The 72089-nt window shown below is 38.8% G+C and overlaps 1 protein-coding gene across 1 annotated transcript; it reads right to left on the bottom strand.

The window, feature by feature from the left end:
* Positions 1-5544: 5544 nt before the first annotated feature.
* pudp (pseudouridine 5'-phosphatase) lies at positions 5545-37520 on the bottom strand. Its single transcript, XM_039649587.2, has 4 exons — positions 37367-37520; positions 36753-36971; positions 34934-35163; positions 5545-7497 (listed from the first exon to the last, which is right to left on the bottom strand). The coding sequence occupies exons 1-4, from the start codon at positions 37419-37421 to the stop codon at positions 7321-7323; spliced, it is 681 nt and encodes a 226-aa protein (XP_039505521.1). The 5' UTR covers positions 37422-37520; the 3' UTR covers positions 5545-7320.
* Between the last annotated feature and the right edge of the window lie 34569 nt (positions 37521-72089).

Here is a 72089-nt window from a genome sequence, read left to right on the forward strand (position 1 = left end):
CCATGCAAGGCACCATCCAGCCCGTTGGGACCACTGACACATTGACACGTGGCCAGGTGGAACCGGGGATTGAACCACCAACCTTCCGGATTGAATTATTGAGCCACTTCCACCCCATTGCTAAAGAAATAACAACACCCTTTAAATATCAAATAACAATGATCTCCCTTTTTGTGAAAAACTAGCTTATGATTTTATGATTCAGCTCTCAATAAGCAAAAATAACTTCATAAAATACTAATTTTAACCTTTATAGAGATCCTGCTTTCTCATAGGAGAAATAACTAATTCACTAGAAACAATAGTTCAATCTTAGCCAGGAGGATTGTTGCTGAAATTTTCCTGCATGTCTAAATGTGTCTTTTTTTGTCTCTTCCCCATCATTTCTGCTTCACCACCTGCAGTTGTAATAGAATTTATAATATAATTCATTCTCTCATCAACCATGTGTGAATAAAGGATGCTGCAACCTCATGTCTGATTTCTCTGGCTGCTTTTCACTTCCAGCTAAATTGCAAAGCAATATATATATATATATATATATATATATATATATATATATATATATATATATACGTATTTTTTTTTTTCATAAGCAAAGTCAGATCTACGGAAGCCCTGAACCGCAAGGTGAATTTTGCACAAATAATTGAAAGCAATTTGTTTGTGGATAGTAGCCTAAAACATATCTGCAACATTTATCAAGCTCACAGATTGTGCGTGCATTTCTTAATCAATATGATACTAAACTCATAATACAGTATAGGCTACTGCAAAAAAACAGATAAGTCCAAAATATGAACGTAAAGTGTTTAATTTGATGTTAAGCATTTTCTTCCTATAGAAACTCATTATAAGAACACTAGTAGCTTAAGGCATATTAGAATATCCCTTATTATGTCAAAATGAAGAGATATTTATGTCGAAATAACAAGATATTATGTCGAAATAATGACTTCTGTCGAAATAACAAGATATTATGTTGTAATAACGAGATATTATGTCGAAATAGCGAGATAAGTTTCCTTTCTTTTTTTCTCACCTTGCAGTTCAGGGCTTCTGTACAGATCATTCAAAGCCTGTGAACATGTTCTTTCCTTCCATGTTGCATGATGCTTTGCTTTGCATTCGTGACACAATGTGTGACAAAATATCTGATCAGTTGAGAATTGTTGCAATCTGATCTTGGTGTTTAAATTTTTGCTTGCAATTTTTCATATACAAGTCTGTTTATGAGAGATAGGATGCTTGTGTAAGTATACTGTATGTCATTGTTCCTTCAGGATGATTATTCAAAGTGGGTTGGAGACCACATTGAAAATCTTGGATTCGAAGTGTAATTTAAACCTGGAAACAAACATTTAAACATGTTCTCTGTTTCAAAAAATGTATATATTGTGTTATACCTATACTATTAATATTTATAATACACTATTTTTGTTGATGTATTAAAATTTGAAAATTTTAAATTCAATTTCCTTATATTTATAATTTTCTAAAACTGACTATTTTCATATACTATAGTCATATACTAGCATAATAACACTATTTTTGGAATACTTGGCATGGAGTTCAGTTAACTATAACTAACCCCAATGCTAAATGAGAAACATATGGAATCCATTTCAATTAATGTGGTACACCGAGAGGCCTTTAAATCCCAAGAGCGCCTATAGTTTCCTTAATTTCCTAAACCCCTGCTGGTTTCACAGACAAGGCTCAAGCCTAGTCTCAGACTAAAATGCATGTTTGAGCTGTTTTAACTGAAAGCAACTTGCACTGACATGCCTTGAAAATTGTTTTGTCTAAAGATTTTTTTATTTTATTTTATTTTTTTTTTCAAAAAAAGGGCACGTTTATAAAAGCTACTTAAATGTCCTAATTGAGCTAAGCACTAATCCTGGCTTAATCTAAGCCCTGCCTGTGAAACTGGGCCATAGTGTCATTTCTGAACGGCAGTTTTAGATCATCAAGGACTGTCAGTTTTATCCTTTTTTTTTTTTTGTATTGTATTGTATAAATTATTGTCCAATGGGACTTGACTGTCTCTAAGAAGATAAAAAGGATTTTATGTTTGCAATGAGGTCATCTATACCAATAATCTCTTGGAAGAGCATGTTCGGCTGGTCTACATAAGAGCCGGTTCCCTGAGTGTTGATAAAATACTGACAAAGACTGACATTGAGGATACATGTGGTCCATACACTCTACCCCTCTGGCACTGAAGTGAATAGATGAAGAGAACGTGTGAAAAGAGCCATCTCTCCTGGTTTCTGCTCCCTGCTCTTTTTCCTATATATCACTGTCACCTCTCCTGCATTCTTCCCAGCTCCATTCCCTCTCTCATTTCCTTATCACTCTGCTTTTGCTATCTTCTCTTTCAGCTTTCCTTTCCATATCTTTGCTAACCATACATTTTTCGTCTCTCTCTCTCTCTCTCTCTCTCTATCTGTCATTTTGCTTTGATCCCTTGTTTCCCTGGCCATTTAAACCAGCATCAAATAATGCAGACTGACCTCCCTACAGACCTGAATATTACACTCTGCCTTCAGGCTGTCAGGTGACAGCCACATTCCTGACCAATCAAAGTAATCCCAGGATGGATTTTTCCAGTGCTCCGGTCAGACAGAGGTGGCTCATTTTTACATAAACTGAGGATATGGCCAGTGGCCAGCTTAAGGCATCTCCCCCTCTCCGTCTGGTATGCTGTGCATAAACAAATGCAACAGCTTCTACACCAGTGCACAGTGGCACTATGGATTTATTTTATTACGTAATGTGAAGATTTTGATTTTTTTTTTTTTTGGTTTTCATTTCAAGTTCCAGTTAGACATAAATGAACTCCTCGAAACACTGACTTTGTTGGTGAATTAAATTATGTAGTTTTGTGAGGAGTGTGAGGGACTGAGGGAAAAATACAAATGGTTTGCCCGTAGGAAAAGCCTATAATTTAAAGGGGTCATGAACTGGCTTTTTAAATGTTATAATATTGTTTTCTGAGGTGAACTTATGACGTTAGCTTGGTTTTTGCATTCAAAAACATCAAAATGAATAACTAATAAGCTATTTTCTACCCTAGTTTTGAGCCTAGCTCAGAAACGCACGGATTTTATGGGCATTTCGCAATGAAGACTTGGAAGTAAACACCCACTGCTGTGAGTGGATAACAGTTTTGCATATTATAATGAGTTTTTCAGCTTACCTTATCGGTGTATGTGTATGTGTATTCAAACAGTTTTGAAAACATCCAATGTTGTAAAATGGCAACCGGAATGATTCGCCCATACATTTTCGACCTATGTCCGTGTGTTGCACCATTCCTGTCAGATCCATATAGACGGCACAGTACCATTCTATTCTCTCAATCGTTCTGCAAATCCAGTCATGTTTACAAAACAATCCTCAGTGAAATGAAGCGAACAGACGGACCTCATCAGCTGGAACGTCATTAAAAATAAAGTTTATCCATGCAGTCCTATTGGAATCCAGAGGAAGCATATGCAGCATCTTCTTTCACCACTGCACAATATTCTGTATTGCTCAGTAGCTCGACATGGTTTGTCATCACGAGGTAGGCCTATGTTATTTAGCTATGCGTGTAATGCGCGGTGGGCGGGGCTAAACCGGCTGTGTTGAAGTAGGCGTTGATCTTCTTCTGCGGGTGGTGTTTTATCCTCTTTGACGTAATAGTTCCCCACTTTTAAAAATGAGTTGTTTGCTGGGGCTGGTGTCAATAAAAGCTTATAATGGACTAACAATAACGTTTTCAGTTCTGAAACTTACAGGATATTCTTATAATATGATAACCTCTTAGATGTCAAAAGCTCAAAGAAAATTTGATTTCTTCATCACCCCTTTAAAGTATGTTCTTTCATTATGCAAAGTGACAGGAATCCGTCCACACAAGGCCTATGCATTGGGGAGGACACTCACGAGTGCTCTTTCAGTCCCAGGTGCTTCAATCCTAATTTGGATTGGCTCAGCACTGCCATCATTAAGTAACGTGGTATTTATATAAACAATTAAATTTGAGATACAAAAAGAAAAAGAGCAAGACACTTCCATTAATGTATGATGTTTGTCATGCTTGCGATGTTTCTCATGATGTCTTTTCAAATAAAAGCGTTTGCTAAATGAATAAATGAAGAGTTCAGATGCAAAAGCCTCTAAGTGCCATTTGAAATTTTCTTCTAAAAATGATCATTTTCATCAAGCTTGTATATTTAAGTTCAGTAATTTCACTTAAATGGCAATGAAGATTACCTATTAATTGTCATTTAAGTGAAATTACTGAACTTAAATATACAAGATTGATAAAAATTGTCATTTTAGAAGAAAATTTCAAATGGCATTTAGAGGCTTTTGCATCTGAACTCTTCAAATGTAGATGTAAATGTAAGTATTCCCATGTAAGACAGTTTCTATGCAACATTTTATAATAAGGCCAACATTTTAAAGCCTGCAAGGTCAAGTCTGAACATGTAGAAACATTTCATATGCAGGTTGTTGCAGCGTTTATGCATGTACAGTGTTTTTTTTTTTCTATTCAAAGATGAATGCAGCATATATGATGAAAGTTTAAGGGAAGGCACTAAGGACATTTTGAAGCCAATTAAATGAGAATTTAAGAACAATCTTACATATGCAAAGTAAGAAATAATAATAAAGACAAATAAATTGTGAGGGGAAACAGCTTCAAGCACTGTAATGTGGGGCCTTGTTGTTTATAAAATGTGTACTATGCACAGATTTGAGTGTAGCTAAAATCCACACCAATGTTCATATTTTTAAAAATAGTGGAAAAGTGATTATCACCATGTAAGGTTATAAGCAGAATTATGCACTTTTCCTTGTGGCAGAGAGTTGGATTACGGGAGGAATTTGGAAATCTAAGCAATTCTTACTGCTCGCCATTATCAGGTAAATAATTTTAAATTTGTCTGAAATTCTTTATATATGTTAATTCCAATAATTAGGCGCTGTTTACAAGGCAGAGATGTGAAACTGTTCAGATGCATACAATTTCAAAATCATTTTTGATTTGTACATTTCACATCTGGAAGAGAGGTGTGCGCAAGTTTTTTGACCACACATTTATTGAATCACATGTACGCACATTTGAGAAATGTAGGACGTAAAATTTGGACTTCTGAGATTATCCATAATTTGGATCAGTACAAGAATACAGTAAAATTTGAGTTAAAAAATCAATTGTTTATTTTTTAATAAATCATTTATTTAAGAATAGCATTTAATCTTTTTGATATATGTCTACAAATATATCAATACACAGTCATATTTACCAATATAAAATGCCAAGCAGGGGCATTTGTGCACACTTACTGACAAAGTGATTTTAAATCAATTGGTCAAATGTACTGCAATGTGTTTTAAATCAATTGGTCAAATGTACTGTAATGTATTTTATTTAATCAAAAGTAATAATTTACAGTCTTAATTTTAGAAAAGCTCATTTTAATACTTTAAAATGTGTTTTTAAGATAATTTCATTAAAATAATAAATGCAATAACTGAGAAAGAAAATGCTACTGTACAGTGTTTATTTCTTCTTTAAGCTCAGATTTATTAGTTGCATGTAATACTACAATGTGCATGAGTCATCATATGCTATTGAAATCTCAAGAGATCAATGAGAACAAGTCGTTTAATTTGATTAGCTAGACATTGACAAAAGATAGAGGAAAAAAAAAATGCACAAAGTATGCTTCATTCAAGTACTGTATGCTTCATTACAATGGAAGTACACAGTCTGTATTAGACAGGCATACGTATCCACACACAGGGAGCTCACAATTGGCACTACTGTCCTGCTTCAAATCTCATCCAATCAATCAAAAAATCACCAACATAATGGAATTATTGAAACACCGTTCGGATTTTGTCCATGGCAACGCATTTAAATGAATGCAAAGCACACAAAATTGCTTCCAATACACACAGAAATGTGTATGTACCAGGGTCATTAATTGCCCCATATAACACAGTGACTTTTTACCTGTCTTTAAATATTTTCTGTATATTTTGTGATATTCGGTTTTAGGCCTTTTTAATGATCTGTTTGAAAAGTAGAGAGCTGTATAATCTCACGAAGGTAACAGGAAATTATTTAAAATGCATTATGGTAGTGTTTATTGTTTTGATTGATAATTTATAAAAAATTCAGTTGAAATATTAAACAAATGGATGACAGGTTTTATTTTTGTATTCAACAGAAGAATTTGACAAATGGGAAATACTTTTATTTGTATTTTATGTAATGTTTTATGTAAAAAAAAAAAAGCCTTTCATAGCCTTTACTTTTAATGAGGTAAAGATGCCCATAAAAATCAATTTTACCAGAGGAAATATTGCTCTTTAACACACACATACACACACACAAAGTTATTTTTTAACCCAGTAGTACGCACACCAACACATGCCCCAGACGCTCACACCCTGAGCCATAGATCCTTTAGGTGTGAAATGACATGTAAAATACCTTCATGGAGTGAAAAGTCCGAAAGAAGGAAAAGCTTTCCAGATTACCCCATCTTTACGGATGAAAGGACATGGCATATACGGATGATGGCAAAAACCCTTTTCTTCTTACTGGAGGGGAAGGCTGAAAGAAGACATGCTTGAACTCTCGGAGACGTTGGACAGCGCTGAAGTGAGTGAAACATGCTAACTCCAGCTCTGTGAGGGCGGACATTGGAAGAAGATGAAAGACGACTGCGGTCTCGCATCCACTTTATTGGATTACGCCACATGGTTCAAACTCAAAATCTCTTTGGTATTTTAATAGACCTTTGCAATGAGGAAAGGTAACGCTAATAGAAAACACGACTGGTCGAGCGGGATTGCTAAACCGTTACTTACAGTAAATTTAAACCATGACAGTAAAGTTGTGAGCTTGCATCAAATTTGAGATTTATACACAGAGACACTCGAAAGAAAGAAAGAAGAAAGAAAAATTACACCCTGTAATTGGTTGAAATGCAAAATGTCAATATGGCCTAATGATTCAAGAAAAGGGGGTAATTGAGCAGCATAATCAAAATTTACCTCCGTGTCATTCAAGTGGTCAAGGGAAGTGGTCGTTGGCTTAAAAAAAAAAAAAAAAAAAAAAAAACCGGAAACAATCAGCAATCTGTTTTGTCCCTGAACAGCAAATACATGGCTGCCAGAAGTAATGGTAGAGATTAGTTTCTCCTGTTTTTGATTGCAGAAGATACACTGCAGCCTGATTCCAATTTTTATTTTTATTTTTTAAATTAACAGGATATGGTGGAATTTAAATCACTTCTGTGATTACTATCCTTATGGGTAGGCTGGAAGACAGAAGAGTTCTGGTCTGAACTCTTCCATGCTTCTGAGGAGCAAGGTGGCCTCCTGGGTGAGGCTGCGATCCAGGTTATCATCTGGGACCATCACCACCTGCATTCCAGCTGCCAGACCCGCCTTTACTCCATTTGGAGCATCTTCAAAAACCAGACACTGTAGAGGCAGAACCAGAACAGACTAATCAATTAAAACACACACACACACACACATGTTCAGAGAGATTTGAACCCATAATACTGAATAACTGTGTAGAGAGAAGATCTAAAAGCACAAGATGGAAAAATCTAATACTAGAAATTAGGGATGTCAATGATTAATTGACGATTGATTTTCTAATTGTAGTAGACAATACATTTAATCAATAAAACTTATTGATTCGATTAAGCAAGATCATGCATGATCATATCATCGATTAAGCAGGATCATGCATGTGCGTGCTGCTCAACCACGAAACATGTAAGCGTGCACACCGGTGTGGTGAAGTGTTGAGTCCCACTGAATGACACCCAAATGACACACACCGGAGTTGTTTGGGACTATTTTACACCTTCATCATGACTATTCAATTTAATTCAATTTTATTTGTATAGGGCTTTTCACAATACATATTGTTTCAAAGCAGCTTTACAGAAAGATCGAGTAGATCTAGTATTGAGATACAGCCTTGGTCAGAAGCTAAAAGTAAATCATTTGTAATTTTAACTAGCGCAGTTTTTGTGCTATGATGCGGTCTGAACCCTGACTGAAATAAACGTTAACAAAGTGTTATGCTAACAACGGTTATTCATTCAGCGCACACCGCTCAAGCAGAATACACGACTAATAATTACGATGGTTAATTTGGGACTGTCATATTACATACCATGAGCACACTATTTTATTAAATGGTTGTGAATTCATTGGGTTTAGGTGCCGTTTTAGGTGCGAGACATCCACAAACGTCAGACATTCTGACAAGCACGCATCTGAGGCGGTGTTGGTATGTCGCTGTATTAAAATATTTAATTATTAATTTAATTTATCAATCACATCAAAACATTTTACAATCCTACTAACCCTTTGTTTAGATTAAAAACCATTTTTATTAATTTGGTGAGGAACATAGCTTTTTGAGCAGCATTTGCAGATCCTGTAATGCTGTTTGCCATTAATGTTAACAATTAATTAATTAATTGATCGCTAATTTAAACGACGATCGATCATGAGAATTTGTGAAAATTGACATTCCTACCTGAAATGAAACAGTACACTACGGTAGGTGAGGGTAAGATGCCCCTCGGGCCAAGATTTCCCTTTATAATACACTGGCAAATGCATCATCATCCTAAACTTATTATACATGTATGTCTAAATATGTTACAATTTAAAAGTAAAGGAACATTGTTATGTTCCCTCATCTTCACCTACTACTTAGTAGTATATTACGGAGACATATTTTCATGAGTCTATCATCAGTTTAAAATGATTATCTTATTCATATATAGACAACTTTATACAGGGCAAAGGAGGTATTAGGGTTAAGGTTTAAATAAAAGCTTCAGTGATTTGTTAAAGAGTTTGACAACTGCTGTCAAGTGCATTTCAGAAGTTTAAATGTCAGGCAATCTGTCTCTTGATCTAGATCTCTCCCCTTGGCCCTCTAAGTCATTCATTCATAGCATCCAAGTTCAACGAAACCACAACAAAATCAAGTTCAATGAACCACATCGTGGGCAGGAAGTAGCCAAATATCAGCTTACAATGTCACACAAACCATCATCCTTCCACTCTGTCATTACCACTGACAATTTGTAAACACCACCATATGACACAGCTCAAAACAGTAATGTCTCACGTATACTTGAGCAGGAGTTTCGTGTTGGTAGTGGATATTCTAATGATGCTGGAATTTGTTATAATTTTGTTATTATCAGTTCTCTATTGCTTTTGCTGGCTTGTTATCGGTTTTCATGAAATCATTAAACAGAATGCAGACAAATGTGTTCTTGCTGCTGAAACACTTGATGTACAGCTGCATAAAACACAAATCTTGTTACAACTAGACCATCAGGTGACCTTTAAAATCTTGAGACCAATTAAACTATAAAGTAATTAAATTATACGTATAAAGGTCAGCCATCTCAAGCTTTACAGGCAAGATTTATTTCAACATTTTCCTGGTTAAAATTTGTGGCCGGTCAGTGCTTGTTTGTCAAAGTCACATGCTGATATCTACAAATCAAGGCGGCCAATGATCGATTTAATGTCGATTTAATGCTGATAACTAATACAAGTTTAATGATAACAAAGAAGTGATTATCTCACATGTTGGTCTATGTAGTAGGGATGTACCGAAATGAAAATTTTGGGCCGAAACCCAAAATACTGGATGCACTTGGCCAAAAACTGGCCACCTGCCGGATTCTGCAGTCGCGCACATTTGCTCTCCACCGACTGCGCTGATCAGAAGCATGATGGGAAACGACTTGCTGATGACACAGCTTAATGCTCATTGGTTTAAACAACAGTGATTAATTGTTCTCTTTTAAAATGTTTGATTTTAAAACTGATATCATGTTTTATGTGTATACATATGGGTGAATAAACTCTCTGACTGCCATATGGGTATTATGCGATGTCATTTTTATTAAAACAATATATAAAACACGCATAGGCGGCGCTAGGGAGGGGCTAGCAGGTGCTTCAGCACCCCCAAGAAAGACCAAAGCACGCCAATAGCACCCCCAACCCCAAAAATAATATCTGGAAGCAATTATATTTTGGCTGTATAGAAAACAGTTTACTAATAAAAATCAATGTTTTCATATATTCTAATTATTAAATGATAAAATAATTTTAGACAAACATTTTACTCATTACACATATGCAACGTCCGACGTCAGGTCACATAAATTGCAATGTATTAGAATTATTTAGAAAGATGGAGCGTTGCCTTCTGCCAAGTAACCAAACTCGTAATTCTAATTTAGTTTGTGAAAATGAGTAGCCTACATAAATTTACCTCAGCCCGAGGTTGACAACGTTTCAGAATCGGATTTTAACTGTACGGTTAATGCGTTTGCCTCAGATGCAGAAATGGCAAAAGTTACAAGACGTTTCAAATGCACCTCCTTTGCGTATATGTGCTCTTTAAATGCTGTAATAACCTAATATAAATCACTGACAAACATGCACATGCTCTGATTATAATCATATAGCCTATAGATAATTTTAGATGATGTTTTGTATGCTTTATTTTAGCAGCTTGCAAATTATTTATGCTATGTATGAAAGTTGGGGGAAAGTTGTAGGCTTTTGCGGCTCGCGATTCAATCTATCGCCATAGCGATTGCATGTGTACAGGACGCCGGATAGTGTTGCTAAGAACTTGCAATGTATAAATATCAGCCTGGCCCTCGCGGCCTCGAAACACTCGCGGCTCACCGGGAAAAGTCCCGACTTGGATTGCCACTCCGCTACTGACCAGCGGCCACAGTATCACTTGTGCTCGCGCATGTCATGAAGCTGCCACTTCTTTGCTGCGTGCATGAGGAGAAACACAGACCATAGGGAGGGACCCATATGTCTCTTACAAATCTGGAATGCGGTTATTCATAAAAGTATCAATTCTAATAAAATTAGGTATCGTTAGGTTTTTAATTTCCGAGTATCGAGATACTTTTGAAGTAGGCTTATCAGTGCACTGTGCAACACTATTATATATATATATATATATATATATATTGCGCAGCTCCCCCTGTCAATCATCTAGCACCCCCTCAGCACCTGCGTTAAACAATTGTCTGTATTACAGAAAAAAATGATTGATAAACACATATTTGTAATGTAATTAAGCAACAAGTACTTTGGGTGTCTTGTTTATTATATTTATTTTCATATAAAAGCAACAAAACTTCAATCACATCCAGTTTATTAGTAACACGTGCACAAGCGTGAATCCCGTAATATCAGACTTTGATCTTTGTTCTCACAGGTGTCAGATCCACTGCGAGAACCGAGATCTGTCCGGCTTGCCTGCGCTTCCTTCACTCATCCCCTCACTGTAGCCGCCTACTCTCGCATGCATTCCAGGCGAGGCAAGGCGCATCTCAAACAAGCCTTATATCTCGGTTTCGTGACAGAGCTCTGACACTCCTGGTTTGTCATGTGCTTGTGTTATAGTCCTGTTTTTTGTTAGCACATGGCTTGTCATGTGTTTCCTTGTGCCATGTGCTCTCATGTAATTGTCTAGCCCCTCCCATCTTGTTATCTGATAATCGATTAATTTGCCCCTAATGCCTTCCCTAGTTACCCCCTTTTGTTTGCTTCCCTATTCTCCGTGTTTGCAGTCTTGTGCTGGTTTGATATCTACTGTATGTATTCTTGTGTTCCTGTGACCTGCCATAGTTTCTGATGTATTTAGACTAGGGCTGTGAATCTTTGGGTAGACAGCGAATCGATTCAATTCACGATTCATAGGTTTTCGATTCGATTCATGAACGATTTGTGCAAATTCAGAACGATTCGATTCGATGCGATTCACATCCAAATTCGATGCGATTCGAATAATTTGATTCGATTCTTAATTTTTTATATGCATTATAGTATTATTTCAATGCTTCACCCATCTTTGTCTGGGTTTGAATTAGCCTACAGTGGCCTTCAGGGATCAGATAGTGGGGATTTTGTCCATTGTTAATGTTAGTTCATGTTTGTTTTTAATTTTAATGAATATATTATTATAAAAAAAATTCAATGGCCTACAAATTAGCATTTGCAAGTAGCAAGTATTTTGAAAAAGGCTTTTAAAGTATTGCATTAAATGACGTATGCACAAATTAATGGAGACGTTTTCATTAGTTTCATTTTGCGTCCTCTCAGTGCACTCGTTGTCATCTTTTCACTGGATTTTGCTCGCGCTCGGTCCCATAGCTCTCATGCTTTCATAACGTTAACTACAGATTTTTGAGCAGTCCATGTTTGAGCTCTCCAGCTGAGCTCTCTGTCGAGAAAGCAATAGTTTTGAGGCAAACCGCTCAAGCCATTGATAAAGCTGCCATGCCATTGCGTGGGCACTATGAAATAAAACGCTTTCATTCATTTATTACATGGACTCTCCGTACACGCAAGGTGGTCTCTCGCTCGCTTTCCCTCTCTGCCGAGTGCGTGCAGCCGTGTGTGAACGCGCGATACGCGGTTTGGAGCACAACCTCTGTCTCGTATGCACGCTCGCTCTAGATTCCGGGAGATGAACTAATTTGCGGTAAGCTGATCACGACATGAGTAGCTCAACGGGAAGAAAGATAAACTCATCTTTCAGGCATTTGACCGACCGGGCTTCAGCGTAAGAAATCAGGGGTGTGTGAGCGCCTGAAACCAATCAAATGCGGATGTCGTATGACGGCCAATGCGTGAGGCAGCTTGTACCAGGAACACTTTAAGGTTGTGTTTATATATTTTAAACCACTGAATCGCTATAAAATCGTGATTAATTCGATTCTTAGCCTTTTAAATCGATTACTCACGTAAATAAACGATTCACGATTCAAAATACATGTTTCAGGATCGATGCATATGCATCGCCAGGATTTATAATCGATGCATCGAGAAAACGAGTGAATCGTTACACCCCTAATTTAGACCTCTGCGTTGTTTTTACCCCAGAGGGAGGTTTTGTTTGTATGTTGTTTCCTTTTCATTATTAATTCCATTCTCGCACTTAAATCCTCGCTTTAATGTTTGCTTAAGAATCACCCAGTACGTATAATTAACTCTCAAGAACAGCGACTCCACATTTTTGTCCACTCATCACATGGAAGAACAAATAACAAAAAAAAGGCACTAGAGATCCCATGAATGGCCCTAATTGACTGATGTCACTAAGCCAGTTGTATGATGAGTGAAAGTGCTCACAAAGACCAACGGAAGCACGGGGCTTACTTTGGAGAGTAAAGCTTAGCTAATTCCCTTGTACCGGGGCACAATTACTTCTAATTACACAAAGAGCCCAGCAAATGGCCCATAATTACTAAGGCACGCATTTTTTTTTTTTTTTGTGAACATAAAGGGAAGAAAAAAACAAAAATACTGCAGGACAAAAGCTAAGCGTAGCACAAATGCTGGATTTTTTTTTTTTTTTGCTGTCAGCAATTTGAAGTGAGCATCTTGTTGGATTAGAAACGGTCCAGGACATCTAACACAAGAGAGACTCAGTAATTAGTCATAGCTAGTGTATGAGAAGGCTTAATATTCAAACGTCAGTTGAGCAGACAGCTGGGGATGAGAGGGTGATACGACTGTCTCAAACACCTCTAATTAAGAGTGAATCAGCATTTTACAGACGGATTGCTTCTCACCTCAGACCATATGGAATGTTAGAAAGTAGATTTTTTGTTTTTCTATTTTATTTTGAAATGTATTACAGTAACATTAGAAGTAGAAAAAAGTAACAAATTAATAAAATATAAGCCAAACTTAGACTTTGTGCAAATAAGCAATTGGATGAGAAAGAAAATGCTTGAAAATAAAGATAGAACTTAAAGAGTGACACCATCCATGATATACCCTTTCCGTCATAAATCATATACCACAAATCTGTCAATTAGCATTTGCAGCAGAACGATTCGGGAGTGGAGCTAAACATATAGCTATTTTTATTATGTAATACTAACTTTAACTAGTCAACAAAACATTACATTACACTGTTCTCAAAAATGTGCAGCCAACTGCCAAACACATTGCTTGATTTGTGGTGTTCATTTTAATGATTCAGTCAGACTGATTAACAAAACAGACTTTACTGATCACAGAAGTCATTAATCTGAACCTTAGCTGAATCGCTCAGTTGCGATACTTCCTTCCTGGTTTGGATAACGCAACTGAGAGTTGTTATGTATGAGAACAGTTATACAACATCGTGCACATCTATATCCATAAGCAGTTCAATATGAAAATAAAAACTTCTAAAAACAAAAATCAACACATGCACAAAACTATACAAATAATTTTACCTTTCATAATAAATCTGTACATAAAAATGTTTTTGTAGGTAAAAATATTATCAGTGCGACAAACTTAACCTTTTGAATAAAACATGCAAATTTGTGATTTGTGCAGAACCAAAGAGTTTTTTTTTTTTTTTTTTTTTTTTTATGGGCGGGTGGCTGAGGGGCATCAGCCCTACATTTTTACAAAAATGAATGGTCAACACAAGAACTGGGGAGTTTTTTACATTTATGTAAAAATGGCTTTTGCTTTTTCGTGTTTTGTCTTTTTGATTGTGATATTGAGTACAGCAATATGAATGCAGAAGCACAAAACAGAAGGCTACAACCCAGGCCCAATTACATAAAAAACAAAACAAAAACAAAAAACATAATTATGATGCACTGATGTCTGCTGCTGTACAACAGGAAAAAAAAAAATCACTAAAATGTCCAAGGCAATAAATTATAAAAAACCTGTTGGACTATGGGCTTTTGGATCTCTCTCAGCAGATGCCAGCCAACTCACATCTCATTGTTTTTAATCTGAGTTGACGTTGTACTCACCATCATAAAGAGTTATAACAGTAATGGAAATTGATGGGGAAGGACTGTGAGTGGTCCTTTCACAACAAAACCATTGCTAATAATAGTTACCCTCCACAGATAACAAATAACAAAAAAAAAAAAAAAAAAAATTAAAATAAATCACTAAGTAAACTGAGATATCCCAGCAGGTAGGCTAGATGTTTACTTGATTAATTTCAAATAAAAAGCATGGTGGGTTATGAACAAGTAGTGGTGAGGGTGACACAAGAGATCATATTTGGCCCTTCTACAGGACGGTCAAAAATTGCATGCACGCAAATGCACACATGCCACACTTAATGACGAGACATGAATTCTAGGATGATCCAAAGATGACCTGACACAGTGGAGTCCATCTACAGTCCAGTGCTCTGGGAAATGTCAGGGGCCAGATGACCATCTCAGCTAAGCAACATCACAGTGACTCACATCACGTGTTATGAAGGGAAGACACATAACTGATGTGTTTCTCAAGTTCACAAGCTACCACACACAGAGATTTAAAATTAAACTGACAGACTATAAGATGTAATATTAAATTACCTATTATTGTGAGATCCCACGGAGGGAAGCACATATGAGCATGGCATGATGTAACCATGAAGGAATACAGTTGTGTTCAGAATCATTGTGGCCGGCAGTAAATGTAGGTAGGGAGAGTGAATGTACAGAGCCGCAGGGAAAAATGGCTGTCCCCCGCTCCGGGTGTGTTTTCATGGTGTGCCTATTTTCAAAACTCACTGTTGTATACAGTATATGTACACATGGATGGGTAAATTCCCACCTCCCGACCAAGGGGCTATATGTAGTATGCCCAAGTGGCGTGCTAAACAACGCACATGACAAGTAAAGATAATTGAATGGCTCGGCGCTAGTTTCATAAGGCTGTGATCATTAGCCCAAGTCCATCTGCTCGGATATAGAGCCAAACCTCAGACATGACACGGCAGAGATGACAACAGCATGTGAGCCTGATTACTGTACAAATGCCACGTGACTATAGGTACTTGTGAACACACCAGTAACTTATTTACAGTACTTATTTACTTATTTGAATGAGATGAGACTTTGACAGATCGCTGACAGCATCTTCTAAATCATCAGTGGGCCTGTGGCTGGCCCGAACAAGAGATGATGCGTAATGGAGAGAAAGCTGACTGATAACACCCACGCTTGACACAGAGCACTTTATGTGGTTCAAGATGACCAAAACACCATTTTTCACTGTAAAACTCAAACATCATTGGATAAATGCAATCTTCACCCACCACTGCCTTGGACTCAAATGGTCTGTTCTACCAAATATGAAAAATCATTTTTAATTGAACCCTCAGAAGTCGGAAAGACATCTTGGTCAGCATTTTTGTTTTTATAGACTACAGTTTAAATAGCCCTTCACAAGTTCTGTGCTTGATGACAACGCCTATTCAAAAAAACACTAACTTAATTTCTCATAGACATCTCTCTACATATATCAAGAGATTCAGCAAACGACTGGGTCCCGTCGTCGGATGATATATTTGGCTTAATCTTAAACTGCATTTCTCAACACCCAGTTGACATGTTCTTCATTGGGGGACTTGGGTAGATGATCGATACAGCAAAGCACCTCAATAAACTCTTCAGCCCACTCACACTTTTCATGAGGTCTTGAACTCGACACTGTCTACTCTCAGCACAAAGCTGTGATTTGATAAAGTGCTAAGAGGGAATGTGAAGCACTGCTTGGTTAAGGAAGATCCCAGTATCAGTCAGACACACAGACATAAGCAAATACACACACACACTAAAATGCAATATTACTGACTTCAGCCAGTCTTAAGACTTAAAGTCCCTGTAAAGGCAATTCTACAAAAAAGTTCTAAACACATTATAAATGTTACATATGTATTGCTAAAACATATTACAAAGACTGTGAACTGTGAAGTACTGAAATGTGGAGTTAGACCGTTAAACAGTTTTTCACCATTGCAATTTTACGGATTGTTTGGGCGGGGCTAAAACAGGGCTCGATGACGCACTGGAGCCCATGAGCTCCTGGACACACCCCTATTTGATGACGCACAGAGTCTGATCTGATCTCTCCCCTAACAATAATAACACTCCCCGAGCACATTCGCATTCACCGCTCAATCGCGAGTGACTGTCAATACAATTAGTTGTAACTACAGCTGAGCCTACAGTTTTCTAGCTAGCGATGCCTTCAACACAGAAATGCATAGGCTACTACCTGAATGCGATCATGTATAAAACAGATCGGTATCTTCATTTAAATTCCCTAAAAACGATCACATCAAGAAGAGGTTTTTAGAGAGCCAACCTTGAGGAAGAGCTGAGGATCACCGCCAAAACCCGCCTCTGTAGTGATCATTTTAAGGGATCGTTTTATAAACTTTCCTCAGAGACAACTGGGATTCACTGATAATCCGCTGTTACTGGTGAACGGTGCGGGACCGACTATCTCCCGCCTCAGCGTTCATTCTCCCGTCCCGAAAGCAGTATCGGCTAATATCACCGTCGACACTAGCTTTCCCGCGAGTAGGCGCGGTTTCCACCTAGCCAGCGGACACGCCCCCAGCGTTTGAGAACAGAGATAACTGCTCATTTTTACAAGATTTTGATAGCTTATTTTATGTACTTGTCAGCTTTTTTATCATTCAAATTTGGCTGGGTGGCTAATAACACATTTTTCTGTGGTGTGACAATCTCAGAACACATACTTAATTTTGACTTTACAGGGACTTTAAGATCTGTAAACAATACAATTTGCATTGTGTACAATACAATACACATTTGATTTCATTCTTCACTCAATTAAAAAAAATAAAAAATACGTACCAAAACTGGAAAGACAGACACACTTTTCATGCAAATTTGTTCGAATTAGAGATGGATCACAATGGTCGACTACTAATCCTACAACTGATTACGAGAATGATCACATCAAAATGTTAATCTTAATTTATCTTAAACTCACACTGTATGATTTTGGCCATGATTTTTCCACTGAGACAAATTTGTGTTATTGTAAAGGATTTAGAAGGTCAAAATTGTATTTGAGAGCTTTTTGTAACATGTTTGTATGCCGATGAAGAATTAATGGTCTTGGCAATGACTCTTAGGCTGTGTCCCAATGTGAAGGCTGCATCCTCCGAAGGCCGTATTTGAAGGACGCTTGGCCGTATTTGAAGGCCCGTCACATCCGCGCTATGAAGACTGTCCCAATTAAAAGGCTGCACCCTCCGAAGGGCGCATTTGAAGGCCGATTGAGTCACCACAGCGGAATGAAGGCTGTCCCAATTCAGTTATGCATCCTCCGAAGGCCGTATTCGAAGGCTGGTTGCGTCATCGCAGCGCGACGAAGGCTACCCTGATTCAAAAGCGATGGCCAAATGCACCCTTCATTTTGCCGAGAAAGAGAGGATAATAAATATAAATGCATCCTACCTGATCCTACGCGGCCTATCCTACCCCATAAGTCATTGCGCTGGTGACGACAGCATTTTTTTTTTAAAGGGCGGCTGAGAGTTCAGTGGTGGACGGCAAATTCACATTTAAACGTAAAAGTATTGTTTTCATTAATCAAATAGCCAGAGAACAGTGTTAACAGCCAAAAGTTTTTTTCTTATTATTATTTTTCATCAACTCATTCATCACCATTGTGTGGCTTTAATTGTCTTGTGGAAACGCGAAAACGAAGAAATACATTTCTGTACATTATTCATAATTTATTATTTAACGCAACTTTAAATGTGTTAAATGAAATAAAATCCATGGCTCTGGATGTTGTTTATTTTTGTATTGGCATCTGATTGTTTGCAAGGTTGATACATTTAAAGTATAGAATTGCCTGCATTATTGTATTTTAATGTAAACCAATGTGTATTGCTGTCCTGTGAGGGGGGAAAAGTAGCTACTTCACATTTACGTGAATAGCCTATGAAGTAGGCTGTGAAGTTCATTCCCCCACTGGTTATTTTGAAAATTAAAGTAGGCTAACAAAATGTTGGTCTATTGTCACAATATTAAATTGTTGTTAACTACAGCTGCGCCCCCCGATATGAAAGTGCGCGTCTGAAGCGCTCAGACCGGTCCACGGAGAATTGTTCTTGTTGCAACTGTGACCGACAGCTGCCGATGACGAGGGGAGTAACGTTACCTCGCACTGTACTTTTTATATTCAACTGGTTTTAAATATTTAAATATGGTATTCACTTCCTTCTCCATGGGCCTGTAGTCAGTTAACATAGTGTGATTGCGTAAAGCTACGTCACACGTAGGCTCACTATTGGCCGACGCTGGTCATGTGTGTGATGCGTGTGACGTACAATAAAGCCTAGTTCACACTACGTGATTTTAAGCCCGATTTAAGCCCGATTTGCAAATCGTTGAGTCGCCGACAAGTCAGGGTGTTATCGCGTGCAAATCGCGGGCGATTAGCGGACGATTAACGCTCGCCAATCAGTTAGTGTGAAAGAGCCAACAACGCATCAAAGACAGCTCGCAGACAGCTCGCAGACAGGTCACCGAGCTCAGAAAAATATCTAGCATGCTAGATATCTCGCGCAGTCGCGCGACTCAATCTCAGTGATGTCATGAGTACAGCCAATCATAGCAACGCATGGGTTGAGGACACCAGGTAAATCTTACTTTTTCTTTTTGCATTTTTTTTTTCTCAGAGCAGATCGTCGAGCAAACAGTGTGCAGCACTAGTTTCTGTCTGACGTCCATATTCGCGTGTTGTGTTCTTCTCTGCAGTTTCGCGTCATTTCTGGTTCGTTTTATTGCGTGGTTTTTCGTTACAAAACAGGGTTTCTAGACCAGATAGAATCGTGTTGTTGTCAACTCGTTATTTGGTTGATTATTTTCAGGATTTAGACCTATTATAGTACTGAAACAGCTCTCATTGAGTCACAAATGATATGCTCTTATCATCCGATCGTGGTTCTCTGTGTAGTGCGTTATTGTTAACTCGTGTAGTGAGTTACCTCCTGTTGTGGATCAATCACGTTGTGTTGTGTGGTGTGAACAGCTAAACAACTTGAACACTCATGATTTCACTGAGAGCAAGTCATGTAGTGTGAACTGCACAGTTCAGCCCGACATTTTAAAATCATGTAGTGTGAACTAGGCATAAAAGCTTACACTATTAAACTAGTAACCTGACTCACGCAGGGGGAGAAATAAACGGATCGTTGAAATAAAAGTCGTTACTTTTGTTGTTTTTTTGCACACAAAAGTGTGGTCGTCGCTTGATAAACTTAAGATTGAGCCACTATAGTCACTTGGACTATTTTAACGATGTCTTTAATGACTTTTCGAGGACAGCAAGTCATTCCCTCAAGAAGCCTATGGACTAGTATGCAGGAGTGATCTTAATATCTTAAATATCTTAATTTGTGTTCCGAAGATGAACGAAGGTCTTACGGGGTTGGAACAACATGAGGGTGAGTAAATACTGACAGAATTTTCATTTTTGGGTGAACTAACCCTTTAACAACCAATAAATTTGAACAGTTTAGAGTGTAATCTGGCTATTCAGGACGCAGTCTCTAGCTACGCAGTAAACCAGCTCTGGTCAACTGTACATACTGTATCGAAATATTTTTTGGGAATTGAAATTATGTGATTTAAATATATATATATATATATATATATATATATATATATATATATATATATATTGCCCCTTATTTAAAGACATGAAAATATAAAACATAAAATATCAAAAATAGCCTATAAAACAAAAAAATGACAATAGCCAATTCTGTCTCCATAGCCGTTTACACAATTTTATTAAATGAATGATCAGGGTGGTGGCTGTACTCTTGCACTGTTGCTTGGCGCCATGCAGAAGCGGTGATAGGGAACACCTGGTTGCGCAATTATCCCACGAAGGCTACACTCAGAGTGTCCTTCGAAGGCTGGGTAGGCTGGGTCCTTCGAAGGACGCAGCCTTCACATTGGGACACAGCTAAAGTCTCCGACAATGTTCAGGAAGCGTGAAAAAAATAAAGTTCACACTCTGACAGAGCTAACTGCTCTCATTTAAAACAAATACACAATTTCTAAACTGCAGAAAGCATGATTTTCTGCTACACTATAAAAAAATAAATAAAAAAAAACATTGGTCAAATGACTGGCAGCAACGGCTTTAAATGAAGTGCAAAAATGTAATATTTTACAGAAAAACACTTATTTTAGAGGTATTTTCTGAATTATTATTAAAAAAATAAACATACAAAATTGACAGATAGCAATGACTGCCAAACAAAAAGCATAAAAATTAAAGTAAAATAACATAATTTAATCACTGATTCCACCAGCAGGCCACAGAGGTAAAATGCTTTGTCTGCTCGTCAAGGCACCTGCCTGGGGCAGCCGAGCCCATTCTCATCCTTTAACGTCATATAGAACGCTATATGCAAAAACGGCGCTATACTACGCACATGGCACCCTTTATCGTTAATATAACTAGCGAACCCAAGACGTTATAAATCCTTTAGCGTGATAAGACCCTACCCCACACCTAAACTTAGCCCTAACAGCGTGTGTTATATTAACGATAACGGGTGCCATGTGCGTAGTATAGCGCCGTTTTTGCATATAGCGCTCTATATGACGTTAAAGGATGAGAATGCGTTGGGCAGCCACACCAATTCGGCAGTAGTCTGAATCCATAGTGAGGCTGCAGAGTCGAGCTTCCCACAGAAGAGTGATGCTGCCCCTTCATCAGATGAGAGCCGAGAACTTTTGAGCCGGCTTTTGAAACGAAATGGGGATAGCAGGGAGCTGTGCTTTTCCAGGAGAAGGTGAGTAGTCTGCTCCTTCCCCTGGTGGAGGGCTGGGAGGAGAATAATTTGTTTCTTTTGATTTTGACGACTGTCCAAGACGCAACAGTCCCAAAAAGGAGAAAGGAACAGATTCACTCTTTTCTAGGTCACACAGTTCACAGTCTGAACTTGTTGGCAGTGAGTGTGTCACCTCCTCAAGTTCAGCCGCGATACACAAATCCCCACTCGAGTCAGTTGAAGCATTATGAGGAAGTGAAGCTTTCTCACCTGTCACAGTCCACTTCTAATCAGGGTACACAGAGAAAGGTAAGTGTTTCAGTGTACCCACAGGCTCGATCACAGGGTGGAGATGTGATACTTCCCAAAGTGCCGTCCAACACTCCCCGCCGCAGGTAAGTCAAGAACGATTGTCCTGCTGGTACAACTTGCACAGAGCTTGGAAGTGTGGTTAATGCTCCTTACACCGTTGCTCGGCTATGCAATTTAGTTTACCAGGCACCTTCCCAAGTTCAGTGGCATCCTTTTTGCCTCAGTGGCAGGCAAAAACTCCCCCGTCCAGTGTGCAGAGATTCTTGGCGAAGGACACAATAGAGTCTATCCCTCCAGCCAGAGCTCAAGACAAAATAATGCAATTCTAGGATTGTTTATTTTTTTTTATTTTACTTGAGTAACAACATTTTAGTAAAGCCTGATTTGTACTGACCCTCAGTCACAAAGCAGTCTGATGTATTTAGGTAGATTTGGGGGGCGCATTCCGTTCAAAAAACAAAGTAATCCACTGCGTCTTCAGTGGCTCAGATTTTGAGAGTAAATGACGACTGCCATGTTCATTCTTACATCCAAAAAAAAAAAAAAAGAAAAAAAAAAAGACTAAATCCCTAATAGGCTAGTGACAATGACCCCGAATTTTTGAGATACCCCCATCGGAGGTAGAACTAAACCCAACAATGTTTTTCCTCATCTCTAAGGTCTCCCATACTGTAAATGAAATGGATTCTTGGCTCAAAATAGTTTACTGTTAAGATTGTTAAATTAACAGATATTGTTATACACCCCAAAACCAAAAAAAGACTAAAATATAGCCTGTCCGTATAGGGGTTAAGGCATATAAACTAGTGCATATCAATCACACAAGCTCTGAGAGCTTTGAAACGTGGCGTGTTTGTTGTCAGGAAGTTGCTTTAACTATTAGTAAAGACTGGATGTGAATATCTTGATGTGTGGAATAAATAGAGACATATAAACACATTCCAAAAATAAGCGGACAAGCACAAATTGAAAATCTATGCAGAATGTTTTCATTTACTTTGTGGTTGCTATGCCAGATATTATCATAGAAACACATATGATGGCTTATTGGAAAGGTGCGGTTGTGCTGAATCCAGCAATACCAAATAGGTAAATATTTATAGCATGACAAATCAAGAGTTTCCTGTCACTCAATGTATGAGGTGTCCAAAATGAAAGAAAACGGAACATTGACAAAATAGTCTCAAATCCAAATCTCATTATCAATGGTGAGAAGAATGTTGATAAATTCATTGTTACTGCAAAGTAAGTTACATTAGGTATTGGGTAAGTGCTGATCTATATTGATGATACATTTAATAATGATACATTTCATAAGGCACAGTATATACTATACAATTTATATGAAACACAGATCCAGTTGAATCAGGTTAACATTGGAATGGAACACTTTTATTAAAATATGTATATCCACTTGAATTTTGTTTTGGTCATGTCATTACTGAATAATGGAAAGTCTACACTGCTTACTTCACTCCATTGGTCTGATCTTTTAATTAGATAAGAATAAGATAGTAGATATCTTTGATAAGAGTATTGTGGTCTAGTAAGTTGACTACTGTAGAGCGTAGAGCGAACTACTGCAGTAAGTAGAGCGAACTACTGCAGTAAGACAAAAATCAGTGAGCAGCAGCAAGTTGCAAATGTTGAGAGTGAGAGATCTGTATAAGGCCATCAAATTCGATCCAATTGCGGTATTCGATTAGAGGTGAAGGTCTCACACATGTTCCGTCTTTTCTCCATAAATGAAAAGGTTTTTCAATTATATGTATACATAATGTTTGTGTTTACAAATAATATGCATCTAATTGTTGCATACTACGTTATTCATTGCACTTTAGCAATTTCTCAAATAAAGCCACAATTGCCAAAGTAAGAATGTTTTTATTCCTGGCTTTTTTTGAAATAAAACAGTGATTCCACTGTTACCACTTTATCTGTGTACAATGTTCTAGTAGCTCAACGTTTTTGCTGTTTAAACTTTAAACCATTCCTTTATTCCTTTATTACTGTGATAATAACTGGTGAAAATAGCTTTTAAACGTACAGTACGCGATTTTTGGCCACCAGGGGTCACTTATTTCAAATAATAACAAAAGACGTACTTTGATGACGTCGGGAAAGAGCTCACGGGAGTTGTAGTCGCTGTCAATGACAACCAGCTCAGCTCATGGCATGACATCATCGTTTCACAAAATATACGGATATACGGCATCTCTCTGTAGATTTAGCTCGTCAAGCTTTAAATGCAACCCCAATGTTTACCTGTGTCATGCTTTCTCTCCTGTCCCAAACCCTTCTCGGGTCATATTTTTCACCTGTACATTTGAGCTTTACTGAGCTGGCTGTAGCAGCAGAACGTGCAGGCAAAGCGTAATCGTGGTCCATAACTATAATACAGACGGATATAAATATTTTTATTACGCCCCTTCAATGAATGACCTATTTTAGAACATTTTTCATATATAGGGCGCACCGGATTATAAAGCACATAAGATACTGCAGTCAAACGTTTGACTGGGTTTGCGTTTTGCATCCACTATGTGCTAAAGGCTAAAGGGAATGTAGTGAGTGCGCGGCGCCGGAGGCGAGGCGTTTATTTAGTAAGCATGAGCGCGCTGAAGCGGGCACATACATTCGCAGCCTGACTCATGAGTATTCAATGTGCGCGGCTCGCTAACAGCAACAGTTGGCTGTTTTGAATCAGTTTTGAATGAGACGACCCGGTTACTGTGAACGGGGAGCGAGCAGCACCGGGGACAGTGTCTGTTAAGAGTGAGCGCTCGTGAGCGGGCACGTACACACATAAAAATACGGTCCCACGATCGTGCAATATATTTCCTCCATTTTCAAATATTTTAAACGAGGCAGAGCATTGCATTCAGCTGACGGTCGACGAGAACAGGTAAAATACATTCCTACTTTTGTCTTGTGAGCATCTGTATTTTCATTTTGACGTGTTCATTTTTTAGCTAAATTATTTATCATGTTGTTGTTGGAATCGTGACATTTTAGCGGGTAACAGTGTATCATGGTACATGCATGTGTAGGCCTACTGCAAGGCCTACTGAATCCAAAGGTGTAAACATGAAACAATGCAACCTGTTATAAAGTGTTATAAAAAGCCACAAATATATTTTACTCTTTTCTTTAAATCCTTATGAAATAAAAAATAGCATTTCCTCACTAAACCTCTCATCTTTGACAAAGTCCATCATAACATGATATAAATTATAATATTGAATTTGTCTGAACATTGGCTTGTTAGAGAGCATAAGCTAATAGAGTAGAATAATGTTTGTCATTGTACAAGCACAATAAGATGAAGTTTCATTCAAAATGCCTTCATTAATTCAAGTTTGAAACTTTCAAATTAATTTTATAATACAGCATAAAAATACAAATGATTGGCTATATAAAATAAGCAATTCTAAAAAGTATCCGGCAGTATATGAAAATGCAAATAGCTCAGATGTGCTTTAAAACCTAAAAAGGACAGACACACACACACACACAAACAAAAACAGTACAGGTACTGTCAACAATGCTTTTCTTGTGCTAATTATTTGTTTCTTATTTGGCAGATCCTGTGACGACCAACTTCCCAGCAACAACAGAGATTTCTATTTCATTATTTTAAGTTGTTGATGTTAAAATAATTTTATATTGTAATTTTATGTAATTTTTGTGTAATGTTGTTCTTTTGCTAAATAAAACCTTTTATATTTATTTATTTATTTTATTTTTTTTTAATGAATTGTCATTTATGAGAACCTGTTATATTTGAGTGAATCCTTTAGCCATTTTGTTGTCTATTACATGTATATGTAGTCGTTTAATAGCCGTCTAATTGATGACTAGTCTATTCTTGGGCTAAATTAAGACGTCTATTAGAATTTCACTGACAGCCCAAATTTAGCCTTGTTTTAGCCTAGACATCTGGGCTATGTTTTGATGGCTATTAGACGTCTTTTAGACACAAAATTGCTTGCTGGGATGTCTCATGTGTATAACACTTTACTTATGTGAATTTTTCTGTCTCACTAGCTACTGTACAGTAGCTCTTAGAAGGTTTCCTCTTGGAAATGTAGTGCATTGTTATACCCCTTTGAGTGGTCTACTGAACCTGTTTAACCGTTTTATGCAAGAGTGCAAATTTTTGGCAACTGTAATGTTGCTAAAGAAAATAAGGGCCAATTATACTGGGCTTTATTAAGAATAATCGACTAGTGATTGAGACAACCTGGCCAACTATAGTCAAAACTATGCAGATCCCTAATTCTCTAGTGTTACAAACATACAAATTCACAATGTTTCAATCCCAAAAAAAAAAAAAAAAAAATCTGTTTATCTTTTGTCCTGCTCCAACTCAAATATGCCGAATCACTTCTTTTTCTGTCATTATGAGAGACGACGGTAGAATGTGACTTCCCCCATATTCACACAAGAACATGAAGTTCATTTTGTCTATGTTTCATTGGTCTAAGCCATGGGACTGAACCCATCTTTTATAAAGCTCCACTCCCTTAAGTGCACTGCTCAGCACTGAGGGATGCAAAATGCCTGACCCTTCTAGAAAGAGGTGGTCCACTTCTTTGCCTTTAGTCACAATTGAGACAGATGACTGGGCATAAATACATTAGTCACATAGATGAGAGGGCTTCATGCTTCTGGAAAGACTACTCAGTATTCATGTCATGCTAGCCTTCCTCACATCATCACGTGCGTGCAATGGATGGAGATCAGAAAGACCCCTTTAAAGTCGCCCTCTAATGCTAATCTGCTCTTAGCAAGCATGAACTTAAAAAAGGTTCAGCTGATTAATGGCCCTTATCATGTATGACCTTTGGGCCTGATCTTCTTGCTATGGGAAATACATGTTTTTCCATGTGCTCGAGACATATTGAGTTCGATACTGAGAAGAAAAAAAAATCTAAACACCAAAGCAAAATTCTTTTTTTAATTTTTTTTTTTTTTTTTTTTTAAGGGAAACTATATATTGACCATGTCCAAGGCCAATACATGCACAATGGTGAGGGATTAATTTTTGATCTGAGGTTCCCTTTGAAGAGCAAGAACCCACATATATTATTGAACATATTCGGGTGCAGGCTGATGAACAGTCTGCAATCACAGACAGACATCCCTGCTTGGAATATTTTTCTCATTGTTACACAGACCTTTTCTCAGATGTCAGTTTTCTGAAATAACACGAAACACGAATCACGTTGTTACCTACTATGCCCTTGAGCTTTGGTCACATGTTTTAAATCAGCAGCATCTTTCAGAGGCTATTCACCTTCGCAAGCTTTCACATGAGATGATAGCACAAAGTAATGATGCTAGTTCTTTGAATTTTAGTGTGTTATCAGAGGTTTTAAAGTTTGAAAGATAATTCAATAGCAACTCCTGAACCGCTGACCTCCTAAAACGACAGCTACATTATCACTAGCAACTGTCTTAACAAAGAGGATCCACTCTGGCATTTCTTCTAGAGCTTTTTTTTTTTTTTTCACTTTGCCCAGAGGACATTTCATATAGTGTGAAAATACATGGCACATAATAAATCAGTTGTCTTTTAAATGCATAATAAAAAAGTTAAATGGGTAGTTCATCCACAAAATAAAATCCTGTCATGATTTAATCAGCTTAATTTCGCTCAAAACCTATGTGAGCTTGGCAGGATGTCCATGCGGCTCTTATACTGTAATTAAAAGAATGGTAACCAGGGGCTCCCAAGTATGTTTGTATGTCTCCCAACATTTGATTTATATTGGGTTAACTTTTTAGGTGGCAACCAGTGTTAAAGTCGGCATGAAAACAAATTTAGCAAATCTTTATATGTAATACTTTAGTGTTTATTATAAATTATTTACCTGTGCACTTCATTTTTTTTTTTTAATTCACGTACCCTTATAATCTTTAGTCAAAGACATTACCCTCCCCTCCCCCATCGAAACGACCTTTCTTCTATTTCGGTCACGTGGAATGGCGAAAGGGTGCAGCCAGATCCGATGAGGGTGCGGCTAACGGTGCACAGCCTCTCAGAGAATCGCATTCAAATCTGCCTCCATTTTGTTTGCAACGCCCAACCTCCAACAATCCAGCAATTCCCGAAGAACGAAATCAAGCCCTGCCCAACATTTTTTTTTTTCTAATTTCACAAGCCGTTTCACTCGGATATACAGTACGTCACGGCAACGAAAAAATGTCAATCTCAACTTCCGTTTCACGCCGACTTTAAGGTGGAATACCACTGCCTAATATATTGGAGTGGGAACCAGTTACTGGACCTTGATAATTTAAATCGCTTTGGATAAAATTAATTAATAAAGCTAAATGAATAAATGTAAATCAAACACATTTAGCAACAAAGTCAGCAGACCATCAAGAGGGCTTGAAGATGGTTTCACTTTTTTTTAGTAAACCCTTTATATCCTCTAGACTAGAGTGACGTGTGAAAAATAGTGAAGCACCGATGTGAAAATTGTGTGAAATATGATAACCGATATTAAAGGGATAGTTCACTTTGAAATTAATTTTTGATATGTTTTAGCTTACCTAAAGGGCATCCAAGATGTAGGTGTCTTTGTTTCCACAGTATTTTCAATTTTGATATTTTTCAGTCAAACCGTTCTCGTCTGTCAGTCATATAATGGAGGTTTAGGGGGTCCACCTCAAAGAGCATGCACAGAGAAGTCAAAATTAAAGGTTCCCTGACATGAAATTTTCATTTTCTAAGGTTTTTTAACATTAATATGAGTTCCCCTAGACTGTATTTGGGCCCCTCGTGCCTAGAATTTTCAATCGGTGTAAACCGAGCTTTGGCTATTTTTCTCTTCTCTGCATCTGTCTGCATCTCAGACGCGCTGATCTAGAATCTCCCATTAACGTCATTTAGGGGAAAGGTTACTCCCCTTTCTCTGCTTTGCCCGCCCAGAGACTGACCATGAGAAAACGAGCTAGGAACAGGAAGTACGAACACGCGCAGGCGCGGTTTCATTTTTTCCTAGAGAAATAGGAGATTTGAGTTTTTCCTCGAGAGATATCATGGCTTGCAAACGAGCGAAGCATGGCAGTTGCTCAGTGTTCGGAGGTACAAATGAACACAAAAGTATTTTTTAGTTCCTTCATCCGCGCCTCTGAAGAAACAATGGGTTAATTTTATTTTCTCTGGAAATGCGCCGACTCAACTCCCAAAGTTTTGTATGGTCCAACAGGCAGAAGACAGGTTAGTTAATCTTTCTCTCAAAATCGTTCGATACTGTTTATGCATCAGTAAGTCAAGCCAGACTATTATCAACTTCACATCGTTTCTTTGAGTAGGATGAAAATAATCTTATTTTAAGAAAGTGTTTAGCAGGATAAGGATTGATATTCAGAACGGTAAGCACGTGCTGCTTTGTTTACGTTATGTGATCTGCAGCCGGCAACGTCGGTGTTCCTTTTTGAATGACGAATATAGACTAATATATCTGCAGAAATAGACAGTTGGCTCATTAAATGCAGGTGCAGAACGCTCATTAGGCAATAGCTGACAGTCATCTGCTGTTGTCTCGGTGAGTTCAAGTGCAGCTTTTTACCTCGACGAGAGAGGACGAGTTCCGGGCTTTAGAGAGAACAGAAACTGCGTTACACTGCACAACGAAGCTCTTACTGTATGTACATCATCGTGTCTGCATTGGTGAAAGCAGAGAGTGCAGAAACTGCATTATACAATAGGATCTTCATTCTCGCGATCGACAGACTGTCATCTGCTTGCTCAATGCTCACCACGGCAACATTTTATGTGATAAGAATCTAAATACTTCAAAAACTTCTCACGATTCAGTAATCTCGATATCTGTAATAGTAAAAACGTATGATAGCTGTAGTAAAACGTATTCAAGAGAGTTTCACGTGTAATATGTAGCTATTTCATATGCAAGCATGTCAGCCAATCACAGCAGTGGGCAGTTACATTAAATCCCAAAGCAGACACGCCCCTTCAAACAGAGCGTTCTAGCAGAGGCAAAAATCAGGCTAGGAAAAATTCCTTTTATTTCTAAATTATGACTATTTTTGATCTAAAAAACATACTAACATTATAAGGGCAAACCAGGAAACATTATATAATAATTAAAAAAACCCATGTCAGGGGACCTTGATTGAATGACTCGTAAATGTAAGTACACATTGATGGCCTAAGACACGAACGAGCAGTTTGTGTGAGAAAATGAACAGTATTTATATTGTTTTTACCTCGTGCAACCACAGCGATGTCAAACTGATCTGACAGCACAGACGCTTCGGTCTGCGTATGCGCTGGAAGTGATCGCTTGCGTGCCTACGTCACTCTTTGTTTATACAGAGATTTCAGAAGTTTTACCTTTCACTAAACATATTTAGATTTACAGGAAATCGCAATGGAAGACGATTTCGGTATATCTAAATATGTTTAGTAAAAGGTAAAACTTCCGAAATCTCTGTGAAAATATTGAGTGACATACACACACAAGCGTTCACTTCTGGCGGAACTTTGAACATGATGAACAACTGATTCATTAGCCTGGTTCAACCAGACTCTAGTTCATTTCATTTCCACATTGAGTCTGGAACCTCTCCATTGAGAAACGTTTCCTTCCTTGTAGGCGTGTTCACTATTAAAGTTCAAATCTATTGGATCTGCCCAAAGTCACTCACGATCTGCCATAGCCAATCGCTAACGGGGTGTCGTGAGTGACGTATGTCACGCGCCGAAGAGGATTATGTTTACAATAGGATTTCAGTCAACGAGCGCCGCAGGTTTTGTTAATCTAGGAACAATTATTAATTCGAAATGTATATTTGACACGAAGGACAGTGATATATTCATTCAACGGTGGAAGCTGTGTCTAATCATTACAAATACGCCGCTGTGGTCGTTTTCTGATCTGCCGCAAATGCTGTAACGTTATCTGCTACAGTGAATGATCAGCCTGTCTCTATCTGCAGATGTGTAATAAACAACAATTTTTCATATTACGTCTTATTGTTTCTTAATTACCTTAATTATGGTCTTCAAAGTATGTGTTTGTACATTTTTATATGGCATTTAGTTTTTTTAGTAAAACAAATCAACCATTGCCATCTAAAACTGAAAATCAAATATCTTCAAAGTATGGTTTTTCACATTTTCATTTATGACAATTATTTTTTTTAAATCACAACCAATTTGTATGATTTACTACATGTAAAACTGACACACCAACCTCCTGCACGAGTGCACAAAGGGGCTCAAAATGTTCTATTCATCACAAGAATCAGTAAATGTACAGTTGGGAATATGAGCGACTGACATGACTCCTGAGCGGATCTTCAACAATAGTTTAGCAGCCAGGACTCGGGGCTTCCGAACACCGCGAACACCAGGCTAAACTGTCCGTCCAAAATGTCACGGTCATTGTGCACGAACTGCCCAGCACAAACTTCCAAACTTTCTGCCTCCTTCACTTGGTCCTCAGTTGTGCAACAAGAGGTTAGACGATAACAATCCGGCTTTAAATTCTGTATATTCGGCAGTTTCTTTTCCAACAACGGACCGAATAGCTTATCTCCGTCTTTCTCCGCTGCCATTACTGAACTGAAACTGATGCGCTTACATCAACGTCATCGTTCTCAGCCACTCCCTCTATTCGCTGATTGGTCCTACAAAAAATTGATTTCTGGAAACCTAAGGATATGGAGCGATCCCAGACGTAGTACTGAAGTAAAATGAAATTGAGCGGAAGTGCGTAGGAGGGCGCAGCCAGGCTACTGATTCATATCACTTGGACGTGAATGTGATTACGCGAGGTAAAACGATATAAATACTGTTTGTTTTCTCAAACCGCTCGTTTCGTGCATTAAACCAGACAGCAAACTGACATTGAATCAACGTGGAAACGACGTCTCTCATGACATCGAAACAACGTTGATTTTGCTCGAAATAATTGATTCAATCGAATTAACGTTGAACCAACGTCAGACGCGGCATTCTTCAAAGCTAAATGAAATGATGAAAATCAACTACCGAGCCTGGGAGAGCCAGTTTTATACACTGTAGCCACGCCCCTTTCGGCGGGCTCTGACGCAATGAGCGAGCGCCGTCCGCTCATTGGCCGCGGGCTCAGCACCTCTCTCCCATAGGTTCGTGCATTCTCTCTGAGCGAACCAATGAGCTGCTTGCTAGCCCCGCTCATGGTCTGCCTCAGAGATACTGCGTTGACAATGATCACAAAATTATGGAATAATTTTTTGGCTTCAACTTCTCAGCAAAGATGAATATTTCCCGTAGCGTAAGCTAGCTTACGCAATACGAGAGAACCTCTCGTAAGAGAACAGCATTTATTTGAAAGAGAAATATTTTGTAAGATCGTAAATGTCTTTACTGTCACTTTTAAACAATTTTAATGTGTCCTTGCTTAATAAACGTATTAATTTCTTTCAAAAAAAATCTTACTGACCCAACCTTTTGAACAGTAATGTATAATGTCTGTATCAAATAATGTAACTGTCTCATCAAAGAAAAGGGGTCAAGTGGTTAACGTCACAAAATAGGCTAATAAATGAATGAACCTTATCGATTGTGGCCTTAGTCTTAAAGCAGCTCTATGCAGTTTTTTTGTTTTGTTTTTTACCTTAACTGAATAGCTTCAGAGTTATTGCAATGGTTATATGACTATTTTCGGGTTGAATGTTGTGCTTCTCGGGGTCACAGTTTGACAAAAACTTGGAAAAAAATTGGAACTTGGAAAACTTGGAAATCTTGCAAAGTGCTGATTTAAGTTAGTGACATGGCCTACAGTACAATGAACAGCAAATGAAGATGCCCTCGACTGAGGCTGAGATAATTTGCATTTAGGTTGCCTTAAAGGAACACTCCGACTTTTTGGGACTTTAGCCTATTCACCTTACCCCCCAGAGTTAGATAAGTCCATACATACCTTTTTCATCTCCGTGCGTGCTATAAGTCTGTTTGACGCACCCACCGCTAGCCTAGCTTAGCACAAAGACTGGATGTGAATGGTTGCAGCTTTCATTCTAATCCAAATGAGTGGCAAAATAACGCAAACGTTTTCCTATTTACATGTTGTGATTTGTATAGTCACAGAGTGTGCAAATAACAAAGTCAAATGAGACACAGACATCTTTTAACCGTATAAAACCTGGGAACTATTCTCTGAAGGCGAAGCACTGCTACTTTGACGGAGTAATAACCGCATCACCTGAGACACGCCGTGGTGAGGAGCGGACAGTTCGCTCAGTGTTTGGGTAATAGAGTCAGCAATTTATAAATAGTAAAAGCGTAGTTTAGAGTCATGGGTTTTCGCTCTATTGTAAATAGCTGCGACAGTAAACAGGGGAGGTAATACCATGTTTCACAGAATTCCAACTAAAAACGTTGACTGGATGAAGAAATGGCTAACTTACACTGGATATTTATCCAAACACACCTAAATAGATTATCAAGGGACATTATGTTTGCTCGGTACATTTCAATGGACGACTATTTTGAAAAAATGGAATTTGCCACACGGACCATAATGTGCTGAAGGATACGGCCATCCCATCTATAGCACAGACAGGACAAGTGGATCACCTGCGGCTGAGTTAAGTGTTTTTAGATGACCTATTGTAACAGTGCCATTAGCCAGAGCTAATGTAACGTTAGTGACACTATTACATGATTAGGGTATGAATATGTTTTTATCTTGATGCGGTGCGGACGCGCTTGGAAAAAAAACGAGCGCGTTCACCGCGTTGAACTTGCACCCTGCGCGCGTAGTAGCCTAAATTTGAAATAACCATGGAAATAACGAACTTGAGCGTGCAAAAGGGTACGATAGGCTGTGAGTTCATTGTGCAAAAACAATTTGAGCTATTACTTTCCCCGTATTCTATCCTATAGTAATGCAATTATACTGTATATTATATACTGTTGAATACATTTGGTTCAGCTAATAAATTGCATTAAAAATATATTGATTCCTGTAATAATAATTATTTATTCATGTGATATTTATAAATCTGGGTGCGTTTTTGGTTGGAAATCAATGAAACATGGTACCTGGTCTCCCCTGTTTATTGTCACAGCTCATACAATAAAGCAAACACCCATGATAAACTATGCTTTTCTATCTAACGTTAGTTATTGCTGACTCTGTTACCCAAACACTGAGCGAACTCTCTGCTCCTCGTCACGGTGCGTCTCAGGTGATGGTTATCACTCTGCCCAAGTAGCAGTGCTTCGCCTTCAGAATTATTTATACGGTTAAAAGATGTCTGTGTCTCATATGGCCTTGATATTTGCACACTCTGTGACTATACAAACCACAACATGTAAATAGGAAAACGTTTGCGTTATTTTGTCACTCATTTGGATTAGTATGAAAGCTGCAACCATTCACATCCAGTCTTTGTGCTAAGCTAGGCTAGCGGTGGGTGTGTCAAACAGACTTATAGCACGCACGGAGATGAAAAAGGTATGTATGGACTTATCTAACTCTGGGGGGTAAGGTGAATAGGCTAAAGTCCCAAAAAGTCGGAGTGTTCCTTTAAAAAAAGAAAAAAACGATAACTGTATAAAAACTAACTTTACATTTTCATTTGAACTGTGTCAATATTATTGCGCGAGCATATATAAAAATCTTTGTAAAACTTGCAGTTTCTTTTTCACTTTAATATTGGCAGAAAATGTTTTCTATAGTTGTGTTCTATAGTTGTTCTATACTTTAATTACTCACATCATCATACTTTAGAATGCCAGCAAACTGTTTAGGTATGCTATTAATGTACAAATACACACTTTTTATTTGGAAATACTTTTTTCAATAGCTGATTATATTCTGTCAAAAAGAGGTGACAGCCAACAGACAAGAATAGAATAGAATAGAACAGAATAGAATAGAATAGTGTAGTGTATAGCTTTATCCCTACCTGTTCAGCGTTGGCAGGGGGAGAGAATCTCTTGGCACACACTACAAAAATGTCAGGTTGTGGCTTGCCATTTTTTACTTCAGGATCATCTCCAAGGACAATGTGACTGAAGAGGCTGAAGAACTCTTTATGACGACTAGCCTTCATCTCAAAGGTTAGACCTGCTGAGCTTGTGGCAACAGCAATAGGAATGCCATGCTTATGTAGATGATTAACAATCTTTGCTACACCTGAAAAACATCAGAAAAGTGTCACTTATGGTATGATCACACTTGGCAGGATTGGTTAGATAAGAACAAACTGTGGTTGCTCTCTTGATATGGTTCATTTGTATAAGTGTGAAAGCTGCCATCCGAACCCCGATTCGCATCAAAATCTGGAGCGGTTCGACTGAAATATGACCAAACACAAAACAGACCAAAAGGCATCTCTGGCTCCGATCAAGCCGATTGGATAATTAGCCAATCAGTACATGGACCGTTTACATTTGTTCACATTAAGTAGCCTCTGTATCTGAACTGTACATAGGTACAATTTCAATAATTATTGATCTAGAGAGTCCAAAGAATAGGCCTAGACTGGTTTGGTTCCAATCGGGCTCATACTCTAATAGGTTCTCCTCAATTTGAGGCCCTACCATTTGACAAAGTTTCAAAGCTTCAGCCTTTATGGTTTGGGCTGCACGATGCATTTTAGGGGATTTTTAATTCTTTCTAGCAAATACAAAAGGTTTTCAGCACTTCGTGCTTGAACACCTAAAAAACTAAAACTGGGTGATTTGGATGACACACGCACTCGCAATGTCTCTCGCTTACTTTCCCTCTCTGCTGTGTGTGTGCGCTAGGCGGTTTGAAGCACAATCTCTGTCTCGCATGCACGCTCGCTCTAGATTTTGGGAGAATTTAATTAATTTGCGGCATAACTACTTGATTACAAGTGGCTCAACAGGTAGATATATGGTAGAAAATAGAACAACTCATCTTCCAGGCATTCGACCGACCAGGTGACACTTCAGCGTGAGAAATCGGGGTTGTGGCGTGTGAAACAAATCAAATGCGGCTGTCTCACGGCCAATATGCATGAGAGTTGGCAGCTATGTATATTACAGCCACCAACTGGTATGGGTGTGTGGAGCACATCATTCACTTTACCAGCCACACCAAAGCAACAGTAGAGCATGAAGAAACGGGGCAAATAGAATTTAGTTGAAAATGTATTTATAGAAACTGTGTATTTGTGTGTAAAGTTGGGTATAATAGTTTTATAACAATTCCCGGCCCCGCCCACTCCCGCTGACATTTTTTTTCTTTCCCGTCCCAATCCCGTGATGGCCTACATAGTGATTTTGTTACCCATCCCGCGGGATTTACGAAAAAATATCAGCCTCTACTCCGAATACCGGATAACATACCGATCAGAAGTGCATTTGCACTGTTCTTTTCAATGCATATGTGGACAACATCTGGATACAGGTCACATTAATGCCAAGTGTATACGCAAGCCTTTGGTAAGTTCCATCACACAATACCTCATAAAAGCTTTTTTTTTTTTTTTTTTTTGGTTGTTTTTATAATTAGGTTCAGTATTAAAAATGACAGTGTGAACCAGGACTAAGGTCCGGACCAAAAAAGCCAAGAAAATCGAATTACAAGTATGAACACCCCAAAATAAATAACCAAACAGTGTGACCTGACCTTGAACCATCTTCTTTTATTCTAAGTGACTTTGAAGACAATATGCTATAAAATAGATGATGCATCTCTCTGTCACCTTTTGTTTCAAAATCAACTTCCAGTTCCAATCTTACATAAAAAAGTACCTGGCAACAGAGAGGCTGTGGGGAATAATCGCTCCTGAATTTTTCTAGTGTCCTCCAGGAGCTCCTCGGGGGACATGGGAAGTTCAAGTTTGTCTCTTATGATCCTGGCAGCTTCCAAAGCCTTTTTCCCCATCACAGAGGACTTTACTTCCCAGGTATACTGCTTATTGAACCTGTCACAGACCTCCTGGAATGACACTGAGTACAACCTCTCTGTATCTACAAATAAAAGCATACAACAGTTTTTTTTTTTTTTTAGAATTTAATAAATGTAAATTGATGGAACGGTAACGTTACACAAAAAGGCAATCATTAATTGACCTATTAATAATGAAGAAACTAATGAGAGTATTATTATAGGCTATATCATTTTGCTTCAGACCTGCCAAATCAAATGTGTAAGTAGGCTATTATAAATCTTCTACTGATTAACTGTTACATAATTATAAACAAAATCGTTTAAACTCTCAAACATACTTGATGAATGTACGTTAACGTTACGGTCTTTCTGATTTTGTTAAACCCAAACAAAAAGACAAGCGCTGATCTAGTAAAAACATGTTGTTTTTTTCTGTTTTTTTTTTTTTTTTTTTTTTAACAAGATTCTCACCCACCTAATAATAATCCATCCATATCAAAAAGCACGTGTGTTACTGGTTTAAAAGACATGTTTTAATCGATACGTTTGCTCTACAGCGTGGACACACGAAACTTCACACTGACTCAGGAGGGACAGACACGAAAACTGCTGGACAATCAAAAAACAAAAAAATCACAACAACACCTAAAAATTCAGAAGATCTTCAACAGAACAGAAGATCTTCAGTTCAAATCTAGCTCGATATATTTGAAAGTCAAATTTATGTATTTTGATTAAAAAAAATTACTTCTATCTTGTCCCTCTCTCTTTATAAGATTCACCTTAGAGTAATAACAACCCAGGGAAACTTTTTAACTCGCCATTCTTGTTGCAAAGGTTTATGGGAAATGTAGTTTTTCAAAGCGCACATTGAAGCGGTTGTCTTTATAGAAAAAAAAATATACAATATATACTAAGGGATGGATATTATTTATTTGTTTATTTATTCATTTATTTATTTATTTATTTATTCATTTGCAAACTTGTGATATCATAAATGTTGTATTTATGATATCACTATTTTCAAAATAATTAGTAGGTTATTAGGATAAATAAAAATGGATTGCCTTCATGTTTTAATATCTTTTTTTATTTAATATATTTTATATTATTCTATATAAAAATGTTATTCTCAAATAAAAAGCAAATAAACAAGAAAAAAATAAAAACATAGATAAGTGTGTGATGCTAATACAACTGCTGGTCACATTGACTAATTTGATTCACGTAGGTATAAACAATATAACCTACTGCAATTGCAAATGAACAAGATTACAATCTTGTTCATTTGCAAGTGCAGTAGGTTATATTGTTTATACCTACGTGATTTGTATAGTGATTTGGCAGGGTTTTTTTTTTTTTTTTTTTAAACCATGAGCAAAGTGTAAGGCTGGGAATTAACAATATTAATCAATTCCTTATTTACTAATACTAACCATTCACAAGGTCTAAATCATGTGTTATGTCAGCAGTCATAAATTAATGCTAGAGTGAATCACTAGCATTAGCAGCCAGAGAATGTGCATTTTACATTCATGCAGCAGCAAGTTGCAAGTAAGGATAAAGAGGAAAGCTTTTGGATTAAAGGTGCAATGTGTAAAAAAAATTGAGTATCTATTAACAGAAATGCAATATGACATCCATAACTATGTTTTCAGTGGTGTATAAAGAACTTACCTTGACATTGAGACAAATATATCATAACCACTGTCACCCCCTTCTATGAAGGTCGACATATTGTGACGTCATGTTTCTACTAGGGCTGTCAAATGATTAATTGCATCCAAAATAAAAGTTTGTGTTTACATAATATATGTGGGTGTACCCCACATTGTGTATAATTATTTTGTATATATATATAAATACACACATGCATGTATATTTAAGAAAATAATATTATTTATATATAAAATATTTATATTTACATGTAATAAATTATATATAAATCTATATACAATATATTCATGAAAATATTTCATAAATATATATAATCGTGTGTGTGTATTTTTATATATATATATATATATATATATATATATATATATATATATAACGTTAACTAGTTTTCAGTCCATTGAGTGCAAGGATAAATTAATACCAAATACATTTCCAAATATACAAACAAAGTAAAATAAAAGGTATAACAGCGTATCTTGCCTCATGCGCTATTTTTCCACCTCAGTTTCCCACAAATAAACAAGGAGTAAGCACCTTTGGCGTTAGAAATTATTACAAATGCGCGTGAGCCCCGTAAGGTCCGCCATGCTGGTTTGTTTACAGAGGTACAGTAGTTTGGCGTGAATGACCTGGAATGCTACAAAGTCGTAAGTTGTGGTTTGAAGTCGTGATTTACGTGTTCAAAAACCTGCCTGGAACGCAGCATTAAGCCAGCTCCCTTGTTTCCTGTCGGCCAAATTGATTAGTTCAGGTGTGCCTGACCTCAGTAGTCATGGCAACAATAATCAGACACACCTGAATTAAACAAGCTTGGCCAATAATGGCAGACAGGAAACAAGGGAGCTGGCTTAAGTTCAGGAAGTAGTGCAGCTGTGCATAAAGTCAATTACGCAGTACTTTCCAGGCTGTAATCTAAAGCGTTACTGAGACATCTGACTAAGGCAGAGCCAGAGGAACGAGGGAGCCCTGTAGAACCGTAAGGACGATGGTCCCAGGTGGAGCCGAGGGAGGAAGGAGCCAAGAAGGAGCTGACTGTTTAGCAATAAGACTGTTAAATGATACAGTGGATTTTAGTCTAATTTGAGAACAAATTGAAAATCTGGATGCAAATAAAATGTTTTAAGATTAAAAAAGAAAAGAAAAGAACAGAACCATTATGTAAAATTAAAGAAAACAAATCTAAAATGTTGTTGTCATTAATCAAATAATAAAATTTGTGCAATATTAATTTGTACAAAAGGTCAGTCTCCTTGCTCCTATTGAAGCAATCATGATGCTTTTTACAAATCAAGCTCAGATTTAAAGGAGCTTATAGTTTGTGTCAAGTTTAGGCTTACAGCCAGATGCTTCTACATCAGTGTAATACACCTATCATTTCTCTCTGATTTTATATGGATAACTTATGGATATAGGGTTAAGTGCATAGGTAGGGATATGGTCAGGATAAAATTTCCGGACAGGAATGTTGTTCCAGGATCAACAAAATATTTTTGCGTGATCTCATGAGAATACGTATGTATTTGTTTGTAAAGTGTCGTTCTATCATACATACATATAATTACGTTTTATATGCGGAGAAACGTATAATACTGATGTATTTACAGTACTAAAACATAAAATATTTACGTATTGACAGCACAAAAACATAAATTATTTACGTATGAACAAATCCACCGACGTACACATTTGTACGCATCACAATTTATGCATATTAATATTGTACCATTATGTTTTGACTCTGCATTCCACTGTCTTATTAAGTTCAGTCGCATTTATTGATATAATACTCATAAATATTAACATTTTGCTCGTTTCAACTGCATGGTGTTAAACAATACACTATAAAACCTTAAAAATACATTCTTTTACCATTTAACCATTTAAAATGGTTACTCGTTTAACCATTTTGTAATATAGTTTATTTACCTTGAGACACATAAAGCGTTTTCTCCTATAAAACACAACAAAAAATTCACAAAAGAAATACAATTTTATTAGTTTGATGTAATCCAAATCTTTAGAATCCATACTTGTTTGCGAGAAACAACTCCTAGTTCAGCCTTTTATCCAGTCGTGATCGTCTCCATTCTCAGCAGCGACCGTACATGTCAAATCCCGCGCTGGTGATGAATTCAAATTCAAAAAATGCACCCTTTAAAAGCATTACGTCGTGTTTTACGGCAGTGATATCTAACGTTCATTGGCTCTTCCCTGCTTCGTCTCAGATTGCGACATGAAGGTGTAAAGGATCCACTGGAGGCAAGTGTAGATGAGAACCCAAGTGCAGTTTATTCAAAATAACAGGAAACAAGATCAAAACATAAACCAAAGCATGACATGGCATGAAACCGTGGACATAAACTTACACAACCAGTGGTTACAGGAAACAATACTTGACAGAGACACATGGCAAACATGAGGGTTTAAATACACAGCTTAATGACAAGACAAGGGACACCTGTGAACAATGAACAGACAATTAACCAATGACAAAACACTTGGCAGGATCACATGACAAACAGGTAATCACATGACAGACATGAAACATAACATGAACAAACCAAAACATGACAGAGACAAGACTAAATCGTGACAGATCCCCCCTCTAAGGGTGACTCCAGACACCCAAACAAAAACAATGTTCAAGGAGGGTGGAGGAGCAGAGGCAGTCTTGGGGGAGGGATGGTGGGCCAGGCCCATGCAGGGGGACAGGACATGGGACATGGCATGACGTGGATGGGCCTGAGCCATGTCGTGGGCAGATCCGTCAGTGCAGGGGACCAGGGCGGAGCAGACCCTTCGGGCGGCCATGGCGGTGAAGACCCTTCGGGCAGCCAGGGGGGTGGAGCTGACTCACCCTTCGGGCGGCCATGTCGGTGAAGATCCCCCATCCCCCCCACAATATTTTTTTGGGGGCAAATATGGGGTAATGGGCAGAAACAGACACCGGCATAGAAACAGGCAATGGCTCGACAGAAGTGACGTGAACAATCTCTGACTGGGCAGAAGTGACTTGAAGAGTCTCTGGACAGGCAGAAGTTACGTGATCAGTCTCCGACATGGCAGACAGGACATGAACAGGCTCTGGACTGGCAGAAGTGACGTGAACAATCTCCGGACTGGTGGAAGTGACGTGAACAGTCTCCGGACTGGCGGAAGTGACGTGAACAGTCTCCGGACTGGCAGAAGTGAGGTGAACGGTCTCCGACTTGGCAGAAGTGACGTAAACAGTCTCTGGACCGTCGTGGCTTACGTGAAGCTCTGGCCCTCTCTGGACCGTCGTGGCTGAAGTGAAGCTCTGGACCGCCGTGGCTGACGTGAAGCTCTGGACCGCCGTGGCTGACGTGAAGCTCTGGACCGCCGTGGCTGACATGAAGCTCTGGACCGCTGTGGCTGACGTGAAGCTCTGGACCGTCGTGGCTGACGTGAAACTCTGGACCGTCGTGGCTGACGTGAAGCTCTGTTCCTCTTCAGTAAAACCCACAGTAAAATTTGAGCCACTTAACAAAAGGGCATAGTCAATGTATTCCTCTAGGGAAAAATGAATTTTCCCCCCAGGCAGTTTATAGCACAACAGTTCGTTTAATCCATGACGGAAAATGTCCTTTAACGCTACTTCATTAAAGTCCACTTGGTTGGAAATTTCCAGAAACTCAAAAACATAGGTCTCAATAGTTTTGTTAGGCAAAGTAGGGCAACTGCTGGGTTAATAGTTGCAGGTCAAGTATCCTGTAAAGGATCCACTGGAGGCAAGTGTAGATGAGAACCCAAGTGCAGTTTATTCAAAATAACAGGTAACAAGATCAAAACATAAACCAAAGCATGGCATGGCATCATGGACATAAACTTACACAACCAGTGGTTACAGGAAACACTACTTGACAGAGACACATGGCAAACATGAGGGTTTAAATACACAGACTAATGACAAGACAAGGGACACCTGTGAACAATGAACAGACAATTAACCAATGACAAAACACTTGGCATGATCGCATGACAAACAGGTAATCACATGACACATGACATGAACAAACCAAAACATGACAGAGACAAGACTAAATCGTGACAGAAGGACTCAGTGACGGTTGGTTGTTGGTTTAGTTCATTTGAAATGGAGAAGCGTGAACCGAAGCTGGATTAACATTTTCATTGATTAGTAATTTAATTTCTGCTCTGTACTTCATACAAAACAATTACAATACTGCCAGAGAGGACTGCAACTGCAACCCTTCATCATGTGAACGGCTTTTGGTATAGGTTTTGACATTTTCGCAATAAATAAATTATTGTGATTATACTTGTCTGTTAGTTATGTTTTTCTTCATAATTGTAATTTGTTACGTTGTTTTAAGGAATTGTTTTGGGTAAGTTTAGGGGTAGGAGTAGGACTGGTGGCTCAAATTATATTTTAATGCTATATTGTTGTTAATAAAAGTGTCATTTCCCAACACATCTGTCCATTATGTTTTAGCATTTTTTTTATATTATGTATAAAATGGGTATGTTTAGTTTTGGGTTTAGGGTTACAGGATCTTACATATATAAAATGGTAAAAAGGGAAATTACACAGATATCTTTATGATATAGAATATACGTAAATAGTTAACGTTTTCTAGCTGTAAAAACGTAATGATGTTACGTTTAAATGCTGCAGATATCAGCAGATATGTTTTCAGCATCAGTCCAAACATAAGTTTGTCAGTTTGTAAGTAATTACTGGAAAGTACATTTTCTATCTTTGCAAAAATGTAAAATACCTACGTATTAACAATGAGACTAGGCTGGCAGCACACACTCAAGCTGGCATGGACTCCTCATGTTTGTGCAAAATCTGATTAGATGATTGGAATTTTGTTCCAAGATCGACAAAGATGCACTTGGTGAAATCAGCTTCTGCATTTTTTAATGCCTAGTTGTATCTCAGCCTGTTTTTTGCTCTTGCTAAAATCCACACACAGCATCATTGAGGGTTATCATCACACTGAAGCAGACACCTAGATACACACGCCAGGCCTGCACTCCATTCACATTTCACAAGGTAATTGGAAGGCAAGATAGAGAGCGTAGTAGGAGCAGAGGCATGTTTGGCGAGTGGGGTTTCCTCCAGCATGGGGCAGCTAATGAGGCTATGGATTCCAGATCTAATTGGATGTTGCAGAAAGTAACCCCACTTTCAACTGTCTTTTGTACCGGCTGCCTGTTTTGTCACAGTCACATCAAATACCCAGCCAGACAAGGTGTGCTCTTCATGGACAGAATGAGAATGCACATCTAAAGGGGGTATTGTGCTCTTTCCCTACACAGGAGGGCTGCATTTTGAAATGGCAGTCTAAGGGTTTTATTTTTATTTATTTTAATACATACAGTTCTGTGCAAAAGTCTTATGCTGATAAGTATTTTCACCCCCATATAACCCCCAGCAATCTTTTGCTGTAATGTGTAAGAAATATCAGTTTAGATATCCAAACATTGCCTTTGCCATTAATTGTAATAATCCAGTGATATTTTGGTATGCACAAGGACTCAAAACAGCTGGTACTCCACACAAAAATCTGATCTCACTATCATCAAGTCTGTCTGTGATTACATGAAGAAATAGAAAAAAAGGACAAACTAAATCCAGAAGAACTGTGGCAATGTCTCTAAGATGCTTGAAGACAGCTACCTCCCTGAAAACTATGTGCAAGTGTACGCTAACGCTAAAGATGTTGACATCAAATATTGGTTTGATTTATTTAAAGTAACATCAGGGAACTTTTCAACCTTCATAATATATTTCCAAGTCTCTTGCGATGGTACTGTACATCGACTTACAATAGTTTGAATGACACGTCTGTCATAGCCTGACGGGGTCTGTATCATTTTAATCGTACTTTTAAACTTCGGGTTTCGGGTAGTAACCCGGCGAACAAAGAGAAATACACATTTCGACTGCTTGAGGGCATATACAGTACGTCACTTCCACCACCACCCCACTTCCTTAAAAACGGACGTGCGAGCCAAATGTTATAGTCATGGCCGAAGCAGCACAGAAAAACAAGAAAGTAAAGGTTTTATCGGAGCAAAGCAAAAAGAGAAAGTGATCGAGTTAAAGGCAGAACGAAAAGACCAACTTTGGGCCAGCGTTTTCTGGCGTGAGCTGAAAGAGGAGGAGGGGCCGACCAATGCGTACTTGGCTGTCATGCTTTTGGACTAGTAAGTAGGCTACGTTATATTGCTAACTCTTTGTTTTTTTATGTCTGCCTTACTATGTTACGGAAGCTATCTTATCCTCCGTTTATCTTCAAAATAAAGTTAACTGGTGTTTTAACTTCTAAACGGTGTGTACAAGTTTGTTAGGGGCTACATTCTTGCAAGTAAACATAAGATACAAAATCATATTTTGGGATACCTAACATGTCTGTGATATTCGTTTATTTTTCTTGCCTCAAGCTATAATGCAAATAGATTTGTAAAATTTGCAGATTCATTTATGGTAGCTTGATATTATAATATTGACGATATATGATTATTATCTACCACTCAAACATTGCATTGAAGCAACATATAGATTCAGTAAAACGGTAACCAATAGACTAGGCTACTATAATGGCGCTGGCTTGTAAATGTGAGCGTCGCAATCATTTGTCGTTAGAAAAAAAAATAAAACCCATGAAATTATATTCGTATGACATGCTGAAATATATAACACTGTACCTGGGATGAAGACATTTCACACGTGACGCAAGCAGAACACCTGCATGTGACCTCCTACAGTGTTCAGGGCTTTACGACAGTTAGAGGACAATACTTTTTTCCAACTGTAGGGGGACCCCGAGAGCAAAAACTCCCGAGTTTTACTTTAATAAAAGTTAATTGATAAATACAATCTATTTAGGGCCCGAGCACTAATTGTGTGAGGACCTTCTTGGAATTGCTCTGTTTATTATTTATATATTCAGCAAAATATATAAATAACTGGCTTAAAACGTTTGTTTTGGGGTGAAAGTTCTAATGTGTCTAAGACATTTTCACAGTGCTGTATATGAAGAGTTCAGATGCAAAAGCCTCTAAGTGCCATTTGAAATTTTCTTCTAGAATGATCATTTTTATCAAGCTTGTATATTTAAGTTCAGTGATTTCAATTCAATGGCAATGATAATTACCTATTAATTGTTATTTAAGTGAAATTACTGAACTTAAATATACAAGTTTGATAAAAAACATCATTAAAGAAGAAAATTTAAAATGGCATTTAGAGGCTTTTGCATCTGAACTCTTCATATTCTTTAACAATTGTAGGAGAATCCTACCACATAAAAGAGATCAAATTCCACATCCAAGCACTCACAACGATATATATATATATATATATATATATATATATATATATATATATATAGATATATATATATATATATATATATATATATATATATATATATTTTTTTTTTTTTAAAGAAGCCTTTGTAGTAGGACAGGGCTATTAATTCACCCACATTTTCTTTTTCTATTACTACATACCTGAGCAAACTATAGGGTGAGCAGCACATTTTGTATTTGATATTTTATTTGTGTCACTAAAGTCCAATATAAATGCAATTCATACATAAAATGACTGGATAAATTAAAATTTCTGAAATAAAATATTTTTATTCAATATTTGAAGGACATAAATAAAAAAAAGTGTGTAAATATCATAATAAAGAAAAAAAATACACATTAAAACAATGCAGTTCTTCTCTAACTTATTATCTATTTGGAAAAAATATTATATTATTTCTTAAAAAAAAAAAGTCCACCAAATAAAGTACCACACTATACTGTAGGCTACATATAAAATAAATAAAATGTGTTTGTCAGATAATTTGACCATTTTATGATAACATGGCATATACAGTATATTTGCAAAACATAAGTGATTAATTTGTATTCTTTTAACATAAGCACTGTCTTGTCATTTACACTTCTTTCTCTGGAACCGCACATCGCATGTAGTAGATTATTCCCATAGTGTGGGTTATTTATACATCCTTCAAGCTTCTATTTTTTTATTGGCTGCTTATCAATATTGGTAAGCATACACATTACACTGACATGATGTGTGATATTGACATAGCCCTAAATGATTACAAGGCCATCAGTCTTTGAATAAACAAACAGCATAGATTTAATCTACAGCAGTCCATCATGTTGAAAAACTGTGCTGTCAGTCTGAGACATACTATCTGTGCAGCTATACTCAGTTCTAATTTTAGATAAACTCCTCTGGAATGAGATATACTGTTGTTCTTTGCCACATTAGTTGTTATACCATGCATATTCTACACTTGTGAGAAATATAAATAATTGACCTTTAAGGTAAACTTTTTATAACACTCTCTGCTTGACACATTGGTCTTTGGTGCTAATGGGTATTTGCGTGTAAAGGTCAGAAGTGCCATAACCTCATCTATTAGTCAAATAAAAAATTACTACTAACACTGGGAGTTACATCTCAGGTGGCTTGTGTTAATCACATTGCAAGTTTTGTGCTGGTACAATAGGAAAATATAGTTAACATGAGAGACAAATTAAGGGACCTTGATTAAACGAGAACTCCGGCGAACAATGAACCTTTGGTCTAATAAAACATTGCTACCTAGTCAATCGTTATCTGATATTTGTTTTCTTATTAATCGAATGTAAAGAGTTTTATCTCTAAAAACTGTTTAGCGTAACAACATTTAGCGTATAATGCTAGTAATGGGGGCATTGACTAAGTAAAAAGAAATCGCTAGTTTATACCACTAACAAGGCTCAAAATAGCCCCACACTAACACAGAAACATACTGAGGCTCCATACATGCAAAACGAAGCATTGAGAACTTTGTAAGTGTACAGACCATTTAATAAGAAGAAACTTTATGAAGACAGTTCACTTCGTGTATACAGACAGGAGCCATCTTAAAAAATAGTCTCGATAAGTCGATCCCCGAACGCGGTTCATACAGTTCAGAAGTTCGCTGAACTTCATACAGTTTAGATCACTCAGCACGTCGTTCGGGGATCGAGTTATCGAGACTATTTTTTAAGATGGCTCCTGTCGCGAAGTGAACTGTCTTCATAAGTATCTTCTTATTAAACGGTCTGTACACTTACAAAGTTCTCAATGCTTCGTTTTGCATGTATGGAGCCTCATTATGTTACTGCGTTAGTGTGCGGCTATTTTGAGCCTTATTAGTGGTATAAACTAGCGATTTCTTTTACTTAGTCAATGCCCCCAGTACTAGCATTATACGCTAAACAGTTTTTAGAGATAAAACTCTTTACAATCGATTATCATAAAAACAAATCTCAGAGAACGATTGACTATGTACCGATGTTTTATTAGACCAAAGGTTCATTGTTCGCCGGAGTTCTCCTTTAATATGTGATCTGGATAAAAATGAGTGAAAAAGTGGTTAAAGTTAAACTCAGATTATAAAGCAGATGTGAGTCACAGAGTATATAATGTCATCTAATATGGAAAACATTTTTTTTCAGCTCACATGTTTATGCTAATTTTATAAAAACATAGCAATATGATAAATCCAAGATTCAAGATTTATTTATTTTTCACATAGTTATACAGAATACAACCTCTTCAGCTACACATGGGCATTAAATAAATAATAGATAATATATAGAAGATAGAGTAGTCATATGTGCAAAAATAAACAAGTACAAAATTGCAGGGTTTGTTACGAGATTGTAGTAATAAAAACAATCATGACAATATGCTGTGTGCATATTGTAATGTTCAAAACAGTTTGGACTCATGTGTGACGATCAGCAGCCGTGGTGCCCTCGAGAGCCACTAGAGGGCGCCCTCTCCCCATGTTTGTTTCCCCATGGACTCTTTGTGTTTCATTATGTTCAGCTGTGTTTCATTATTGGTTATTGAGTTCCTTATTTAAGCCTGAGTTTTCCCTGTGTCCCTTGCGAAGTCTTGTTACCCTGTAAGCGTACAATTCCGAGCGTTATTCCCTGTTCTGTGTCTCCGTGTTTCCCTGGACTCTTGACCCTTGCCTGTTTCTTGGACTGCTCTCGAACCTGTGCTGCCTGCCTCGACCATTGCCTGTTTAGACCACGAGTTTCTGGATTGCCCCTTTGTTTAAGTGTTTGCCAGTTTTCATGTCTGCCTGTTTTAATAAAGTGCTGCACATGGATCCGACCGTCTCTGTCCGTACGTTACAGAAGACTTCGCCAAACGAGGATCCAGCAGACTTTCAGCATCTATCCGCCGTGGTCAAGACCCGAGCTTCAATGCTAGCCTCTCATAGTTCTCAGCTGGCGAGACTAACTTCTCTCCTCGAGGAACTAGCAAGCTCCGTGCAGTCATGGTCTCCGCAGAGCACAAGCACTAATCAAGCCCAAGCTCCCGCTGCACCTGTTCCACCGCAACCCTGTGTGAGTACCGCATGCAGTAGTTCCAGTACGCCGTTTCCCGAGAAGTTTAATGGCTCACCTGAAGCGTGTGAAGGATTTCTTCAGCAGTGCAGTTTATATATGAAACATCAGCCCCAGTTATACGCCTCGGATACCGACCGCGTTTCTTTCATCTGCTCACTGTTGACTGGAAAGGCTCTGGAGTGGGCAGGCACGTTTTGGGAACCAGGTCGGATGTCGTTTCCTCCTTTCGACGTGTTTACCGCCCTGTTCAGAAAGGCTTTTGAACTCCCCGCAGAAAAGGAGGGTCTCGAGGAACTGCTCTTTTCCCTGCGCCAGGGAGTTTCGTATGCGGCGGATTTCTCTCACTCACTCCGCACGCAGCATAAGCCTCAGCTCGCTAAACTGTTTGATCCTCCCTTAAGGACCGTCAGAGGAGCTTCTAAGCATATCGTTCCTGCCAAAACCACTCATCATGTCGGACCCCTCGAGCCCGTATCCCGCACTGGCCCTGTTAAAAGTGCTGTTTCTAAGACAGCAGAGGTGTCGCGGGTCGAACCGGAGTTTGAGCGCGTGCCAGCCGACTCGAGTGAGTCAAGTGCCGAGCTGAGTGAATCAAGTGAGTCAAATACCGAGCTGAGTGAATCGAGTGCCGAGTCAAGTGAGTCAAGTGCTGAGCCGAGTGAATCAAGTGTGTCCAGTGTTGAATTTAGTCTGTCCAGTGAGTCTTCAGTTCAAGTAATTGAATCTCCTCTTCAAGTGAGCGCTGAATCTCCTCTTCAAGTGAGCGCTGAATCTCCTCTTCAAGTGAGCGCTGCATCTCCTCTTCAAGTGAGCGCTGCATCTCCTCTTCAAGTGAGCGCTGCATCTCTTCTTCAGGTGAGCGCTGCATCTCCTCTTCAGGTGAGCGCTGCATCTCCTCTTCAGGTGAGCGCTGCATCTCCTCTTCAGGTGAGCGCTGCATCTCCTCTTCAGGTGAGCGCTGCATCTCCTCTTCAGGTGAGCGCTGCATCTCCAGTTCAAGTGAGTGAGTTGTCCAGCCCAGCGAGTGTGTCTAGCCCTGTGACGCGCCGCCGCAGGAGGAGAAGGAGGACTCGTTTGGTTCGCCAGGCCCCGGTGAGCGTGCCCAGACTCCTCGCCCTGCCGGCCCCGCCTCTGCGCCTCGCTCTGCCGGCTCCGCCTCTGCGCCTCGCCCTGCCGGCCCCGCCTCTGCGCCTCGCCCTGCCGGCCCCGCCTCTGCGCCTCGCCCTGCCGGCCCCGCCTCTGCGCCTCGCCCTGCCGGCCCCGTCTCTGCGCCTCGCCCTGCCGGCCCCGCCTCTGCGCCTCGCCCTGCCGGCCCCGCCTCTGCGCCTCGCTCTGCCTGCACCCTTCAAGCTCCGGGAGGCCTTTCCTGTACCAGTTCACCACCCAGAGGCTCCTCCCGTGAATTTCCCCAAGTATTTTTTGGGGGGGGGCAGTAGGTACTCTGTGGGGGCCATGGAGGTGATCCTGACATGGACCTCTGAGTCCGTGAGGGCCATGGAGGCGAGGCTGTCATGGACCTCGCCTGTGTCTGCTCTGCCCTGGCCGCCATCACGTCCTGCTCCTTCCTGGTCACCCACGCTCCACGGCCCCAGGCCTCTCCATGTGCCTGGCCTCCTGCCTCTCCATGGGCCTGGCCCTCCATCCCAGCCCCCGTTGACCTCCCCCCGGAGCTCTTAGGAGCGTCTGGAAGCCGCTCCTTAGAGGGGGGGTTATGTGACGATCAGCAGCCGTGGTGCCCTCGAGAGCCACTAGAGGGCACCCTCTCCCCATGTTTGTTTCCCCATGGACTCTTTGTGTTTCATTATGTTCAGCTGTGTTTCATTATTGGTTATTGAGTTCCTTATTTAAGCCTGAGTTTTCCCTGTGTCCCTTGCGAAGTCTTGTTACCCTGTAAGCGTACAATTCCGAGCGTTATTCCCTGTTCTGTGTCTCCGTGTTTCCCTGGACTCTTGACCCTTGCCTGTTTCTTGGACTGCTCTCGAACCTGTGCTGCCTACCTCGACCATTGCCTGTTTAGACCACGAGTTTCTGGATTGCCCCTTTGTTTAAGTGTTTGCCAGTTTTCATGTCTGCCTGTTTTAATAAAGTGCTGCACATGGATCCGACCGTCTCTGTCCGTACGTTACATCATGTTGTGGCCTAGTTTTGTTTAAGAAAGAATATTCCAGTTATGTGCCAATATCAATCCAACAACATACAAGAATTCATAGATTTATCATATAAAGATATCTGGGCAGCTTGCCTTAAATTAATTAGCAAATGTACTTTTTGTCCATGTTGGCCATGCTGAAACACTTAACAGGGACTGTGTGCTCCACTTGACCATCTGTCCATATTCCTCTCTGCAGTCCATTGACAACAAATGATGTCAAGAGTAGCAATTAACTTTTGTCTGTTCCGGGGACACTACAGTATAACCACTCAAAATAATAAAGACACAGAGCAAGTATCTTTGCAAAACAGATACAGATATTGCTGTATAGCAACGGAAATAGCCTGAAACCTGAAAACTTTCACAGAAGGGGTATACTATGGACCAGCCATGGCAGCTAAGTGGATGTATCTAAGCTGGAAACAACATGGGCTGTCTCCAGTGTATTACAACATAAACCACTAGCTGGTGTCATACTGCTGTCTTAGTTATTTTATGTTATTAGTATAACAATGTTAGTTTGCAATAAAAAAAAAATGCCAGTATGGCTCCTTTAGAACATGCATTAGATGGCTCATGTCCCTTTTTAAGCAAGTGACTATTTTAACTGACTAAACCTAAACTAATCTTGACAAATGATATCATTTGAAAGCTTACAATCTCTAGTATCCATATTTGGTTATTTTCATTTTATTAGCAATAAACATAAAAAATCATGAAATAAGGGTAGACACCTCAGTTTGTTTTCAAGTCAAGAGTTCAAAAGATAGCATCCATACAATTATTTTAGGAAAAAAGGTCTGAATATGTTTTAAATATAAAGAAAAAAATAATAGATTCACCATTTTTGAGGTGGCAGCGAGCTACACGTGTTCTTTTTATGTGTTTCTTAGTGTTCTTTTATGTGTTCTTTTATGTGTTTACACTGCATGGTTCAAGTGACCCAAATCTGATTTTTTCTTCTCATGTGCCACAGATCGGATATGACCAGTGAACATGTAAGCAGAAAAAAACGCATGGATTCCTATTTTCTCAGATCGGATTCAGGCCTCATTCATATGTGGTAATAAATCGGATATGAATCGGATACGTGCATTTGCGTGTGCCATGTAAGCAGACAAATAGAATAATCCCCCTGTAATGCGAGTCATACTTCATTAAGAAACACACAGTGGTTAATGCGGAGGTTTCATGTCTTTTGAGTGTTTGGGGTGAAGAGTGCAGGCAAAAATGCAGGGTTGTTACAGAAATAAATCCATTTTTGATGACATTTCACAAGATATGAGGCATCGTTATAAGGGCTCGTGGCTACAGTGCCTCTCCTCTTTTCTTTCTCCACCGTACGAGACCAATGTTTTGATGACTTATTGAAATATTGTGGAAAGAAAACACTGGCTATTATTCGCATCTGCATCCATTGTATTTCGTGCTGTTTTGCTTGATTTCCCGGGTCAGAACGTCTGCATTTGGTAGTTTCAGCAGTGTATAGTGTACATGCAAAAATCGGAAATGGGTCACTTTTAAAAGATGATGTAAGCATGTCGTCAAAAAAATTGGATATAGTCTGAAAATCGGATTTGGGCATCAAGACCTGCAGTGTAAATTGTAAATGCAGCCTTAGAGGTAGAATTCATATCAAAATCTGCCAAAATTCTCATACTACGTCTGAATAGAATGCATACTTCATTAATTGACCCTTCGCTAAGCCACGCCCGAAAACCACTGGCCAATCATGTCTTAGCAACCGTAACTATGCGCGGGAGGTCTGGCAAGCTTTCGAACGAGGGAAACTGCTGAAGCATTGTGCGTAGGCTATCATGGTCCGTATGGATAGTGCAAATCTGATACCGGTATACTAAGTTTGTACGGGGGAGAGGAATTTTCTTCCTTCCAGAAAATCTAAAAGCCAAGGGGAGAAATGATTGCCGTGATCTAGCGTCTATGTGCGAGACCCATTCAAAACTGGTAAATGTCGACATGCTTAACAAAAACACCTATTGCTTGGAAATATTGACGGTTCTTTGGTCACAATTATAACGTAAAATAAGATGAATAAAGAGACAAGACAAGGCTCACTGACATACTTTAAAATATATTTCAGCATTTTGTTAATCGACGTCCTACTAATGTTACCCAATCCGATCGCGGCTCTCCCGTATTAGCGTTCTTCCACAAGATTTATTGATAAGCTGTTTGATTTATAATTATTAAGATTATTTTCACATACCCTGCTGTGTATGAACATGGCTGTTCCTCAATTTGTGTTTCCCATTTGAATGGTCAGCGTATGAGGCGCTGCTTTAACTTCAATTTTTAAGAAATTATTCTCAAATCGGTTGCATATAATGTCGTAAATATATCCCTCGAATGCATACTGTAGTCCCTTTTGTCTTGCTCTCTCAGATATTTCACTTGTTCGCCGAAAATTACTAATTATCTCATTGGGAATGTCTGACACAGGGTGCATCCATAATAGATGGGCTAGCCGCGAAAGCTTGACAGACGTAGCAACAGTAACTAGGGAGGGCGGGGCTTAGCGAAGGGTCAATTGTATGAAAATTGTGAAAATAATGGTTCAGAATCAGATCACTCTAAACACATATGGAAATAGAGGTACCCTTATATGGGCAGTAATGGAGTCTGGTTTTCATCTAGTGAAAAAGTTTGGTACTGCACCCAAACAAAATCTTCCTGAAAGCAAATTTTTTGAGATATCAACCTAAAATTTTAAACAGAACTTGTACAGATTTTTGGCTTTGACTTTTCCCCCCCAGGTTTAGAAGCACCCAGGTTTTAATATATATATATATATATATATATATATATATATATATATATTTTACATTGTAAAATGGAATGAATTGAATGTTGGATTGAATTTTCATGTCTATTAAAAGAGGGGGGGGGGGCTGAAGAAATCAATAGTCTATATTAAGATTCAGTAGTCTGTAAAATAACAAAGCAGGGTTTTTGTATTTGTTTAAGATGTTACCCAATTATCAAAACCTGACTGTAATAAAATAAATAGCTGTAGGAAGCATTCCACATGATTTAGTCTTGTTTTGACACCAAGTGCACACATGCTATTTATGAACTTCTACTCCTACACTTGAAACTACACTAAGTTACCAAACTTGACTCTGCCATGCTATGTTTCTAGAGCACCCCTATTATAGTGATCTCAGATCAGTCAGTTTTCCTCAGCCTTCTCTCATTTATAACTTGTCTATAAAATGCACCCTGCCTCTGTGTGAAAAGGTTGAGTAAATCCATTCATTAAAACTGCCAGGTCATTTTGACCTGTTCAGTGTAATGTTTGAAGAGTGATCAGGAGTGAGTCAAATCATGTATGAAGGTGTGGGTGTTCTTGGAGAGGGATTAATTAAAGACTGGTCTACAGCAAACAGATTAAGCATAAATTATTTGGGTTGGTTTGATGAATGAACCAACCAACCTGGTGAATTTACATAGATTGCATCTCCTGAACTGACCTTGCCATAACTAAATACCATTCATAAAAAAAGTTTGTGTGTGTGTGTGTGTGTGTGTGTGTGTGTGTGTGTGTGTGTGTGTGTGTGTGTGTGTGTGTGTGCGTGTGTGTGTGTGTGTTTACTGCATACTGTATCTGTCTCTCACGGTAACCAGGGTTCTCATTTATAAAACTGTGCATACACCAGAATAATCAATCGGGACACACCAAAAATCAATAAGGCATACACCAAAAAAATAAAAAATAAAATAATAATAATCAGACTTATAAAACGTCTCAGGTTATGACTGTAACCATAGTTCCCTGAGAAAGGGTGGGGTTGATGTCATGATCAGGAAGAGATACAAACTGGCATTAGCTTCGAAAATTGCCGCAGCAGCCGATGACAGGGATGCAGGAAGTATGGCAGGATAATGCATGTCTTGTTCCCTTTCTCAGGGAACTAATGTTACAGTCATAACCTGAGATGTTCCCTTTCAAGTAGGAACTCGTGATGTCAACAATGCTTTGGGAACGAGAATACTCAAATCAGCAAACTCTCAAGTACCTGAGTGTCAGTCTGTTGTACGCTAAGCACTAAGCACCTGAGAGCCTGGGGCAGCATACCGGTCCAAGCTGTAAAACCTGAGTGCTGTGAGTGGTGAGCCTGCCGCATCACAGCCATAACCCTAGTACAATGAGACCTGACTGCCAAAGGGCACGGCTGGTAAGAGTACTCGTAAGCAAGTGAAATAGCTTCGACCATCCACCTACTAACCAACTGTTTAGAAACAGGAAGAGCTTTCTTGGGTGATCCAAAACAAACAAATTACTGATCAGAGTTCCTCCACTGAGAAGTCACCTGGACACAAGAGATTCAGATTTTCCTGGACTGCAGATGTAAAAAAAGGAGGACAGAAAGCCTTCAGTACAAACTCAGAATCATGGTCGTCACTTTAGGGACGTTGATACCTGTTTTGGATATAAGAATGGCTTGACCATCCCCGGTGTAAACTCAAGGCAAGTGGGGGAAACTGAAAGGGCCTAAAGGTATCCGACTATTTTCAGGGACAAACTAGCTAGCAGAAAGATGGTCTTAAATGTAAGAAAGTTTTTCCATTTTCTTGAAACCGAGTCTTAGTCTCTCGAATGGAGCCCTAGACAGGCCTTCCAAAACTATTGCAAGGTCCAAGACTGGCACCCTAGTGCGAGTTGAAGGCCTCAGACTCAAGGTGCCATGGAGGAAACGAGTAATCAGGGGATATCGACCCAGATACACTATGTACCACCAGGGCCGGCCCGTGGCAAATGCTAAGGGCGCTACAACTCAGGGGGCGCCAAAATGAGTGAACGAGTGAATTTTTTTTTACTAATCCTATTTTAAAACCATTAATTCGCAATACTACAAAATAAAGCAAAACAACTCCACCAAAACTTAACTAAGTCCCCCGACTCCGGTCCGGTGCATCAATCTCCCCCTGCACAGCGAGAGCTTGAAGCCAGAAATAGAGCGTGCGCGATCGGTTTACTGTTGGTGGTCGTTTGTTGTTTAGCGTCGCCCCTCGCCGCATCCAATGTAGACAACATTGCTTTCGTTTGAGGGTGCTTACACTCAAGCACTCCCTTAGAAACGGGCCAGCATGGCAGCCATATAGACACGGTGAAAGTTTCCTCATTGTGACGGATGGCCGAATTTTCATGACACATTTAAATTAACATTATAGTCTACTGCGATAGATACAGTGCCAAAAAGAAGAGGATACAGGGGGATAAAGACAGTGATGTAATAAATGAACAGTTTATCTACGTAATTGCATAGTATTAAGATACTATAATTTAATGGCAGTTATTTTTACCTTGCAACTTTATGCTAACAGTAGTTCTGAGTTCTTCAGGGCCCCCAGACAATGCGATTTGTAACAAACATGTCAGGTTTTTTTTTAGACGCATACTATCACTTTTATTATTTAATGTTTTACTATACAGTTGGGAGATATGGTATTTTTTATTTATTTGCCAAAATTAATAACAATATTTCTAGGCTACAGGTTTATTAAAAGTAGCTACCAATGTTTCATGTTGTAACATTCACATTAAAGACATTTAGCAGTTTCATTCATGTTGAAAACATGGAACGTGCCATAATTTAGTCGAAGATTTAGTCAACTCCAAAAAACACTTTTGCTAGTGCTCAATGAATAGTTTGTGAATGACATTTGGAACATGACATCACTGTTTTATCTTGAGCGGCTATATATAAATGAAATAAATACATAAATAAAATTACAACAAAATAAACCTTCACTGAACATACTCAAGCTTGATTATGACACTATTTTTCTTCTAGATTTGCTGTACAGGAGAAGCAAACTTTGTTGCATTATTTTTCTGTTATCACTGTAAACCTGCTTGAAATAATCTGTATTGTAGGCTAAAAAGCGCTATATAAAAATAAAGGGGACTTGACTTGAATGCTAGCTAGATGTAATGCTCTTGCTATATATATATATATATATATATATATATATATATATGACTAAATAATCAACAACACAAATGATGGGGTGAAATGGGCTGTAATGCATGGGGCGCCAGGTAAAATCTTGCCTGGGGCAGCAAATTGGTCAGGGCTGCTGGCCCTGTGTACCACCCAGGGTATGGGAAGCCACAATGGCCACCATGTACTGTAGACCTTGAGCATGGATGGACATAAGCTTGATGTAAAACGCTCTTGTAGAAACTCAAGAACTGTGTTTACTGAACAGTTAACCGGATCCCACTGGTGTTGGCACAAAGAGGAAAAAACTCTCCATTTTAGCGCATAAAGTTTACTCGTACCAGGAGCTTTGGAGCTTAGAATGGTCTCAACAACCATGGTTGATAGACCACTCTCTCTGAGTTGGGCTGCCTAAGAGGCTACCCCAACTCCAAGGGAGGGTCGTCGAGAAAATGAATGAGGTCCACAAACCAAATTTGGCTCAGTCAGGGTGGTGCTACTAGCAGTAGGCTTATTCCATCCTGGCGGATTCTCTCCAGAACTCCTGGGAGCAGAGCAACAGGGGAAATACGTACAGACGTAGCCTCGGCCACGTTAGCATCCAGCCCCAAGGGGGATGGTTGAGTGAGGGAGAACCAGAGAACGCAAACAGATCCATTTCTGCCTGGCCATAAAACTCCCATATTTGCTCCACCACCTCGGGGTGGAGTCTCCAGTCCCCTGGCCTCAGGCCCTGCCTCGACAGGGTGTTTGCTCTTATATTCGGGTCCTCTGGATATACACTGCCCTCAGAGAAAGTATTTTCCCCAGGGACCACAGGAGGATCTGGTGTGCCAGTTTGCAAAGTGGACACGAATGCAGACTCCCCTGACGGTTCAAATAAGAGACCACCGATGTGTTGTCTGTACGGACGAGCACTTGATGGCCCCTCAGGTCTGGGAGGAAATGTCTAAACCTATTGAAGACAGCCTTCATCTCCAGGCAATTTATGTCCCAAGAGAGATGATGACTCTACCACAGACCCTGAGCCGAGCAGCCTTCCATTACCGCACCCCAGCTGGTGAGGGAAGCATCTGTCGATATAGCAACTCGATGGCAAAGAGCTCCCAACACCGGACCCTGGGTAAAGAACCAGTGTGTCCTTCATATAACCAAGGTATGGAAACACCACCGCGTTATCTTGATCATACCAAGTGGGTTTACATTTACATTTATTTATTTAGCTGACACTTTTATCCAAAGCGACTTACAATTTCTATAAATGTCAGAGTTTGCATGCCTCTGGAGCAACTAGGGGTTAAGTGTCTTGCTCAGGGACACATTGGTGTCTTGCAGTGGATTCAGTGGAGCAGGTCAAAGGGTATCACATTGGAGGCTGCTGCCAAGAGGCCTAACAGTCCCTCGTGTGCATGACTAGCCCAGCTGTAGCTATTTTATGGCTGTAAGGATAGCAGCTACACGAGCAGGCAATAGAACGGCTCACATTGTGAATGAATCCCATACCACACCAAGAAAAGTAGTTCTCTCTACTGGAGAATGATAGAGTTGTAATTGCGTCCCCTTTGAAATTATGGATGTGCAACACACACACACACACACACAAACACTAACTATGTACAAGTGAAATTACAAGTGCTATGTACAAGTGAAATTACATTTATGCGAGAGACCTGTTGCGTCATGTTTACATTACTTGCCATAAAAGTGCTTCTGTGGCAAATGTGAGAAGATGGCTACAGAAGAAGAACATATATGCAGTTTTTAATACAATATCTTTATATATATATATATATATATATATATATAAACGTGTGGTTATGTAGCAGACTTCAAATGGTAACACCATTCCGTTGATTCCGTTAGTTTTGAAAGAATGACGCGTCTGACGTTGGTTCAACGTTAATTCGATGAGCAAAACAATGTCAGATCAATGTTGTTTCGATGTCATGTTTCCACGTTGATTCATTGTCAGTTTGCTATGTGGGTAAGGTCTCCACTACAACAATTGATAGGAACTCCAGATCGGAACTATTGAAAATAATACATTTGAACACGTTTTGTTGAAGTTAACAGTTCAAACAGCATTTCTCTTTGCACATCAGACAAAATATATGAAATTAAACTCAAATGACTAAATCGACCTGCTACAGTTAGACACTATACAAACAAGGTTTATATTATATACACAGACATCCTACGACGATAATGACAACAACTTTAGACGCATTTGTTGTTGAATTGGCTGACATCGACTGAAATGACTATTTGCTCAAAAATTATAAAATACACTTACAGCAAGTGACGTTGGATCACAACCAGTAAACAACAATCCACACTTGAGGATTAACTTTGAAGCAAGACCTGCTGTCATAGCAACAGGTGCGCTAGCTTGAACTTGCTCGCGAGCAGGCTTATTTCATGTTAACAGGATTAGATCCCGGCTTTATAAGCGGAGCTGATACGGGAAGTCTTTCGAAGCCATGTCTTGTCCGATTTTACGAGAAGAACCTGTTGCTGAAGGTGGCAGAATAATTTGAAGAGCTTTTCGAATTCATCGCGTATCGCGAGATAGACAGGATCCTTTAGCACAGCGCGATAATACACTTATTGAGTTATTGTTTTTCTCGTGAGGGTGTCATATACATCATTAATTTGTTGGAACCACAGGTTCAAAGTTTGACTCGTCCGAGTCGGGCTTTAACAACGGCAAAAACTGTGTGCATTGCCCTGAGATTCTTTGCAAGTGGCACATTCCTTTACACTATTGGAGATGCGGAAAACTTGGGGAAAAGTGCTATCTGTCGTGCCATTCGCAAAGTGTATCTTGGACTCAAGCAGTTTTTAGGGGGTTTTGTGGTATTTCCATTGCACTTCAGACCACAGGTTGTGAAAGGGATTTCACAGTGTAAATGTGCAGGTAAATTACTATTACAATTCTTAGTATTCCAGATTAGTAATATATCAAATAATATATATATTTTTTTTTATCAAAGTATGCAGTTGACTGATAAATATCTTTCTAGATGGTGTGTGACTCAATGTCATACATCACAAATGTGGAAGCAAAATGGCCTGGTTCTGTGCATGACTCCAGGATTATCAGAGAGTCACATTTATGCACATTATTAGAACGTAGAACATTTTTATATCAAGCTCACCGTATGACATACATTTATTCTGAGCCTAACTAAACTGCATTTTTCCAGGTGCTTATGACGGGATCCTGCTTGGAGACAGGGGCTATGCCTTCAGGCAGTATTTTCTGACGCCATTCCCTGACCCAAACCCTGGACCACAAACCCGTTACAATGCAGCTCTAGCCAGGACAAGGGCACGCATTTGAAATGACCTTTGGGCAACAAAAGGAAATATTTCAGTGTCTGAAGGGTCTGAGGGTTGCACCTGACAGGGCCTGTGACATTATTGTTGCATGTGCCATTCTCCACAACATTGCCACCATCAGAAAGGAGAGGACCCCTGTGGTGGAGGTGCAGCCTGATGAGGACCTCCAGCCAGTGCACTTGGACCAACCTAGTGGCAGAGCTGCACGGGACAGAATTCTGGAACACCATTTTTGATTTGAAATTTTTTTATTATATATTTTTTTCTTTTACAAACAAAAACATTCATTAAATGAATAGAAGACAAGACAACATGCTTAGTTCCTTGATTTTTTATTTCAATTCTTTTTCAAGAAAAGCCTGTGATGGTTATCTTTCGCCTGCAATAAGATATATTGTTATCCAAGGTCAGCAATAGTACTCTGTGTGAAATAGTGTATTAGCACTTACTCTGAACTTCCTTTTGAAGCAACTCAATCTCTAGTGCCAGTTTTTTTCTTCTTTAAAACTCATTTACCAGTAATGAAGGTGTTGCTACTGGTCCCTGGCTTTTGGTCTAAGGAAGAGCTGCCCCCAGGGATGCTCTCCACAATGGGTCGGTTCGCATTTAAACCAAGGGCCATCTCTTCTGCTGGGGTATAACGTGGGGGTGCAGGACCACCACCTGTTTTTTCTGCTCTGCCTTTTTCTTGGTTGCTGTTATAAACAGACAAACACATAATTGAACATGTATTTTGGTGATAGAGACTAAACAGTAGAAGTGGAAATATTACCATTGAAGAATATTCTTGTATTTCACTTTTACTTGTTCCCATGTTCTAGTGGGTCCTGAGGTGGCTCTGACAATAAGCAATTATGAAATTATTAAAATACAAGAATATATACTGTAATAAGAGATAGAACCATAACATGGAACTTACACATTTCATTTGTCTGCAACTTTTTCCAGCCCTCTCTCCTGGCTTTTGCACACTTTGAGGTGTTCCCTTGCGTTTTAATTAAGTTTTTAAATTCTGCATATCCTTCTAGCAATAACTCTTGCTCTGCTGCGGTGAAAAACTGAGCACACTCTTTGGCTATGGTGAACAGACTATAGCAGCGTTGCTGATCAATGTTTCTACTATCGATACACATCCTGTTTTAACCCAGCGCATGAACGCGCAATTATCTCCGATAACTCCAGCTATACTAACTATAACCAGCAGGTGTGTTCGAAGAACCCAATTAGCCAGATCATGATTAGGCTGATGATATCATCTTAGATGTCTCATTTGATCTTGGATGTATCTTTTTTGGAACAACGAAATAAAGGCTGTAAAAACCTGACTCTCTGTCGGGTGAGTACACCTGTTCTATAGCTTCCTTTGCTAACTGTGTATTTACCTCTTGGTCCATTACCAGAGCCTGCTCGGGATGTACTACTGTGAGTAACACCCCATTGTAGCGTGGAGGACGAGAACCAAACTGGATTCTGTATCCTTTTTCTACTATCTGCAGGACCCATTCAGATACACTGCATTTGGTTGTAGCTTCAACGCTGCCAGAAAATATACTAAGGCAACCAGCCTCTCGAGACAGTTATAGAGACTGAAACATACCGCCAGGAACTACCTGAACTGACTGTTTTTGAACCCCCCTCAGAGAGTGTGAGTCTGACGCAATGTCGAGTTGGCATTGCACCAGAAGCTCGCTGGAGACTGCAGTGCCCTGAAGCACCGAGGGTGGCAGGGTTGGTAGAACGGCTCTGTGAGGACACCGAGATGGAATGTGCACCGTATTCTGAGGTGTGTACCTTTCCTTCCCGGTTGGGGCTGCCCTCACAGGTCTGATGCCAGGGACACCAGGACCTTTTCTTTTGGGCAGAAGCCTTCTTAACCTGAAGAATGGTCCTCGGATCTGGCTCAGGCTTCAAAGACTTCGGCTGAGAGTGTTGTGACTGTTTCCAGTGTTTATGTGTAGCTGCGCCCACACACACATACACAGAGAAAAAGGAAAAAAAAATAATAAGTGTGCCATGTAATAAGTGAGTAGGAACAAATGAGAGCTAACAGAAAAATAAGTGCAAAATTTTAGTTTATTAATACAATAAAACTATAGCTACTCCACCGTGGTGAACCCCCCTGAGAAAAATATAAGCTCCATTGGAACAGCAATACCAGTGTTTATCACAGGATTTTAGGTAAAACTGTGGTAGGTCGACCTCTGATTCTCTAGGGGGGATCGGGGACGTGCTCCCCCGTAAGAAAATTTTCTGTTCTTTAATGTTAAATTCAGCAGCCTAGTGCACTTTGAGAGTTCAAAATTAAAAGCTCCAACCCATATTCAGGGTGCAAATTAAACAAAGAAAAACTCAAACCTCTTTTAGTTAGTGTCTGTCTGCATTACACAACTACAATTAATCCCATTATAGTAATAACCATATAGGCTATTGTAAAGAAAATGAAGAGTTCAGATGCAAAAGCCTCTAAGTGCCATTTGAAATTTTCTTCTTGAATGATGATTTTTATCAAACTTGTATATTTAAGTTCAGTGATTTCACTTAAATGGCAATGAAGATTAGCTATTATTTTCAATACATTTAATTGAAATACTGCCCATGTCTGACTGTTTACAACTATACTCATCTGTTTCCCCAGGTAATCCCAGATCCTCAGCCCTCCTGTGAGAGACATCTTGACCTGATCTGACTATGCCCTGACACATCTATTCTGCTGAAACAATGAAATTGCCTTGGTCATGCATTAACTTGTACATGAATTCGTGATAAGAAGCCTTTTATTAGGCTTTATGAGGTTATTAATACACAGGGTTATGTATGGCTTTTTCTTATACATCCATGGTCTGGCCTGGCAGGGATTACATGGGCAGTGTTTTTTGTGTGTGTGTGTGTGTGTGCATAGTTTCGGAGGGATCTATTTATGTTGTTAAAGTCCCCGTGAAATCAAAATTGAACCTATTTACTTTGTTAGCGCATATTACTAGTCTTGTGGTGAACAATTAATCCATGCAAGTGAATATATATTAAAAAAAAATGTTTTACCTTAGTAATCTTTAATCAAAATCTGAAAAGTTACTTCCGGTCTAGAACGGTTTCTTTTTCTGATGACGTAGGTTTCACAGTTTGGGTGGGGAAACGCTTTACCACTCCCCTCAAACCGTTAGTTTGCTATGAGCGAGAGATGGAGAGGAGGAGCGCTAGAGTAAAACCCTGCCCTCTGTTCAATATCCCGTTTCACTTGGAAATACGTCACAGCACTGGAGAAAAATCGTTTGCAACTTCCGGTTCACGGGGACTTTAATATATGTTAAATGTTCTACCATTATATATAGCCTATTACTGGCATCTAATATTAATAAAGCCTGCTTGACCAAATAGTTGAATTGGTATTTAGTTATAAAGGTAGTCATGATAAGATAATATATATTCAACCTTTGTAAGAATTAATATATAATAATTAACTTAAATATATATATAATTATATTATACAAATACATATGCATGTTTTTTTTTCAGTATTTCTGAGATTTAAATATCAATAGCTTATGTTTGGGGTTAAAAATGATTCTAACCATTTATAGTGCTTTTATAGTACCAAGCATTTATAGTACCATGATTTATCCAAATATATATATATATATATATATATATATATATATATATATATATCAAGGTCAAACAACTAGGATACACTTAACCATTACAAAGCTTTATAAAGTTTTCTTCTTGCTGGCTCTCTCAATATTTATTTTGTTAGCATACTGCATATAGCATTCTCTATGATAACCAACATGAATTGGCACATCTGGAATGTGGCCTTCTGTGATTTCACATTTTTCCACAGTTTTTTGGTGACCAACAGTCCTGTTTTCACATCCTGTCCAGGCCGTCCTGGCTGTTTTTTTTATGAAGTGTTGAAAATGTCCTGGTTTTCAAAAAACTGCTGGGAAAGATCAGCTGTACAGCAAAATATAGATAGGCAAACAAGGAGGATGAGGGAGAAAAACAGGATAAAGAGGAAGAAAACTAAAGATGAAAATATATTTTGTTAGTTCATTTTTGTAGGTTTGTGAGAGCTATTTTTGTTCAATTTGGGGGTATTTCTTTTAGTTATTTATTATTTATATATTTATTTTTCTAATACAGAAGAGACATTATTTCTATCATTATTTCATTCATTATTTTTGAAACCTGTCATAATAAAACAAATGCAGCACTTCTTTCCCCCCCAAAATGTCCATCACCTTCTGTATGCTATATTCCACAATACTGAATGCTCAGGTATATATTAATTAGTAAACAAACTGTGTAAATCATTTCTAATACATGGTAGAACAAACCGTATGCATGTAGTGGTTGGCCTGGCTTTTGCTGTATTGATTTTCCATTTACTAAATACAGTAGGCACTCTGATTCCATGTATGGGGCATATACTATTCATATGACACACAAACACAAGTAGACAAGACCTGTTTAGTTCAAAAGATCACTCGTGATGGCAAGGCACAGATCATGAGTGAGATGATATGAGAAGTGCGGGTGCGGCCAGATCTGCCTCCGGCGCGTGCCGGGTATGCACATTGTCATTGCGATTCCCAACCCTGACTTCACATTCTGCCCTACAAAGCAAAAAGGCAGTAACTACGCAGAGTGCAGAACTGAGAAAAATGACTTTTGCTAGGGCTTTTTGCAGTTACTGTACAAACGACTACCATTTTTCTCTAAAACGACACGCATTTAAGATAAGATGTTTTGTCATATAACAAAGGATGCCTTGAATGTCATGAAAATTGTAATAATTAATGCTTTACCAAAACTGCAGTTACTGTCTTTTTGCTTTGTAGGGCAGCATTGCCCCATAACAGTACTATGAATACTTCGACCTCGTCTAACACACCCAGTGATCATAGACAAAGTCTCCACCACAATACTGCCGCCGCGATTGCGGAGAGGCTCTGATAAAATGGCTCACTCACACACTAGCTCCACTTTTGATCGCACTGATTCAATGCGCTCTAACTTGAACATTTTTTATAGAAACATGATGTTTTATTGAGTCTGGAATGAAGTATGACATGTCTGCCATCCAGTGAAGGGGAGGTCGAAAGAAATTTGACACCCAATTTGACAAAATCGGACGTTTTATTCAGAGCCTCATCTTGTCGAGTAAACTTGACTGTGGCGCCTAGAGGGTTAACTGCCGATTAAAGGGGTGATAAACTGAGAAATCAAATTTTCTTTGAGCTTTTGACATATAATAAGAATATCCTGTAAGTTTCAGAACTGAAAACGTCCTTGTTAGTCCAATAAAAGCTTTTATTGACACCAGCCCCAGCAAACGACTTGTTTTTAAAAGTGGGGAACTATGACGTCAAAGAGGATAAAACACCACCCCCGCAGGAGAAAATCATCTCCTACTTCAACATGGCCGGTTTAGCCCCACCCACTGATTCACATTACACGCATAGCTCAATAACATAGGCCTACCTCGTGATGACAAACCGGATCCAGCTACCGAGCAATATAGAATATTGTGCTGTGCCTGTTTGTGGAAGAAGAAAGTCGCTGCATATGCTTCCTCTGGATTCCAATAGGAGTGCATGGATAAACTTTACTTTTCATGACGTTCCAGCTGATGAGGGTAAAACCGTCCGTTCGCTTCATTTCACTGAGGATTGTAAGCAAGACTGGATTTGCAGAACGATTAAGAGTAAAGAACGGTACTGTGCCGATTATATTGGATCTGACAGGAATTGTGCAACACACGGACTCTGGGTCAAACATTTATGGGTGAATCATTCTGGTTGCCATTTTACAACATTACAGCGATGAGGTGAGTTGGTTGAAACTCATTATAATATGCAAAACTGTTCTCCACTCACAGCAGTGGGCGTTTACTTCCAAGTCTTCAGTGCGAGACGCCCATAAAAAAAAAAAACGAGTGTTTATCAGCTAGGCTCAAAACTTGGGTACAAAATAGCCTATTACTTATTCATTTTTTGAATGCAAAAACCAAACGAACATCATAAGTTGACCTCAGACAACAATATAATAAAATTTAAAAAGCCAGTTCATGACCCCTTTAAAGACATGTTAAGTGTTAAATAAAATCGAACATAGTACACAGTCAACAACATATCACAGCTAAGCTTACTACCCCTAGCTGTTATGAGCTCGCAGAAACTGAGGTAAATTGGCGTCCATTTGTACCTTCAAGTTCAATGTTGTGAATAAAACCTTCGATCCAGGATGTTGCAGTCGGTACTGGCCCAGTGCTCCACATTTTGCATCATTAATTCGGGCAGACAGGAAAGATTGGTGGTCCACACTGGAGTCAAACTTCCGGTTTTGTGTACCCCTCAATGGCATTCGAGTTTTCAAAATGGCTGCCAGGTGAATAAGGTGAATATGAGTGAAACTTTGGACAGGTGGTGGTGCTAGAGGCAATTAGTTAGAGACACCGACGTTGGTGTATTTAATGTTTGGACTGTCCTCTATCAGAATGTAAAACCAAAACAACTTCCCTGCAAAGGGTTCTATGGGCTGGCAAAGACAGAGGAAAGACAGAGTAGAAACAGAGGAATAATAATAAGAACGGGAACAGATACAATAGGTGCCTCCACACCTTTATTGGCCCCTAATGACTGCATTCTTTTTAAATTATGTTTTAAAACTAAATTTATTCATGTGATGGCAAAGCTGAATTTTCAGAAGTTTCGTTTCCAACCATTAAAATATGGGGGCACTGGTTAGAAAGTGCATATAATTTATTTGAAATGCATCTTTTTGTAATAAGTAACATGAGCCTTTGCTGTGACTTTTGATCAATTTAATGCACCCTTGCTGAATAAAAGTATTAATTTATTTGTTTTGTGTGAAAAAAACAACAAAAAAACAACATCAAACAAATCAGTATAGCAACCAAATAGCAATTTAAAGGCAAACCACTATCAAAAGTTCAGTGTTCTTTGCCCTTGCCATTAATATAAAGTAGATTCACTACTCTATTGCGGCACAAGTTTCTGGTCAGTAGCTGACTGTCTGTGAGACCTGACCATCCATCCATCACTATTATCTCATATGCAGTTCTGGAGCCTTATTCAGATGCCTTGGTATAAGAGTGTGTGTACCTGTAAGAGCATGAGAACTTAATTGGGCTGAGGCGAAAGCAACAGAGACCAATTACCCATACTCCTATGGCACTCCAGAGGCCTGTCAAACCTTTTGTCTATCGTGTTTTACGGTTTGCTGAGGCCAGAGCTGCTCTTTTGTGCATTGTCACAATCTGCAGCCTTTGCATTTAAATGAAGCCATCACTGAGCTCTACGCAAAAATAATCTGGTTTGAGGTATCAGAATGTGAAGGCTGTGTTATTAAAGGGTTAGTTCACACAAAAAGAAAATTTTGCCATTACTCATCCTCATGTCATCCCAAACCCATACGAATTTGTTCATCTTCATAACACAAATGAAGATCTTTTTGATGAAATCTGAGAGTTTTCTGTTCTTGCCATTAACATCTACGAAACTACCCCTTTGACGCCACAAAAATATCATAAAGAGATTGTAATACTTATAGAGAATTTTAAAAAATTCTAAAACTAACCCATTTCACAAGTTCATACTTACGTACATATAATTAGAGGGAGTTAAGTTTAATGCGTATTTGGAATGCTTTCCAGGGAGAGGGCTCCAAGCACGGAATTTGGCCCAAACCCAGAGCTGGGCTCAATTTGGCCCGAAAATTTTGACTAAACCACTTAATTCATATGAATTAGTTTACAATCTTTTAATTACCCTATTGAAGCGTCAAAGTATTAGTTGTGTGTCTGTAAAATGAGAATATAGAAAGCTCTCAGATTTTATCAAAAAAGATCTTCATTTGCGTTCTGAAAATTAACGAAAGTCTTACTGGTCTGGAACGACATGAGGGTGAGTAATTAACAAAATTTTATTTTTTGGGTGAACTAACCTGTTAATCAGTTCAGTTTCACATGGAAGGCAAAAAATGTCTTTTAAGTAAACAACAGGGTAGAGACAAGCACATCTACAAGACTAGGGGTCACATGCATGTGTAGAGCATTTGTTAATATGTATGTACAGTATGTGGGTGTAAGTCTTGAATATGTCAGTGAAGTGCTGAACTGGTACACTTCTAATGGACATGTCTAATTAGAGACTGTAACTTTTAATTGGTAGTATTGCAGACAGATGCAACATACAGTGATGCTAAAATTACTTGGACAGTTCATCCACAACTAAAACATATTTTAATGTAATTGCATAAACATAAAATATCAAAGCAATTGACATGCACACTGATTCAAATTAAGAAAAACAAAGAAAAATATAGCTGCGAGCAGCGATGACGGGCCCAAGCCGGTGGCACCACAACCCCGGTTCCTTAAAGGCACCGGGGTGGCGGTGCCGCCGGCTTTGGCCCTTTCATCGCTGCTCGCAGCTATATTCATGTGTGTGTATGTATATATATATATATATATATAGACAGGATAGTACTTGCCTGATCTGATTAGAACAATAATGTCTGGTTGTGTGAGGCGTGATTGAACAATGGAGACATAAAAACATACTGTACTCTGTCTTTTTGTTCATACAGGAAATTATTCAAACTGGAATATATATATTTGTGTACACTCGCAATATAACACAACATTGTGCTTGTGTCAAACTATAAACTCTAGTCAAACTGTAACCTACAACTGTCAAGCAACCAAAAAATCTCTCTCTCTCTCTCTCTCTCTCTCTCTCTCTCTCTCTCTCTCTCTCTCTCTCTCTCTCTGCCATCTTTTGGACATTCATCATGTCACATTGGTTTTAATTTCTTGTCCTCAAACAGAGCCCTAATCTGTTTAATTTTCAGTTACACATTCTACATCGATTAAAAAAGAAAAATCAAATGTGTTTTTATTTTATACAGAAATAAATTATTTATAATTCAGCTGAGCATAAAGTTAAGGTTAGTTCAATTTAACAAAACAAAACAAATATATGATCTGAAATATAGCACATTCATTTTAAATTCATTCAGGTTCAATTACCAAAAATACAATCTTAATTTAATTTAAAGCAAATAATAAATCTAAAATATATTGGTTGTATGCATATTTTGTAAAAAAAAAAAAAAAAGAAAGAAAGAAAGAAAAGAAGATATATATCCAGAAAGACAAGGCCTTAAACTTTAACAGGGGTGCAACTCTTATCACTGCAACAAACGTAGTCACACACACAAGACATGTCTCTTACATTTTAGATGCAATATTGCAATATTCTGTTTCATCAGAGAAAATAGTTAGACAAAGATAGACAAACCATCGCGCATCTCAAAGCAGTGTTTTCTCGTTACTGAATGATTCAGCATTTTGAACGAATGAATCAATGACTCGTTCATTAATATGGTCGACTGGCGACACCTTTTGGTGATTAAGGGTTATGTTTAAAAGTATCGTTCTTTACAACGGTAGCATGAAAATAGAGACTGTAATGTAATTACGACTAGTCAGAAAGACGTTGTTGATATCTACAATGTTAATTCCGGATAGTCAAACTTAGCTTTTAAATGTTAAAAGGGCTTGCCATACAGTAGGCTCAGAGAGAGGCTCACCATATTCAAACCAAAATATCTGAATTTCTGTTGGTCCTAGCTAATGAGTATAAATGAGAAAGTTGTCCGGCTCGAGGAGAACAATATACATACCAAATTTTGTAACTGTAGATAAAACTAACCCCCCCCCCACTTTTGACAAAAGGTGGCGCTACTGAGCCCTCACCACGCCCGTTTCTGAAACTTTGCACATGTTTACTGGCTAATAAATGTGATGTGTCTGTCGAGTTTCATGCAATTTCAAGCATGCTAAGAGTCTCAAAAGCATCCTAAAAGAATGGTAAAGTTTGATGCGTTGCCACGGCAACAGTTTCAAAGATATCAAGAATCCATTTACAGGTCTTCATCTGCCGTGTATTTATATTATACAAATGAAGATTGAAGCAAATCGGGTTAAAATAAGAGGGTGATTTCAAAGCATTTTGAAAGTGACACTCTTCCTGCTGCCAGTTGGTGGCACTATAACTTTGACTCACAATAGTCACATCCATGTGATCGTCCTTGTACAGCGAACACACTGCTGAAGTTTCATTATGGCGTTTCTCGCCATAATTTAGTTTCCTCGTCACGGCCAAACCATTCGAAATATCAACAATCCCCTCGCAAACTTTCATCCTCAATGTCTTGACTTCATGCTGACCGAGTTTCGGCAAATTTGGATCAGAGCTCTAGGAGGAGTATTTCAAATTCCATTGCGTGTGTTTTACAAACAACCCTCAATAGCCCACTTCCTGTTGGGCTGGGGTAAAAAGAAAAAGTGCGAAGTATATATGAAACGATGAGATCTACATGTGTACCGAGTTCCATATTATTACATGCAAGCATGTTTGATTTATGGACCAAGTGTTCGGACCCCGTTCCAGGGGGCGCTGACGAGCTTGCGTCAAAGTTTGCGAGGGGATTTTTGATATCTCGACGGTTTGGCCGTGGCGAGGAAACTAAATTATGGCGAGAAACGTGAAACAGGAAGTGTGTTATAACTTCAGCATACATTAACTGATCTTGATGAAACTTCAGCAGTGTGTTCGCTGTAAGAGGACGATCACATGGATGTGACTATTGTGAGTCAAAGTTATAGCGCTACCAACTGGCAGTAGGAAGTGTGTCACTTTCAAAATGCTTTAATAATAATAATAATACATTTTATTTGTCAAGCGCTTTTCTGAGTACTCAAAGACGCTTTACATGGAGAAAAGAAAAAGAAGAAAGAAAATCACAAAAGCAGCAAGAACAAAATAAAAAAAACACAAAAGGATAACACACTGTACTACGCTAAACATTAAAAGCAGTTTTAAAAAGGTGAGTCTTTATCAGTGATTTGAATGTTGGAAGGTCAGTGCAGTCTGCACTCTGTCACCCCAGGTTCGGTGCTTGGTCCTGGGAGGAAGAGTCAGGAGGTTGGCATCAGATGAGCGGAGACTGCGAGATGGGTTATGGCGATGGAGCAGGTCACTGAGGTAGGCAGGGGCCTGGTTATGGAGGGCTTTGTGTGTGAGGAGGAAAATTTTGAATTGAATTCGTTGTGGGACCGGGAGTCAGTGGAGGTTTCTGAGGACAGCGGGTGTGGGTAAGCAGACGAGCAGCAGAATTCTGGATATATTGGAGTTTATTTAAGGTTTTGGAGGATATGCCATACAGGATGCTGTTGCAGTAGTCAATTCTGGAGGTGATGAAGGCGTGAATGAGGGTTTCTGCAGCGGAGAAAGAGAGTGATGGACGTAATCTGGCAATATTTTTTAGCTGAAAGAAGGCAGTTCTGGTGAGTTGTTTAACGTGGTATTCAAAGGAGAGGTTATTAACAAAGATAACTCCGAGGTTGCGACTGTGAGGGGAAGGAGACACGGTGGAGGTGTCAACAGTGAGGGAGAAACTGTGAATGGTTTTAGTGATGGGTTTGGGACCGATGATGATCATGTCTGTTTTATTGCAGTTGAGTTGAAGGAAATTGGTGTTCATCCAGGATTTAATGTCAGTGAGGCAATTATTGATAGTGGAGTGGGTGGCAGAGGTGATGGATTTAGTAGAGA

The sequence above is a fragment of the Pimephales promelas genome, chromosome 6, assembly GCF_988280905.1.
Source record: "Pimephales promelas chromosome 6, fPimPro1.hap1.1, whole genome shotgun sequence".
NCBI lineage: Eukaryota > Metazoa > Chordata > Actinopteri > Cypriniformes > Leuciscidae > Pimephales > Pimephales promelas.

Coding starts and splice junctions, on each gene's coding strand:
- pudp (XM_039649587.2), bottom strand. CDS start 37,421: ATGTCTTTTAAACCAGTAACACACGTGCTTTTTGATATGGATGGATTA. Junction 36,972..37,366: donor TATGGATGGATTATTATTAG/GTGGGTGAGAAT, acceptor TTTTATTTGTAG/ATACAGAGAGGTTGTACTCA. Junction 7,498..34,933: donor CCCCTGCCAACGCTGAACAG/GTAGGGATAAAG, acceptor CTGCCTCTACAG/TGTCTGGTTTTTGAAGATGC.